This window comes from Grampus griseus, assembly GCF_964374135.1.
Source record: "Grampus griseus genome assembly, chromosome: 4".
Lineage (NCBI taxonomy): Eukaryota > Metazoa > Chordata > Mammalia > Artiodactyla > Delphinidae > Grampus > Grampus griseus.
In genome coordinates, this window is record NC_138997.1 from 47090444 (window position 1) to 47162532 (window position 72089).

Sequence of the window (72089 nt, forward strand, 5' to 3'; positions counted from 1 at the left end):
AATTTGATTCAGTCATCCTCAGTCAGATACAAAGCATAGCTTCACACACATTTTTATTTTGTTGTTATGAATGCATATTTATTAAGAAGGGAGGATAAAGATACTCTATTGGCTTTTAGCTTGGGGTATATTTTACAGTATTTAGCCATGTGCTCTACAGGCCTCCATTTCTACTCTTGCCCTAGACATCACAGTTGTCTCCAGCAGAGCTGGAGCTTATTCCCATCTCTAGAGAACCCCTGGTTTCAACCCTTATGTTTCTCCAAATACGTGTCAGTGCTTCCCTTTCCATCTCCCTGTATTCCTATTAGACCTTCTGCTTATCTGACAGCAGGAAGCCATTTTGACAAGTCTAGCACTGGATCGATTTCTTCTACCTCTGGCAGCTTCCCACACTCCTCTGTTAGGTGAGGCTTGTCCTCTGAGCACTGCTGCCGCTGCAGAGTTGCAAGGCTTCATCTCAAAGGGCTGAGGCCCAAGAGGATTTTGTTGGGGCCACTGTGTGTATGTGTGTGTGTGTGTGTGTGTGTGTGTGTGTGTGTGCGTGTGTGTGCACAAGTCTGTGTTGAGATGGGGATGAGCATGGAAAAAATGGTAGGAATAAAGAAAGAGAGGGCTTCCCTGGTGGCGCAGTGGTTGAGAGTCCACCTGCCGATGCAGGGGACACGGGTTCGTGCCCCGGTCCGGGAAGATCCCACATGTCACGGAGCGGCTGGGCCCGTGAGCCACAACTACTGAGCCTGCGCGTCCGGAGCCTGTGCTCCGCAACGGGAGACGCCACAACAGTGAGAGGCCCACGTACCGCAAAAAAAAAGAAAGGGAAATGAAGAGGAGATATTTTGAAGGAATAAGTGGAAATAAGATGAACATGTGTACAAACTGATAACTGATGGGTCTTGGTCTTAAAATTTCAAAAAGAGACAAATGATGGTGAGCATAGGGTTCTGAGGATCATCAAAAAGAGAACCATCTCTTCATCAGTAGTCATGGGAGGCACACTTTGAGAACTGCAGGTATTCAGAGTCATAGTTTCTTTAGCTTACAGGGCAAATGTGAACCAATTATCTTTAATGGACAAATCAGAATATTTTAGCCAAAGCTTAGTCAGATTCATTAAGACGGTTTTACACTGCTTTATGAAACTCTGACCCCATTTGGCCGTCTCCTCTGTCTACTTCAGGCTAAGCTTCCCGATGAGGTGAAACCCTCTCAATCAATTGGCCAAGTTAGCTATTGCCTCGTGAGTCCAAACGTCCTTTGATAACGAAAACCTAACAGGCAGTTCTGGGCAGTGGCTCAGGGTTCAGAAATGTATCAATAGGAATTAAAGGCAGTTAATAATGAAAGGAAATCCCTACACTCTCTCCTTAATAATTTATAGTTCCAGTTTGCTTCATAAGAAGAAATAGGGAGAAGGGAGATAAAGTAAGGTGAGAAAAAGAGTTCAGGAGAAAAACAGAATCAAGAGACAAGCTACAAAGCAGGAGGTTGGAGAAGCTTCATTACATTGTCCCCCTAGTGGTTGTGACTCCAGTGAGGAGCTAATTAGTTTACCAGGGGACACCATTCCTGGGTCTGGAGGAAATGTAATGGGATGATTATGCCGTAAACCATAATCACATCATAATTTGCGGTTCCTACCTAGGAAAGGAGAAGATGTGAGAGTGAACTGAGAAAATTTTTCTCCTAATATGATCTGAAAATCAAACACTCGTGTTAGAATCACCTGGTTGTTTGTCATGTCCTTGATTCCTGGGCCTCAACTGAGATTTACTGAAGCAGAAGCTCTGAGATGAGGGCCTGGGGATATGCATTAAAATTTTTTTTTCTTTTTTCACAGGAGGTTCCTATACACAATGAAGTTTGAGAATTACTGGCTTAGAAGATAGCAAAGAACATAATTTTCTTTTAGCCATTTTCTTAACTTGTGTTTTGACTGATGGGAAGTGAAGTAACACTGAAGAATACCAGGGCAAACTCAGAAAATCTCTGTAAAACAGAAGCTTGCTCTCTTAGTGTGTCACTGAATGAGCCAGCTGCCAGTGTAGAAGGCTGGTTCAACATCTTAACATAATTTGGAATTTGAACAATTACATAATCATGTGAGCCAATTCCTTATAATAAATACTATTGGTTCTGTTTCTCTGGAGAACCCAGACAATGACAATATTATTCTGATCGGCTTTTTTCCTGTATTTCCTTGGCATATGTATGTCCTTGGTTAGCACATCAAGTATGCAGAGGCTAGCATATGGGAGTGTCTCCACAGGAACAGGCATGACAAGTCAGGAACAGAGATTACAGGTAGATATGGGGTCTTGGGTCATGTGGTCTGATTTAAATGCTTCAGAGTACGTATCTGGAGTCAAATCAGGGCTTGGCCCTTTATCAGCCAGCTGGACAAATCACTTAATCTCTCTGTTTCATTTTTCTCACCTGCAAAATAGAGAATAATAAAATTATCTGTCTTCATAGGGTTGTTTGACTAAACACATGAATGAGTTAAATACATGAGTTAATACATGAAAAGTAATGTGCGGCTGGCACATAGTATAAATTCAATAAATTTCAGTGACTATTATTATTGTTATTATTCTATTTATCATACTTTGCAACAACCTTTGATTTGGTTTTCTGTTCTTTAATTGCACTGCACATTCTGAGAGCAGAGACTAGTCTTATTTAATCTGATGTGCCCGGAGGCTTGCAATGTACCTGACACAGAAGGGGTGCTTTTCACCTGGCTATTGAGTGAATTAGTTGAAGGAATGTGAGTGTGAAAGAGGCACCTTGGGAAGAAAGGGCAGGAGACTCTCTGGCCTCTTTATGCTACAGATGTGTATCTTGCTGGAAAGGTTGAAGTGGGGGAAACAGAGCTGAGGCCCAGGATGTGTCCTGATATTTCCAACAAGACAACCTGAGGGCACAGCTGGTACATTTGGGAGACAATTTTCAGCAGTAGCACTGTGGGCTTTTTTTAAATTCCTTGTCTCTTAGCCTACAATTTGAAGTTTAACTGACCTTCATGCACAAAATCCTAGTAATGAATTCAACTCATTTTTGAACAGAAGGTGATAAAATAATACTGCACATCAGGAAAGTGGAGGAATTAATGAGGTAATTAACCTTAGTCAGCATGTTATGTGACCCTGGCCCAAAGAACAGATAAAAAAACAAGGAAAAATGCCTGGATCAAGAAGAGGGTTTATGATCAACGGGAAAAGGGGAAGATACTTGAAAGCCATGCTTAAAGGGTGGTGATAGAAAAGAGCTATATGGGACTAGTACTCAGGGACTGTCCCCATAGAAAGGATGTGGGTTGAAATTTGGGTTAATGACAAGCAGGACATTGCAAGGGCAATTTTTGTAGAGGAAAAAATAGCAGTTCCTTTCCTTTCCTTTCCTTTCCTTTCCTTCCCTCCTTCCTTTTCTCCTACTTCTTCTCCTTTTTCTCTCTGGCTTCTCTACTTATTCCTGCCTCGACATTTTATCCAGCTTCCACTATTGGAAGCTCTTTAGAGCCATCCTCCCGTAAGTGGTTGTCCTTCCCCTGCCCTCCACACCTCGAGAGAGTCTCCCTTGGAGTTAATGTAATTCAGCAAAGATCCAGAGATCCAGGTGGTCTGGATAGGACTCTCCCTTGACGGCCATGCCTCCAATAGGTGTGAAGACGGAGCCCTAGACCTCTGCGTGCTGCTGGTCAGACTTCTGCCCTTTCTCCACATTCAGTCATCTCTGCTTCACCTCTCTCTCTCTTAGTGCGTGTCTTGAGTTCTTCTGAATGACACAGGCAGAATCTTGGACCTGGGGGAGTTTTACTTTCTGACCTAGCCACGGCTGTTAGACAGAACCGGAACTAGCAGTATGCACTTGACATCTTTCACTCATTCCTATGAATATACAAGAATATATATTGATTGTCTGTGACCTCTATGACCCTGTCTGCACTGTGTAAGATGATGGGTGTCTGAATAAGGTCTCTGCCCTCATGTGGCCTATGATGTTGTCAGGGAAGACAGGTGCAGAAACAAAGGAGGCCATTGTGGTGACTTCCTTGCTGAGTTAGAACTCTCTTCAGGTTACACTAGGGTCACAAAAGAGAGGCGAATATATTCTACCAGGAACTGGAAAGTCAAGAAGAGCTTCACAGTCAAGGTGATACCCTGAAAAGTGAGAAGTATTTTCCAGGTAGACAGGAGAGCACAGGCATTCGGGTCAGCAGAAGATGTTCAGCTTATGGCCAGGAAACGGCATATAGTTCAAAGAGTTCATTGGGACCGCAGCGTGGGGAGGCATCGGTCAGAGGGCAGAGCTGAAGGAACTGGAAGAGGCCAGATGGTCAGAGCTTTTATATGCTGGCCGAGGATTCTGACCTCCAGCCATGGGGAAGTACTGAAGGGTATTCGGCAGGGTGGTAACACATTTATTCATTCAGTGTTTTAGAGAATAAGGTATTTCATGCCAGACACACTTCCAGGCATTAGGGCCACATCAGTGTACTAACAGATAAAAATCTCTGCCCCTGCGGGGTTTTTTTCCTACTGGTGGGAAACAATACATATTATCAATTATATAGTATGTTAATAGGTATATGTGCCATGTGAAAACATAGTGCAGGTTAAGGTGCATTAACGGCACTGGGAAGGGAAGAGTACAGTTTGAAAGAGGGTGACCAGAGATTTGAAGGAGCCAAGGGTGAATGATGCAGCATGTGGGGAGAAGGGAGATGTCACAGGCAGAAGGAAGCTCTGGTCCAAAGGCCCTAAGGTGGGAGCGGGCCTGGCCAGTATGTGGAATCTTGAAGAAGCCTAAGGGCTGGAGTTAAGTCAAGTAGGAGAGGCGGATGAAGTCAGGGAACTAATGGAAAGGGGGCTATGGGCTGTGCAGGGCCCTATAGATCCTTTAAGACTTTGGTTTATATTTGTACTGAGATGAACAGCGATTAGGGAGAGAAAGAGAAAGAGAGAGAGACAGAGAAGCAGAGGAGTAATAGATCCAACACATCATTTTAAAAATCAAGAAGTTTGGAGGAGCTTCAAGATGGCGGAAGAGTAAGATGCAGAGATCACCTTCCTCCCCACAGATACATCAGAAATACATCTACACCTGGAACAACTCCTACAGAACACCTACTGAACGCTGGCAGAAGACCTCAGACCTCCCAAAAGGCAAGAAACTCCCCCACGTACCTGGGTAGGGCAAAAGAAAAAAGAATAAACAGAGACAAAAGGATAGGGACAGGACCTGCACCAGTGGGAGGGAGCCGTGAAAGAGGAAAGTAGAAGACCCTTCGCGGGCGGAGACTGCGGGTGGCGGAGGAGAGCACAGCAACAGGGGTGTGGGGGGCAAAGCGGAGAGATTGCCGCACAGAGGATCGGCACTCACCAGCGGGCGGGGCTGGGAGCACAGGGAGAGGACTGGGGTTGGTGGCGTGAACACAGCCACGGCTAGCTTTGTTTCCGGGTGCGCGAAGAGAGGGGATTCAGAGCGCCACTTAAAGGAGCTCCAGAGACTGGCGCGAGCCGTGGCTATCAGCCTGGACCCCAGAGACGGGCATGTGACGCTAAGGGTGCTGCTGCCGCCACCAAGAAGCCTGTGTGCGAGCACAGGTCACTATCCACACCCCTTCCCGCCACTGCCAGGGTCCCGTGATCCAGGGACAACTTCATCGGGAGAACGCAACGTCACACCGGCCTCTGCCGCCGCAGGCTCACTCCGCATCCGTACCCCTCCATTCCCGCAGCCTGAGTGAGCCAGAGCCCCCGAATCAGCTGCTCCTTTAACCCCATCCTGTCTGCGCGAAGAACAGACGTCCTCAGGCGACCTACACGCAGAGGCGGGTCCAAATCCAAAGCTGAACCCCAGGAGCTGTGGGAACAAAGAAGAGAAAGGGAAATCTCTCCCAGCAGACTCAGGAGCAGCAGATTAAATCTCCACAATCAACTTGATGTACCCGGCAACTGTGGAATACCTGAATAGACAACCAATCATCCCAAATTGAGGAGGTGGACTTTGGGAGCAAAGATATATATATATTTTTTCCTTTTTCTCTTTTTGTGAGTGTGTATGTGTATGCTTCTGTGTGTGATTTTGTCTGTATAGCTTGGCTTTTACCATTTGTCCTACGGTTCTGTCCTTTTTTTTTTTTTTTTAATAAAATTTTTTTTCTTAATAATTATTTTTTTATTTTAATAATTTTTTAAATTTTATCTTACTTTATTTTATCTTATCCTTTTTCTTTCTTTCTATTTTTTCTCCCTTTTATTCTGAGCCGTGTGGAGGACAGGCTCTTGGTGCTCCAGCCAGGCATCAGGGCTGTGCCACTGAGGTGGGAGAGCCAAGTTCAGGACACTGGTCCACAAGAGACCTCTCAGCTCCACGTAATATCAAGCGGCAAAAATCTCCCAGAGATCTCCATCTCAACGCCAACACCCAGCTTCACTCAATGACCAGCAAGCTACAGTGCAGGACACCCCATGCCAAACAACTAGCAAGACAGGAACACAACCCCATCCATTAGCATAGAGGCTGCCTAAAATCATAATAAGGCCACAGACACCCCAAACCACAACACCAGACATGGACCTGCCCACCAGAAAGACAAGATCCAGCCTCACCAACCAGAACACAGGCACTAGTCCCCTCCTCCAGGAAGCCTACACAACCCACTGAACCAACCTTACCCACTGGGGACAGACACCAAAAACAATGGAAACTATGAACATGCAGCCTACAAAAAGGAGACCCCAAACACAGTAAGTTTAGCAAAATGAGAAGACAGAGAAACACACAGCAGATGAAGGAGCAAGATAAAAACCCACCAGACCTAACAAATGAAGAGGAAATAGGCAGTCTACCTGAAAACGAATTCAGAATAATAATAGTAAAGATGATCCCAAATCTTGGAAATAGAATGGAGGAAATACAAGAAACATTTAACGAGGATCTAGAAGAACTAAAGAGCAAACAAACAATGATGAAAAACACAATAAATGAAATTAAAAATTCTCTAGATGGGATCAATAGCAGAATAACTGATGCAGAAGAACAGATAAATGACCTGGAAAATAAAATAGTGGAAATAACTACTGCAGAGCAGAATAAAGAAAAAAGAATGAAAAGAATTGAGGACAGTCTTAGAGACCTCTGGAACAACATTAAACGCACCGACATTCGAATTATAGGAGTCCCAGAAGAAGAAGAGAAAAAGAAAGGGACTGAGAACATATTTGAAGAGATTATAGTTGAAAACTTCCCTAATATGCGAAAGGAAATAGTTAATCAAGTCCAGGAAGCGCACAGAGTCCCATGCAGGATAAATCCAAGGAGAAACGTACCAAGACACATATTAATCAAACTATCAAATATTAAACACAAAGAACAAGTATTAAAAGCATCAAGGGAAAAACAACAAGTAACACATAAGGAAATCCATAAGAAAGGAAATCCACATAAGGAAACACATAAGAAAACACTCCCATTTACCACTGCAACAAAAAGAATAAAATATCTAGGAATAAACCTACCTAAGGAGACAAAAGACCTGTATGCAGAAAATTATAAGACACTGATGAAAGAAATTAAAGATGATACAAATAGATGGAGAGATATACCATGTTCTTGGATTGGAAGAATCAACATTGTGAAAATGACTTTACAACCCAAAGCTATCTATGGATTCAATGCAATCCTTTTCAAACTACCACTGGCATTTTTCACAGAACACAAACAAAAAATTTCACAATTTGTATGGCAACACAAAAGACCCTGAATAGCCAAAGCAATCTTGAGAGAGAAAAACGGAGCTGGAGGAATCAGGCTCCCTGACTTCAGACTATACTACAAAGCTACAGTTATCAAGACAGTATGGTACTGGCATAAAAACAGAAATATAGATCAATGGAACAGGATAGAAAGCCCAGAGATAAACCCAAGCACATATGGTCACCTTATCTTTGATAAAGGAGGCAAGAGTATACAGTGGAGAAAAGACAGCCTCTTCAATAAGTGGTGCTGGGAAAACTGGACAGCTACATGTAAAAGAATGAAATTAGAACACTTCCTAACACCATACACAAAAATAAACTCAAAATGGATTAAAGACCTAAATGTAAGGCCAGAAATTATCAAACTGTTAGAGGAAAACATAGGCAGAACACTCTATGACATAAATCACCCCAAGATCCTTTTTGACCCACCTCCTAGAGAAATGGAAATATAAGCAAAAATAAACAAATGGGACTTAATGAAACTTGAAAGCTTTTGCGCAGCAAAGGAAACCATAAACAAGACCAAAAGACAACCCTCAGAATGGGTGAAAATATTTGCAAATGAATCAACTGACAAAGGATTAATCTCCAAAACATACAAGCAACTGATGCAGCTCAATATCAAAAAAGCAACTGAATCCAAAAATGGGCAGAATACTTAAATAGACATTTCTCCAAAGAAGATATACAGATTGCCAACAAACACATGAAAGAATGCTCAACATCATTAATCATTAGAGAAATGCAAATCTCACACCAGTCAGAATGGCCATCATCAAAAAATCTACAAACAATAAATGCTGGAGAGGGTGTGGAGAAAAGGGAACCCTCTTGCACTGTTGATGGGAATGTAAATTGATAAAGCCACTATGGAGAACAGTATGGAGATTTCTTAAAAAACTCAAAATAGAACTACCATATGACACAGCAATCCCACTACTTGGTATATATCCTGAGAAAACCATAATTCAATAAGAGTCATGTACCAAAATGTTAATTGCAGCTCTATTTAAAATAGCCAGGACATGGAAGCAACCTAATTGTCCATGAAGCGATGCATGGATAAAGAAGATGTGTCACATATATACAATGGAATATTACTCAGCCATAAAAAGGAAGGAAACTGAGTTATTTGTAGTGAGGTGGATGGACCTAGAGACTGTCGTACAGAGTGAAGTAAGTCAGAAAGAGAAAAACAAATACTGTATGCTAACACATATATATGGAATTAAAAAAAAAAAAAGAAAATGGTCAGAGAACCTAAGGGCAAGACGGGAATAAAGATGCAGACCTACTAGAGAATGGACTTGAGGATACGAGGAGGGGGAAGGGTAAGCTGCGACAAAGTGAGAGAGTGGCATGGACATATATACACTACCAAACGTAAAATAGATAGCTAGTGGGAAGCAGCCGCATAGCACAGGGAGATCAGCTCGGTGCTTTGTGACCACCTAGAGGGGTGGGATAGGGAGGGTGGGAAGGAGGAAGATGCAAGAGGGAAGAGATATGGGAACATATGTATATGCACAACTGATTCACTTTGTTATAAAGCAGAAACTGACACACCATTGTAAAGCAATTATACTCTAATAAAGATGTTAAAAAAAAAATCAAAACGATCATTCAGCTACTGAGCTAAGCACAGACAGTCCAGAGCAGAAGCAGAAAGGCCAGTAAGGAGGCTCTTATAATAATCTAGGCAAGAACTGATGGTGGTTTTAACCAAGATGATAGCAGTGGAAGAGATAAGAAAGGGTAGATTCTGGATATAGTCAGATTTTCATTGTGGAATTACCAGTCTTGCAGTGTAAAGGGTAAAATTTTACTTAACGTTTATTCAGTGCTTACTGTGTGCCAGATACTAGTCTGAACATTTTCTATGTATCCAATCATTTATTTTCCACAACCATTGATTGTTTGCAGAGCTATCATTTTGATTCATGGGGAAAAGTATTTCAGATGGTAATAAAGGAGATAGTTGAAAATAACTGCAGTGTAAATATATCCTTAAACGGAGGGGAATGGTGGAAATATAAAAATTGAGAGGATTGAGGGAAGGTTTGTATAATAAATGTTTTAATTTCTTTACCACATCATCTTCTGCTAAGTAAATTTCTAAAGGAGGGGCATAATTTCAATCTTACCTGTGGGATGACAGGCAATGACAATTTGCAAGTCTGGAATGACCTGAAATGGGTTTTATTAATGAAGTTGTCCGTACTAGGGTGGCAGAAGGATATAGTGTGCTAGGTTCTGTATTGGATTCAGTTGTAAAAGTCCTTGATTCTAGTTCTAAAGCTGAGACTTGTGTTATAAAACTTCTTTATGCCTTATTTATAAAACAAAGACAATAAGAGATAGCCATAAGAATGGATACTCCAAGGCTTTTTAAGGATGAAGAAAGTACAAATGAAAAGAACATCATGAAAAACTAAAATCTCAAATTATGAACATTTAAAGGGAGAAGGCTAAGGTTATTTACTCACTCTAAGGCATTTTTCTGTTGAATTTACCATTTTGACAGTTTGCCCAAAGAAAGGGATACAGCAGTTAGAAGTCATTAAGATTTACAAACGTCATTTGTCATCACAGCTGGAAGTCTCAATAACAGCTTTTCAGTCTAGACTACATTGCAAGTCTCAGCCTTCATCTTTCGGGGCATCAACTGTAGTTAAAAAGAATCCTTCCTTTAGATTTCTTTGTTCATGGGAATATTTACTCTGTTTAAATGCAATTTATGTCCATACCCCTAAGTTAAATCTCCATTTTGTGCCCTCAGGAATACATTAAAAAATATAATCTATATAGCTTAAAGATTGTGATTTGAGCTGTGTCAAAATTTAACCTTATGCAACTCACATTTAAATAATTTGATAATTGACATAACCTTGAACTTGTTGATAGACTAAAAATGTAGAAATTGTTAAACTGTATCATTTGTGAGACCAATAGACCATGATTTGTAATAAGTATATTTTATTACTTATTTTTCATTTCTATGGGAGCCGGTGAGAACATAAATATTATGGACCATAAACTAAAAGTACTGGTTTTAAATTAAATTTTAACTTAAGTTGCAATTTGAAGATAGTTTAGAATATGGAGAATTCTTAGCCATTTGTATGTTAATTAGTTTTCAAAATTATTTCTTAAATGTCTAGTTTCATGGCAGATTTGAGCAGAAATGGTTTCTCGGTGATCTTCTGGTTACTTTAAAACAGTTTTGAAGGAAGAAAACTTGCAGTGTTGTATTAGCATTTTATGGTTGAAAAAGGCTGTTTAAAGTCATCTAGCCTTGGAATCTCAGCATCTCCATGTTAGGAATGAGATGAAATTATTGGAATTGCCTTTACAGTACATAGCATGTGCATTTCCAGTGCCAGGGAATGTATTATTTCCCCAGGGAATCTATTTTCTCAATAGAATTTTAGATGAATCTTTATATTGAATCCAAATGCATCTGCCTCTAACCCTTAGGTCCTTGTTGCAACTACTGGGACTGAGCGGTATGAATATAATTAATTTTCCATGGGACAATTCTTCAAATATTTGAAGAAATCTATCATGCAAGCCACCTTCCTTCCCCTGCTCCTTGCCTCTGTCCTCTCTGCTTAAGACTAAACGACCCAGAAAGAACTGTTATTTGTGAAACAGAGGCAAGAACCCTTACCAGTCTGGTTAAGTTTAGCAACTTATCATTTAGGAGCTATACGTTCTTCCCTTTGGGGAACACTAAAAATATATTTCCTTATCTTCAGTCTTTTGGGATTGATTTCACATAGATTACTAGTAGCTCCACCTCCTCCCCAGTGTCTTGGAATATAACTCATATGAATCAAAACACTTGAATTCATCAGAGGATTTGCAAACTCTCGTAAGATGTCTATATTCATCTTGGGTTTTTTATTTTTACATTTTGTTTTATTGTGGTAAGAATAAAACATGTGAGATCTACCCTCCTAACAAAATTGTTAGTGTCCATGACATTATTGTTGACTATGGGTGCAATGGACAGCAGATCTTTAGAGCTCATTCGTCTTGCTTAACTGAAACTTTATGCCAGTTGATTAGTAATTTCTCTTTTCTCTGTCTGCCCAGCCCCTGGAAACCACTGCTTCACTCTTTGAGTCTATGAATCTGACTATTTTAGATACCTCATATAAATGGAATCATGCAATATTTTTCTTTCTGGGACTGGCTTATTTCATGTATTATAATGTCCTCAAGATTCATCCATGTTGTCACATATTGCAGAATTCACTTGCTAGATGGTTATGATAAAACAAAGACAACGGTTGTTAGTGAGGATGAGAAGAAGTTAGAACCCCTGCACACTGGAGATGGGAATGTAAAATGGTGCTGCTACTATGGGAAACAGTACAAAGTTTCTTCAAAGAGTTAAAAATGGACCTACCATAGGATCCAGCAATCCCGCTTCTAGGTATTTATGCCAAAGAATTGAAATCAGGACCTTGAAGAGATATTAGCACTCCTACTGTGTAACTATTCACAATAGCCGAGATATGGGAACAACCTAAATATCCATAGACAAATGAATGGAAAAAGAAGATGTGGGGCTTCCCTGGTGGCGCAGTGGTTGAAGTCTGCCTGCCGATGCAGGGGACGCGGGTTCATGCCCCGGTCTGGGAGGATCCCACATGCCGCGGAGCAGCTGGGCCCGTGAGCCATGGCCGCTGAGCCTGTGCGTCCGGAGCCTGTGCTCCACAACGGGAGAGGCCACGACAGTGAGAGGCCCGTGTACCGCAAAAAAAAAAAAAAAAAGAAGAAGATGTGGTGTGTATATACAATGAAATACTGGTCAGCCTTAAAAAACAAGGAAATTCTGCACTCATCTTGGGTTTCGATACCTCCTCAGATGCTCTTTTTTTTCTCTTTTGTTCTGCTTGGAAGAAAAAATTAAATCACAATAAAAGTGAAAAAAAACGTGTGTACGTGTGTGTGTGATTCATGTTTGTTGCACCATTGGCACAGAGCAATTGGCCATGCCCCATTTTGATATTTTCATTACGAACATAATTAGAGCTCTGTGGTCCCAAGTCATTTTCGGACATCTCAACCTCCTCAGAGACTTTTTTCACAGGTCTGTGATAGTCACTCTTGTCTGCATATGAATATGCGACTTGCTCTCCAGATTTTAGATAATTTTTAACTGAAATTGTTAATAATTACATAATAGGAATCACGTCTTTTTTGAGAGTTTTTTTTTTTTTTTTTTTTTTTTTTTGCGGTACGCGGGCCTTTCACTGCCGCGGCCTCTCCCGTTGCGGAGCACAGGCTCCGGACGCGCAGGCTCAGCGGCCATGGCTCACGGGCCCAGCCGCTCCGCGGCATGTGGGATCCTCCCGGACCGGAGCACGAACCCGTGTCCCCTGCGTCGGCAGGTGGACTCTCAACCACTGCGCCACCAGGGAAGCCCTTTTTTGAGAGTTTTAAACTCTGTTGAAAATTCACCCTTTTTTAGCTTCTCAAGCCCTCTTAGCATGCCCGTTTTTCTCTGTGATGCCTTCTTTCAGCTGACGCTGCGTAGCCGATCCCAGTCTTCCCCTTACATGGCCAGAACTAATTCTAGGGTTGCATAGTCATTTATCTCCTACGTTTCATTTTGTTTTTAACTTTACAGCCAATCTCACCTTGTGAGTTAGAATTACAGTCCAATGCAGCAATCCCCTCATCTCTTCCTCTATATGGTGAAGGGAAGCAATTTTTCAGGAAGTCAAGTGAAGAACTCATTAGATACACTGTTGTTCTCAAATGAGACTTCCAGCAGGTGGCCAGAGGATTGACTACACTCGCTATGACTACTTGAGCTGCACAGAGTCAATGGCAACGATTTCCTACTAGGTCATTGGATTTGAAGAGTGTGCCCAGGATTCAGAACTTGAGCATACACAGCATAGCTCTTCCATATATCAGCTACGTGACTTTGGGCAACTTATTTAACTTCCGTGTTTCAATGTCCTCACTGTGAAGTGAGAATAACAATGATACATAATTCACATTATATTTGGTGAGCATTTAAAAAGTTAGTGTACGTAAGTGCTGACAATGGTGCCTGCTACACAGTAAGCATCAATGTGTTCATTGTTATTATTATTCTGGCAGTGGGTTGAGGAACTCATGTAAACGTAACTGAAAAACTTCCTCCCCTACCTGTGAGGGGGACTTATGGGATAGTGGGGAGGGGACAGGAACACTCACTTTGTCCACAATAAGTGTGTCCACAGTGGGGTGAAAGATGCTACAGGCAAAATGTTCTCATCTCAGATGTGTTCATTTGGGTAATACCAGCACCTCCTAATACAATGCATGGTGCAAAGTAAGTATTCAGTATGTTTGATGAACTAGAATACAGGGACAAGAGCAGAAAAAGATTGCGGGGGTGACAGTTTTGCCATTGTATGGGTTAGGAGAATATTCTCTATCTGGCAAGTTGTTTGCAAGTTTTCCTGTAATAACATTTCTTCTATTTCCCTACGTCCCTTCCTTTTTTTTTTTACCCCTAATGCTTTCTACTATGGTTCCTAAAGTCTGCCCTCAGGACCTGAGATTCCCTCAGAGGTGTTGCCACCTCCTCTTCCAACAACTCTGCTTCTTTCTGATGTTCTGTTAAAATGATTGCTACAGTTGCACCAAATCCTGGGATAAGTTCGAAGCCACCAGATGAAAGAAGGTCAGAGGGGTCTAAGGGATTGCCAGAGGCATAGACAGTGCCCAAATTCATGGAATTTTAGGCTCACTGTTACTTTCTCATCAGAGATTTTAAAAAAAATAAATTTATTATTTTATTTATTGATTTTTGGCTGCGTTAGGTCTTTGTTGCTGCGCGCGGGCTTTCTCTAGTTGCGGCGAGTGGGGGCTACTCTTCGTTGTGGTGCACAGGCTTCTCATTGTGGTGGCTTCTCTTGCTGTGGAGCACAGGCTCTAGGCGCGTGGGCTTCAGTAGCGGTGGCATGAGGGCTCAGTAGTTGTGGCTTGCAGGCTCTAGAGTGCAGGCTCAGTAGTTGTGGCGCATGGGCTTAGTTGCTCTACAGCATGTGGGATCTTCCCGGACCAGGGCTCGAACCCGTGTCGCCTGCATTGGTAGGCGGATTCTTAACCAATGCGCCGCTGGGGAAGCCCTCCCATCAGAGATTTGCTCTGTGCTCTTTCCTTCCCTCCACTAGGAATATTAGTAAGAGAGGGTTAATGAAGGAAGCTAGTCCCTACTCTTTTCCCTTATGTAACCTATAAATAGATTGTAAAATGATATAATAACCATAATACACTGAATAATTTCTAATATGCCAGATTTTTGCCTTAGAGATATATATCATTGTGAATCATAAAAACTGTGCCAATCATTACCATCACATTTTATAGATGAGAAAACTGAGGCTCAGGGAGATGAGTAATTTGTGATCCAGGCATTCAGTGACAAAGCCCAATTTGAACAGATTAAAAAAACTCCAGAACCAATTGTACATAGTATACTACTCTGTGGTCCCACATGGAGGAGTGTTGACACTGATGGGAAACTATGACCATGTAGGAAGGGATGAAGCCACTGTGCCAGGTGTGTCAGGGAGGGATGTCTAGGGCCTGGCTGTACTACAACATTAAAATTATGCCACTTAAGTGCTTGCCTACTTAGTCTACAACTAGGGCCTGCACAAAAGCCCAGATTTTTTTAAAAATCAGAAGTATCTTTATCAGGTATGTATGAATATGGTCACAGGAAAAGGTCATAACAGAGAGCTGAAACTGATAGATATCACATAGATGATTATATTTGAGATTTACTAAACTTGTATCAATATTAAGCTGCCGTTGAAAAAAGATAGCAAGTCAAACAGATTGAGGCTTACGTATAAAAAATGGATACCTGAAGGACTGAAGAAGAAGGTATGATAAAATACGTAAGAAAAAAAAAGTCACTAATAATCCCCTTTCCCCAGAAAAACTAGGGTGTAAAGCAAAATCACCTGAATACAGCTTTTGAGCATTGATTTTTCACTGGTTTTCCATAGAGGCTAATTTAATAGTTTTAAGAACATTTGAAAACCCTCTATATATACTACTAATTTTTAGTAATCTATAATGCATAATGTTTATCATTACTATAAAAACATTATATTCACCATTCATATTTCTTTTTATTTATCTACTCTTATTGAATTAAATAATGTTGCTGACTACCAGGAAATCTTCCTATGCTACTGAATACCTTAAAGTCATAATTTGGAGATTACGTGCTGACCTTGAATGGATACATTCTAGAATTTTCCTTTCTACCACCACATGTGTGTCTGTTTAGGTGTTGTGCCCCACAAATAACCACAGGCTTGTTTTGTCCTGTCCAGTGGAGGGGGAGGAGTGTCCCTGCTGGAGGCTGCTCTGTGTGAGAAGAGAAAACATTGATGCTTAAAGGCCTCCAAAGGCATCCACTTAAGCCTCATACCAGGTTCAGGAGGGCTGGTTATATCGGCTTAAAGCTGGCACAGGAAAGACACGATTCAAGCAATCCTTGGCTTGGGGATTCTGGGAATATAAGTTCTACCTTGTGACTCTGTTACAGATTTGACCCATTCATCTCTTAGTAACAGCTCAGTTTATAATCTAAAGCATTGAGACACACCTCAGTTACACGAATGAGGCCTCATGAAAGTCAATTCTTGCCTCCTACTCTTCCAAAGTTAGTGGTTGGAACCCAGATTGGCTTTCCCCCTTAGTGAATGAATTGAGAGAGAAAAAAGAAGGAGGAGGAAGAGAAGAAGGGAGAGAAAGAAGGAAGGAACGCAGGCAGTAAGGAGGGTAGGAAGAAAGAAAGGAAAGAGAACGTTGCTTGATCTTGAAGAGCAGTTTGCCTGGGCGCGTGCTAGAGAGAGGAAGGGGACGATCCCGGAGAGACGAGAGCTGAGGAAGGCCCGAAAATGAATATTCCACCTCTTTCTTGCTGAAGATTGAACCTTCGGTGCCAGGAAATTTGGAAGACATATTCTCTGGAGTATTTATTTTACTTCTGGCAGTAAATAAAGCCCTTAGGGAAGGTTATTAATTTATCCGGCTTATTTAATATATTCAAGTACCCTATTTCATACTCCAGTGGCCTGAAACAGTTAATTTACCCTTTGAATGGCATAAATGGTGAACATTTACACCAAGTCTTGGCACTTTACAATATTCGACAAACATCTGGTATTTTTTGCTAGGTTTGCTTTATTTTTTATTAATATTTATGGAGAAGGAAAATAAAAATAATAATGTTCTGTTGAGGATACCAGGACAGTTGTTGGCTAGGGTGCCGTCTCAGAGTGAAAGATGCCTTCACCTAGGGCCCTGATCCTGAGGGAAGGAGACAATATCAGAAAAGAAAAGGGAAGGATGGAGATGGAAAGGAGGGAGATGATGTCAAATCCCCTTGGCTTCGTGTGCTCTTGCCCTTTTTATCTGGGGTGCAGTAACCACCTATCTCACAACCTTGAACTCTCTAAACCTCATGTCTGTCTTCTCATAGATGCTTTCTGAGCTGTCATGTGGGTGCTAGAATGGGATTCTGGAAATTACCAACTGATTTTTATTCCTCTGGGTATATTGGTTGCCTGGTGCGCTAAAATAACGTGAATTGGTTTTGAAATGAAATGTCACTTGTTGAAGAAAAGCACATACTAATTTGTTTAATTTAAACAATGGGGAGGAAGGGGAAGACATCTGAACTGCATTTCTTATGTAAATGAATATTTATTGGACTTTCGGATGCTACAGAAATACAACTTCTGTACTGAGGAGGCATGATTACACATATTGATCAAGCAAGAGGAATATAGATCAGTAAGAAAACTGCTGTACCCTTTAGTTATTTTGGAGACAAATCATGTAAGGTAAAACTGGATGCTACTTTCTGTCTTTGAAAGCTGTGCGGATGCTTTTGTGTTCCAGGAAACGCTTGGTGCAGAACCATCAGATTCCACGTCTCCTCAAAGAAGAGATGCGTTGAGGTAGAGATAGTGCTTGGGAAGCCCCAGGCAAAAAGGATTCTCCTTATTCTTATAGATCCAACAGAGTTGATGAATTAAATAAATAAATGAAAATACAATGGATAGACGAGTAAATGGAGAAAGAAAAAAATATAAGTGACATCCTTAAAGTAGCTCTTGGTGAGCCCACACTCCCAGATATTCAACAAATTACGTATGGAAAAGAGGAGCTTGGAAGTTGTCAAATGCCTGAGGTTAACCACAGTGAGTGTTGGCTCTGGTCCCTCCAGGACACCAGCAATTGGCTGAAATAAGGGGAGCTGGAATTCCAGAGCAGTCCGGGTCTGCCGTTCTCGCTTAGTGGGCTCGGGGAGGGAGTTTAGAGCCAGCTTGCTCCACGGCGGCCCGCAGGCCCCGCACCTCGGGCCCCTCCACGTGCTCTCTCTCCGCTCCCTCCCCACCTCCTCGACTCCCCAAGGGGAGGGAAATGAACCTTCAGGTGCGACCCAGCAGGGGGCGTGGGTGAGCTGACCCGAGGGCAGCCCGCAAGTGTCCCGTTGTGTGGGTGTGGGGTAACTTGGGTGGGAACGGCGTGGAGGCCACCACGACGAAGTCCTGCGCCTCGTCGATGGGGTGTGTGCAGAAAGAGCGCGGATAAATAGGAGGCTCCCTCTTCCCGGCGACACTCGCGTAGCCGGTCGGCCGCCCGCCCGGGGTGTCCGCCCGCCCGGTAGCCGGGTGGCAGCCTGGGGAGTAGTTTTGCTTCCTGCTAGCTCCGGGATTCGTTTCCAGGCACCCCGTCGGGCGCCCGTGGCCGGGAAGGGGGCGCAGGAGGAGGCGGGAGACTCGTCTCGGGGCTGCTAGGCCCGGCAGCGGGGTTGATGGCCCGGGCCGTCCCGGGCAGCGGCGCCAGCTCCCTGCCACTGCTCCTGGCCCTCGCCCTGGGTAAGTGGTCGCTGGAGACCCAGGAGGAAAGTCTAGGGTGGAGTCGCAGGGAGGGCGAGCCTTCCGCGCTGGCATTTGGACCCGAGGGGGCCCTGGGGTTGGCAGGGGCGGGTCGAAGAACTTGGACGACTCGGGTAGCACGAGGTTAAGAATCCGGCACTTGGGCACCTGGGGCTGCACCTGTTGCGGCGGCCCTGGGCGCAGGGGGCGGTCCGAGGGCGGAAGGGATCCCGTGGGCGGGCGCAGAGCGGAGGGCCTGGGCGCCCGTGCTCTTGGGCGTTGCGGCGCGGTGCCCGCGAGCGAGGAGGTGTGGCAGGTGGAGGATTTTGGGAAATCCACCAAAGTGGGAGCCTGGGAGACTAGACCGAAAAGACATCCCCTGGGAAGAAGAGGAAAGGGAACTCCCTGGCTTGAGATGCGGGCCTCCGGGAGTGCGGAGCAGGGTGGAGAGCAGTTTGCCTGGGCGCGTGCCAGGGAGAGGAAGGGGACGACCCCGGAGAGTCGAGAGCTGAGGAAGGCCCGAAAATGAATTATTCCACCCCTTTCTTGCTGGCAAAGTTGAGAGGGGCAGGAGGAGGGAGAAAAGATTCAACTTTTGAGACCTGGATCTCCTGTTCCTGATAGGGAAACAAAAGGAAAGGGAGATGACATATTTTTACTGAGGGCAGTATTGATGAAACACATAGCTGCTTTACTTGGAGTATATTATTTCCTGTTTTAAGGAGAAGTTGCAGAGAGAAAACTTTTCTTCACTTCGAAGGTGAAACTGGGGTGGTTAGGTTAAGGACTACTGGGTGTGGTCAGTCATCTGGTGTGAGGGGACAGTGGCTAGTGGGAGAAGTGGTAGGATGCCCGGCCCTCCCGGAGGCTCTCCTCACCTCCTTGGGAGTCAGTGCTGGCAGAGAAAGAGCTGGAACTTCGGATGCTGGGGCAAGTTTATACTGCTGGAAGCAGTGTTCCCCTCACTCTCTAGTATGGGAAGGTAGCAGGTAGATACTTAAGTGGGAAAATCCTACTACCGCAAGACATCCCCTCTGCATCATGATCATTTGTGTGGGGTGCAGGCAGAGGGAAGGGAAACTGGCAATATTTTGTAGTCCTAGCTGGGATGAGGGGTAGGGACATCTGGGCTTGGGGCATCAATGCGAGAGGAGGGGCGTCTCCACAGCTGAAGTGTCTATGTGATGAGGACACTACCTTCCAGCCTGGAAAGGGCCAGGCTTTCTCTTATGGAGGAAAAGAGGTGGGATCTAAATGGAAACCTCCATTTGGCTGTGTCCTTGGAATAAGAGAGGTGCCTTAAACGTGTCATGACCTTGGTCAGAAGTGGATCAGACTTAGATCATGGTTAGAGAGAAAGGACTGATTTACAAACCCCGCAGAGGAAGAGGTCAGAAACAGTTTGGAGTGATGTGGAGCCTGAAGAAGGGCAATGGGCCTGAGAGTTAGGCCTAGAGACAGGGCTATACTTTGCCAGCATCACTTGGATGAAGCTGGCATTCTCTTCCTCCATTTTATCTGGTCTGTCCTACTGTCAAAGTGTTTACTGAAAATCTGCTACAGTCAGCAGGATGCTAGAGTATATGGGAATGGGGGTGGGAGGAGGGCTCAAGAGAGTCCTAAGACATGATTCTTGCCCTAAAAGATGTTATGCTGAAGTTGGGAATGCAGGACTAACAGATATGAAACAATAGGAGAAAAAGTCATGAAACCGGCGAAAGGAGAGCTCAACAGGGAGGGATGGAGCAGTGGGGAGATTGCATGGAGGACCTGAGTGGGTAGGATTGAAACTTGGCAGGATTTGAAATATCCGTAGTAGGGGAGAGAGGGAGACGAAAGGCAGTAAAAGCATTTAGTAAAGGGTTGGTGATGGGAATGAGATTAATTTCCTGGGGAGACAGGCAGTCAGCCTGCCAGAAAGTAGAACTGATGAGAGGCAGACAAATTATGAAGAGCCAAAAAAGCCAGGTTAAAATATTTTGATATAAATCAATAAACAGTTAATCACACACCATCATAGGCCTTGAATACAGAGTGATATAATACAAGCAATGATTTGAGGAGATAAACCTGGCAGTGGGGTGCAGTGTGGGAGGAGGGGAGAGGGCCAGAGGACCTGATTGTCTCAGGTATAATCCAGGCACAAGCTAATACAGGACAAGATTAGGGTGATGTACCAGCAGAAGTGTTATGGTAGAAGTGACTATTTCAGGTTGATGGACATTCTTCCTTATTTACCATCACACGGTACTTTATTTTTTTCTCAAAACTTGTCAAAAGGCAGAAATGAAAAAAAACAAAACAGAATTCTAACCCAGTGCTGTTGTAACTCAGGGTAACCTAAGTGTGCAACTGCCTTGTTGAATGTTTGGTTTAGGGAATTGAATTCAGTCTCTAGACTCCCTAAGAGGCTCCACTCCTTGCAAAATGCCAAAGGATGTAATTTGTTGACCTCAGTGTTTCCATTAAATGGTCCTATTTACTTTTAAGTCTCATTCCTAATTTAAGTCACATGTTATCTTATTTACTTCTTGAAAAGAATGTGAGCAACGGCTGTGTGATGTTCTAGGTGTGTGTGCGCGTGCGTGTGTATGTATGTCACAGTGAAAGTGCCTTGAGAGCTGGTACTGAGCAGACGTTGAGACCTGGTTCCAGCTTCTGCCATTCTGTGACTTGAGATGTCTGTAAGTTACAATTCTCTGGGCATTGTTTTCCTCATTTATAAAATAAACGAGTTGCTTTAGATGAGACTAAGGTGCTTACCAACTTGACATTCTGCTGATCTTTAATGAACATTTCTACTGGGAATTTAAGAGAAAATTTTTTTACAATAATATTTAACTTCCATTTACTTGTAATGGGTCTTTGTTTCCTGTAAACTTTACCTTAACAAAGAGAGCCATGGATGCTTGCTTATTTGATAAATATGGTAAAGGGGCAATAACTTTGTTTAAAGTTTTTTTTTAATCTTGAAGAAATTGGACTCCCTATTTATTGTTTTTAAATTTCTCCCTCTCATCCAATTGCTATAACAAACTAAAGCTAAAATCATAACTAGTGAAAAAGGGAAGAAAACGTTTCTTTTTAAAAAAATGAGCGAGTTTTAAGGTCAAAAATATGTTCCCCTCCTTATTAAAATCTAAACCATTAATATATGTAAGTTGGTTTTTTAAGTTCTTCTTGAGAATATGAATGTATTCATGATGTAATATCTAGGTTTCAAGTTGTAAAGCAAGTAGGCGGCAGCAGGTAAAACTCTCATTGTACAAAGGAAGTAGCTGAAGCCCCACACAGTGAAGATTTTAGAATGTGCCTCTTCAGATATGCTTTGGGGCTTAGAAGAGCATTAGGAGTTTTTTTCCTCTTCAAAAATCCCAGGTTTCGCAGGCCACACTTGCATATTAACAAGTGTTACAAATCAAATTTTGCTATTGCTCCATTCTCAGTTGTTGTGCGGAAATTCCCAAATAATTCTGGAAGAAAGATCCCAATAATGTAGACAAGCTTTGTAGTGCCCACTGAAGGCGGCCCTGCTGAGGCTTGGCCTGCAGATATCTGTGCTGAGGTCCAAGGTGCCCAGGACAGAGAGTTCATGTGTCTGTCCACACCCCTGGCACTGCCCCATCTCTGTTGAGACTGCTCACCCCAGTACCCTGTGCTCCTGAAATCCATGGAGAGCCCAGTGGGAAAGCCTCATCTTGTTTTTTTCTCACCCTCTAATAGTAATCAACTCATGAATGTCACTAGGAGGCATGAATGTCACTAGGAGGCTGAGGGGACAGTCAGAGAAACAGCACCAAACTGTTGTCCGGGTCACTCTTCTAATCCATGAACCATGCGTGTCAACTTCTCCTCTAGAATTAGTGTCTTCCCAGGAGGGTCCAAATAAGCCAGAATCTGGGCTGCATGCAGTTTAGCCTTAAGCCACGATCCTGATACACTTCTAAAACTGCACACGAACCCCTGGATCCACAAAGAATCCATATTCCAGTTGGTCAAGAGTCCGCCAAAGTAAAATTCAAGAGGAAAGTCATCTGATTAAAACGACTATGCTTTGTACTGCTGATGATGCAGTTTGCCCAGCCATATCTGTGTCTTAAAAGAGGAATCTTGGTAGCCCAAATGAATCTATAATTGCTAGATTTTAAAGAAATGAGGAGAGTTTTTAGATGGTTGGAGAGAGATTGGGTATTTAATCTTAATTTACATCAGTTAGGTAGTAACCTACTTCGATTATCAGCAAGATCAAGTCAAATAGCGAAGAAGTACTTTTATTCATTCTTGACATTTTTTGAGGATACGTAGTATATTATTTACCTGACCTGTAGACCAGAAGCACTGATTCCGAAACAGTGACAAAATGTATAACAATGTTTGTGTTCAGCCTTCTTATTTCAAATTGTCTCCGTTGGTTGTATAACAGGATGAGTTACTAATATAGCATTTCTCTCTTTGCAACACCATGGATTTTCTCATTCCATTAGCCTTATGTTTGAGATGTTGAGATGTATAAAGAGTTCCTGGCACATAGTGGGAGCTGAAAACGTATTAGTTAATTGAATGAGTGAATGCAAGTGACTGTTTGTGACAATGCCCAGGCATTAAAGGGACAGTATGTTCAGTAAAGAAAACAGTTCTATTTCTTGTTGGCAAAACATGCCCACTACTCAGAGATGATGTAGAAGGACGTGTTTCTTCATCTCTTCTTACTTGGGACTTGCTTCCCATCTTGATAGAGATCCTTTCACAGACGGACTTTTGTTTGTCAAGTAGTAAGTCTACTTCTGTTTCTCATGTTCGGTAATGCTACCTATCTCTCATATATTTGGTTCATATATTTGGTTCTCCCCCATATTTGAATGGGGGAGACAGTGGGAGATAGGACACTAAAGTATAGTACAATGACATATCACTGTATTTAAGAGGAACCCAGTTCTCCTGACTTATTTTAAAAGCATTTAAGTTCATTCTAGCAGTCTCCTACCGTCTTTGCTTTCTCTGCTGCCTACCCATACATCTGTGGCACCCCAGGCACTGGCTATACCTCATGTTCTTGGATGCTTGGCTCTTCATCCCAGCCAGCAAACCTGCCTACTCATATCCCAGGCCCAGGCCATCCCAGCTGGTAGTGAACAGTTGGCATTGATCAGACCAGGTGTTTTCCTTTGGTCTGTGCCTAGAATCACTTTGGCCATCCTACTCTGACCCTATCCTTAAATGAACCTGAACCTGTGGGTGACTCCTGCACTTTCCTGGACTGCTTGCAACACTATGACACTCAGGGCACACTCCTTAGGGCAAATGGAGAGAGGTGACCTTGCTTTACATTCCCCCTGATTGGACCTGTAGGCCTATTCCTGAGGAGTAAAAAGAGCACATCCTGCATCACCGTGATGTTGTAGTCAAGAGTGTAGACTCTGAGCCAGACCATCTAGGCATGACTCCCCTGTTGCTGCGATTTACCAACTCCTTAATCTTGGACAAATCTCTTAAACCCTCTTGGCCTCAGTTTCTTCATCTGTAAAAGCTGACAGCAATAGAACCAAGACTATTATGTGGACTAAGTGAGTTACTACATAAAGCACTTAAACTGTGTCTGGAGCATAGTTAAGTTCTGGATTAACATGAGCGGTTATAATGGATAATTGGAAAGCACAGAAGAAATCATTAATTTAAAAAATTTGGATTTTTAAATTCTGGGTACTTCTGAAATGTAATCAGGGTCTACCAACTGGTGGAAAAACTTCCCCTTGCCTTTATTTCTCAAATTCCAGCTCCCACTAGTTATGAAATAGGCAATAGATAAAAATTCTCAAGAGTTCTCTTTTGGCTGGCTTTGATAGGAAGGACCAAATGTAAGAAATGCCACTGCAAAAGCAAAGTGCTTATCTGTTTCTAAAAAAAAAAAGGTCTATAGATTCTTCTTCAACTGCCAATTTTGATCCTAGTTTTATGCAGTGAAAAGCTTTCCAGCACTTTCCTGACGTTGATACCCAAACCCAACATCTTAAGGTGAATCAGATAAAAAGTGAGCCTTCACTAGCAGAGAAAAATGAAATATTACAAGATAATTTTAATACTTTTAATCTCATCAAAATGGGGTTGTCTCATTTATTGGGGTTATGCAAATGATTGTCTTAACTAAAAAGAAATAAACTGTCATTTTGGAAGAATGAATGATGATGCAATGTCAAAGTTCATTTCTAAATGTCAGACAAATGGAAAATAAACAAGCTGTTTTAGAAAAGTTGTCTAATGACAAAATAATTTTGTTTAGATTTTAAGGAGCAGACAGCCATGCATAAATATTCAGTTTTTCCATAATAATTGTCTTGTAACATTGAGAAAGTTACTTAATCTCCCTGTGCTGCATTTTCTTATGTATAGAATGATAATAATGATAATAGTACCTATCATCTAGGGACACAGGTGTGTTTTGAGCATAAAATGGGATAATGCAGGAAAAGATTTTAGTAGAATAGTTGGCTAGAAAATGCTCAATATTTATGAATATTCTTAACTTTGTGAATATGTAGATAACTTTGAAAGTATTTCATAGGTATGTCTAAAAAGGAGAAATAGAATCATTGTGTTCATTTAAGCCAGCCGGAGTGTGTTTGTACTTTGATCAAAGGAAATTGCTGTAATATTCACCACTGGAAGCAAGCAAAGGAAAAAAAAAAATAGAAATCTGCCCCCATGCTAACCATGCTTTCAACAGTTCTTTAAACAGTTCCATTAGAATGTAAGTACCACGATGGCAGGGATTTTTGTCTGATTTGTTCACAGCTATATTCCCAGTGCCTAGAGGATTATTGTGCATAGTAGGTGCTCAATATATATTTGTTCAAAGAATAAATCTGGGGCTTCTCTGGTGGCGCAGTGGTTGAGAGTCCGCCTGCCGATGCAGGGGACACAGGTTCGTGCCCCGGTCCGGGAGGATCCCACATGCTGCGGAGCGGCTGGGCCCGTGAGCCATGGCCGCTGAGCCTGCGCGTCCGGAGCCTGTGCTCTGCAACGGGAGAGGCCACGACAGTGAGAGGCCCACGTACCTCAAAAAAAAAAAAAAAAAAAAAAAAAGAATAAATCTGAATGCACACAGCCCAGGAAGTTCTCCTAGACCCGTAGCTTCTCATAGCGCGTCTCAAAGATCTTGATGTAAACCTTGTAATTTCAGCATGTGCCCATGCGCATGCTTTCCTAGCTGCCACAATCAGAAACTAGAACTGTTTTCCAGCATCTGTTTATATTCCTTCTTTAATGTCTTCGAATTTGCTAACAATGACTTATTTTAGACAGTTCCTCACTGAGATGGCGGCTGTACCTCCTATTCCGGAGTAGGCTGACCTGATAGAATGAGATTTGCTTATGACATTGAGATATTGACTACCACCATCGGCAAAATGGGAACTTATCCAAAAGCAAGAATTTATCCCGAACCAGTGTGGCATAGTGTTGGGTCGCTTGTTGGGAAGTACAGTCTTTATTTCTAAAACATGTAATAATGAGGAAGACATAGCTAAGTATTTGTACTATTTTAAAGTGTGTCTAATACTATTATAAAGTGTGTCTAATACTGTGTTTAGCATTCAGGAGAGCTGTCCAAGTCACTGTCTTTCCAAAAAGAGTTTGTATTATATTGGGTATAAATGTTCCTCAGAAATGAAACATCGTATAGTAAGTAGTTCAATACTTAACGGAGTTTAAATTACCTAGTACAGACTAAACATCTCAGAGAAGGAGAATTTATTATGGGCTGAAGTGATTGTGAAAAAGATATCACCAAGGAAACAGGGAACTGAGTTAGGTTTTCCACGATGGTGGTAGAGGAAAAAAAATGGGAGAAAAATTAGAAGGTGGATAAATTAATTACTTTTTTTCTTTTTTTGGTGAAGCAGAGAGTGAGCAGACTCAAAGCATAGAACAAAGAGTTGATTTTGTGTAGTATTGAGGGAAATATTGACTGGATAAGGACTTGTTTTTCAGAAGGAGGACATTAGGCAGGATCCTGAAATTTTAAAATTTTTTATTTTTTTTGCCGATGAGTGTCCTGGTTGTCATGCCTTCGGCTCTTTGGTCCTGAAGGGTTTGCTGGAGAAAACAACTCATCCCTGGCCACCAACACCCCTATCCCACAGGCAGCGTAACCTACACCCTCCCCCAGGATCCTGAATTCTTAATGCAGTGACATCTTTGCTGGATTTCCTAGGAATTGGAGCTAGGAGGTTTTCTAATTTACATAAATGTATGCTTTTAATTATATGTCAAGACCTTATTTTAAAATATTATATGGTCTCCTACCTGAGGAGCCTGTTTTAATTCTGTGGAAATGTCTAGACTCCATTTTTACTGGCAGCCCTATAGCTTGGTGAAGAGCTAAGTACAGATCAGAGGCTGACCTGAGTGGTTTGCTTCAAGGTTCCTAACCATGTACTGCTAGGTTTTCTAAGGCTGAAGGTGGCTCATAACCAGAGGGTAGCCCCACACCCATCTTAGAGTAGCAGTGTCACCTGGAGAAAGAGACTTATCCAAGAGGCCAGATTCAGGGAACTGGCTCATGACCACATAACACTTCGAGAGAGAGGAAACTAAATGGGAATGAACTTTATTTTTCTCAGAGAAGACCTCACTTTATTCTATGACAGCTCCATTCTCTACCATTAAGGGCATCATTTTGTCCCTAACTCATGTTAGAAGGACTCCTTCTCGGGAGTGCAATAATAATGGTTAATGGGTAGCTACTGTGATATTTTCAATAGGGGAATCATACAGGGAGTGCAGTGGTTTTAAGATTGGTTTTACCTAGCCCAGAAAGCCTGGACCAGGCAATGGAGAGAAAGGAATAAATTCAATAAATATTTCTAAGCAACAATTTATATGAATGACTTGTCTAAGTAACAAAAAATGTATTAAAGCTGTTTCCAACACTGTTAACCTGGGAGAGAACAAGAATTTATGGTACCATATGTGAAAGAGAACTTCCTTTTTCTGGTGAGGATGTGAACTGCTTTTGAGACATTCAAAAGTCTTACGAGCATTTGGAAACATGGATGTTGACTTCAAATTAGAGCAGTGGACCCCAGGTCTGATTGTTCTTCCAAGAAAAGCAAAAAATACAGATTATTAGGCCTCTCCCCAGACCTACTAAAGTCTGGTTGACATGTCCCTATGAATCTAAATTTTTAAAGACTTTTCAGGAGAAGAAACAAATTTTCCTTCTGGAATAACTACAAATAATAGAGGTGGATACTCCCCCCTCTAAGAGGTAGAGCTTAATTCCTTGACCTCGTTGAGTGTAGGCTGGATTTGGTGACTTGCTTCCAGAGAATAGAGTATGAAAAGGAAAAAAAATAAATAACCTTACAGTGTAAAAATCCCTTAACCAAGTGGTCAGGGTAAATGTCATCAAAGATGCCAAATTCCTAAGAGTTTTGACACATGAAAAGGACATTAATGGAAAATTGATGAAGTCAGAATGTAGTCTTGAGTTTAGTCAATAGTAATCTACCAATGCTGGTTCTTAATTTTGATAAATGTACCACGGTAGTGAAAGATGATAATATTAGAGGAAATGAAAGTGGGTGAGGGGTGTACAGGAATGCTGTGTACTTTGCAACTTTTCTGTAAATCTAAAATTATTACAAAATAAAAAAAATATTACAAAAAAGACTCTACAGGAAATTTTAATGGCCACCCAGTTTGGACAATCATCTGGTTAGAAAATAGGGCTGAAAATATAAATGAATCATTTAGCTGATTATAATTTCAGGCTCTAGCACAGTGCCTAGCACACAGTAAACCCTCACTACATATTTGTTCCAACACTAAGTCTATGGGTATTTCGTGAGATCAAATGGCATTACAAAAAAGAAGACCAAGGCAACATCATAGATAGAAAGTAGAATGGTGGTTGCCAGGGATTGGGGGAGCGGGAAATGGGGAGTTAGTGGGTATGGAGTTTCAGTTTTGTGAGATAAAAAGCATTCTGGAGATCAGGTGGTTATGGTTGTACAACAATATAAATGTACTTAATATCATTGAACGGTATATTTATAAATGGTTAAGATAGTAAGTTTTATGTTGTATATATTTTACCACAATAAAAATGATCAGAAGAAAAAGAGGACTGAAAGTAGAGTGTTGATGACACCCATATATGGTGTGGGTGTCAGAAAAGTAACTGGCAGAGTTGAGTGAAAAGGGAAGGATAAGTCAAGAAGCCAAGAGGAGGGTGATTTTTAGATGGAAGATTTGGGAAGTTCAACCATATCAAATACTGTGGAGATGGACGAGGCTCAGGAGGAGGTCACTGGTGAGTGAGCTCTGAGGAAATCATTGATGCTCTGGAAAGACAAGAGACAGGAGATTGATGGGGAAGCCAAAGACACACACACACGCACACACACGCACACACACACACACACACACATAACTGAAAGGATAGAAGGATAGAGGTCCGGGTGGTGGGTAGAAAAGAGAAAGTTTTGGTTATGAGAGTCAATTTCAAATCGTTGAAAACGTGACCCAGCAAAGGTTTCCTCTGTGTAGTTCAGAGTATACAACTTGGATTAATGAACTAACATTCCTGGAAGACAGCTCTCACATTAATTTAGGAAATTTTCTCCCAAGTAGAGCTCTGAAAAACTGGAATCAGCTGCCTTGGGATGCGGTGATCTTCCCATGCCTGGGCATGTCTGTGGTCTGGATTGCATTCACGGGAAGCTGTGTAGAGGTGATTCCTAGGTGAGGTAGGAGTTGGACCAAATGACCACCAAAGGTTCTTATGACTCCATGAATTATAGACGCTACTATAATGTTACTTCACTTTGGGGGTACTTTGGAGGTTGGTACTGTCAGCTGACTTCTCTGCAAGGAGAAGACGCAGGACAGATGGAAACCTGGGGAGCTAATGGTAAAGACTTTTGAAAAAGAAAATCACTTGAGTGACTTCACTCCCACCCGGCCCAAACTGTATTCCACCATGTCTTTTCCTGAATAGAAATATCAAGGTTAACATCACCAATAATGCCATGTAGATATCATGTACCCCTCATATGATGTGATGAGAGGACATCTTGGGACATACTATCAATCCCTTGCCCCAGGCTCAGTTTTTGCCTTAAAGATGCTGCACTCTTTATATTTTACCAACTATTAAGATAATAGTTATGACCTGGGATCCTGTTGTGATGCGGAAAAACCCTAGCATAACTATAATTGATTAATTATTTTGCAAGAATTTCAAATGTTATTATTTCAGGAGACAAATTTCTAACATTGCAAATTTCTAACATCCTATGATAGGAAACTTCTGTGAGAAGATTTTCTACTTGTTTTTAGATAAATGATAATTATCCTGTAATAGAGGGTAAGAAGAACAAAATGTGATTTAGATGCCAGGTGAAACGATACACTTTCCATTTGCCTTCGCAGAAGGGTAGCAAAAGAAATGCACCCTGTTCTTTCTTAACGATTTCTACCCAACAGCATTCACCACTATTAAATACTTCTTGATTTCTAGATTAGTCAGCTGCTTTATTCAGGATGTGGTGAACAGACATTGAAGTTTCAACTGGAAACGTGGTGTGACTATTTCTTAATGAGTCATTTTCATAGGTCACACAAGAAAAATCAATTGAATTATTTCACAGTCACACCACACACATCAAGAAGGCCCTTGTTTCTTTTTTTTTTTTTAATCCTTATTGGAGTATAATTGCTTTACAATGGTGTGCTAGTTTCTGCTTTATAACAAAGTGAATCAGTTATACATATACATATGTTCCCATATCTCTTCCCTCTTGCGTCTCCCTCCCTCCCACCCTCCCTATCCCACCCCTCTAGGTGGTCACAAAGCACCGAGCTGATCTCCCAGGCCCTTGTTTCTTGATACTTCTCTGTATAATTCTTCACTCCAGCTGGACATCTTTACTTTGTCCCCCAAAACACACTCAGCTCATTTCTACGTCATTGCCTTCTGTCCAGTTTAGTTTCCAACTTCTTTTGTGAAAGTTTTCGCTATAATTTCTTCAGCTTAACATTGCCTCTTTTTGGAATTCTATTAGAATTTATTTCCTTTATACCTGGCAATTATACTGTCTGATATTGATTGATTGATGTTTCTGGTCTCTGCAAATGGTTTGATCAATAAAGATAATAATGGGTTAAAGTTAAGTTGGCTTGAGTTATCCTAACTCATTTTAAGGGCCTAAATTCTGGGGCTTTTTCAGGTTGGGAGAGCATCTACTCTGACACCCTATGTTCTTTTCTTTACCATTATTAAAGCTTGATGACTGTTTCCTCATGGGTCAGAGGCTGTGTTATCGCTGGATCCAGAAGCCAACTCCACTATTCCTCCTCACTTTGCACTCAGATAATCCTCCTTGATAACAAATTGTTCTTTTTCCATGGTTCCTTTTGCCTCCTCTCTTTGAACCATTATGGAAATTCAGTGATCCCAGAGGTTTTCATTTAAAACGCTACAATGTCTGACTGTCTGGTCCAGCCTTATCATAAAGGGATAGAATTCAAAACGTCAAGTTTTGACAACTGATGGTTTCTAAGAAACTAGCTCTAGGTTGCTATAGGGTTCCCATTCAATTTAGTCATTGTTGTCACAGATTTAATAACGGTCATGGCAAAAATAAAATGGTGGATTTACTGGCAAAGGCATTATCGTGGTGTTGACAACTTTCAGATATGTGAGTTAATTTATGCATGACAGGTTGTCAAATTACTTCCCTCTCTGGGCTTTAAAAATATAAGAGTGTGGAGTTCTTTTATGAGTTAAAAAAATGTTATTCATCATTCTAAGCCCTTCTTAAACACCAAGATATTGTTTATACCATTTGGAATAGATTTTTTTTTTGAGGCGGAGGAAGGAGGTCATATTCTACTCCCCTGATTTTGAATGGACATAAACTATTTGTGAAGACCCTCTTATTTTTTCTCTACCCTTGTCTTGGCCTCCCCTCCTGGCTCTGAAAATCTGGAAGCCTGTCTTTCAGTTTTGTAGAATAGGCAGTCCTCCAGGTGGTGTGATTTGAGAGACCTTAGAAAAATCCCTCCTTGTCCTGGAACAAGGCTCCCCCAAGGTGTCCTGATGCCCCAAATCCTCACTGTACTGGGACACAGAATCGTGCACTTCTTAAGGGCCTTTCAACTACCTCCCCTGTCCCTTGATCAGCTCTCCATTCATACCAGCTTGCCCCTCTTTTGGGACTTCGAGGCCGTGTCCCAGGGCATGTGTTCTGGCCTCTCACTCACCAAGGGGCCAGAGATTGGGGGAGGCAGCACCCAGTGGGGAAAATTTTGTCCAAAAGAAAATGGGTGATGGAAGTGACTGGGGCAGAGAAATTCCTCCTTCATTCTTTCTTCTGTGAGCAACTTCAAGACGCAGTTCCTTTCTGAACCTTTTACATGGCCCTTTGTTGAGTGAATGTGTCATGCATTTCGGTGTCTTTGTGGCTCACTCTGGAGCTGCACCCAGCATGATGGGTACACACATTGCATTGCTTTGCCTCCTTCTCTGCTTGCGTCCCTTTTTTTCATTCTCATGGCCCAGAGCTTGTACCTCCCCAATAAAGTGATAACCCCTTAATCTGTGTCTCAGGCTCTGCTTTCCAGAAGATCCAGGTTGACGCACTTGATTCTAGAGTATTTCTGTTGAGTTAAGCAATTTCTCTCCTTGCAGGTCTGCTTTGAAAGTAAATACATTTAGAAAGGGAAATCTATGAGGAAATTATGTTCTATTAGGGGAAATGTTAAAGCCGTAGGAGGATACTTGTTTATAGGAGGGGAAAAGACAACAACAAAAAAGACAGAAAAGGAGTTAAAAAAAGATGAAGGAGAACATCAATGTCAAACTTAATCTATTTCACACTTTTTTACTCAGCCACCCATAAGCTCAATGTTAAACAGCATTTCCACCACTTAATATATTTTTTCAACTCCCTTTTAGACATGTCCTCTTTTTGGACATAGAAAATACTTTTCGTGTATAGTATGCACACTCAAGATTCTGATTTTCTTTTTGACAATAAAGATACATTGGGAAATTCCCCAGATGCTTATAGTTTTTACTCCTAACGTTGATTTAAATTTTAAAATTTTGTTAACTTTATTTTTCAGAAATTAAAATTAGATCTCTAATCAAATATAATCCATTTGACTGTTAAATAGTATCATCTAAGATCTGACTTTATCTGTTATATTTGTATCACTGAATCACTTAACTAACCAACTGAATCAGTAACTCCCCTCTGACATAAACACCGTGCTGAGTACTGGCAGAACTGTGCTGAAAATACAAAGAACCATACATGCAGAAGATGGCATATTTCTATTAAGCAGTTGAGGTGCATTAATGTCAAATATCTTTTTAAAAACACTGGAGAAAAGCAGCATGTGGAAAGACCAACATACAGATTTTCCTCATTGAACACATATGTATAAGTGTACTATAGAAGTATAGTATGTATGTATTTATCTTTTGTAGTTTGTTTCATAAGCATATTTTATACACAAGTCAAATCACATCATAAATGTAGAAATTTGTCAATATTCATTAATGAGAGTTGAGAATCTATATGAGTAATAAGAATTCTTTTTTACTTCTGTTCTCTTAGAGCTGCTATTCTGTTGAGTGCCTACCTTGTGCCAGGCATTACTGGGGTTAATAATTCATAATTTACTTTTTGCACTTTCTTTAAACAGATAGTTAAATCGTTACCATGTAAGTTATATATCATGGGCCTCAGTTTACAGATGGGGACCCTGAAGTTCAATGCTGAGTAACTTAATCTTATCACAAAGCTGGTGATTAAAAGGTACATTCAGGATTCAAGTACAGCTCCATTTGACTTCAAATATCTTTTTCCTATTAATCTATACTGCTTCCCTCTAATATAAATGAAATATCAGAGATCTGACTGTGAAATATTCTTCTAATTTCAGCTTATATTCATAAATTGACACATTCTCTGTTGATTTACAGTTGAATTGTCTAATGGGACATGGAGTGTGGTTTGATTCCTAAAATAAGATTGATGTGACATCATAGGAAATCACTGGATTTAGTAAACACAAGTAGAAGTTAGGGTATCTAAGAAGATATCCTAAGTTATCAGAATATACTGTATGGTCATTTTGAGATAATGTTATGTTTACTTAAAAAATATAAAATGTACTTGACTCTAAAAATGGAAAGTTCAGCTCAGAGATGAGGCAAATACAGCATATATGACTGTTTAGGTTGGTCACATTTGATCTTTTTAAGTAGTTGATCCAGCTGGTGTATGACTTACCTCAGTGTTAGCAGTAACTTTGAGACAGTGGGTCATGCTCCTTGTCAAGCTGTGTCTCTCTGAATGCTTGTATTGTTCCCAATGACTTCATTCTCCGTGACGGCTGATGGGGATAATACTTTTAATACATTCTGTAATTTTTAATTTGAGAATCTCAAAGTGCATAAAAGTAAATGGAGCTTTGACTCACTAAAGTAGAACTGGGTTTCTTTTCCTTTTTGTCTTTCATTTTATGAGTGGAGTTGGTATTTAAAAACCAACCCCAGAGAATATGGGGACATGTGTATGCATATGGCTGATTCACTTTGTTGTGTAACAGAAACTAACACAGTATTGTGAAGCAATTATGCTCCAATAAAGATCTATTACAAAATAATAAAATAAAATAAAATGTTCCACTAAAAAAAAAAAGAAAAAAAAAAAAAACAACCCCAGAAATAGGAACTCAATATCCAGTCACTTAGCAAATGCAGCTAATCTAACATTATTTTGTTTTATTTTGGTTTTATTCCTTGAATGCATCTGCGAATTCTGCAGGTCATGTGCAGCAGGGAGGCATGGGTAATAGGCGGAATGAAAGAGTAAGAAAACAAAGAGATTGTGAAATATTTGGATGACAGGTAAAATTTAACACAGTAACATTTAAAATAGGCAAGTACAAAATCATTTCTCAGATTAAAATGAAACAAAACAGAGCAAAACCAAAAAGAACAAAAAAGCCACGAATACACTGCTTTCCGACAGTATAAGTGGTTTAAGAGCTTCTATTTATTCTAAGCAGAATAAAACCCCTGTATTTAATGGAATAGTTAAAAAGGGCTGATATGCTATGCAGCTGCAGTATCAGGAATATGGTGCCCGCAATGTGAGAGGTGAGAGCCCCACTCTATTCTGTCTTTGCCAAACCATGTAAAATGGCCCTGTATTTTAACCTTGTTTTTAAGGAGGATGTCAAGGCTTATGAGAGGTCTTGATGATGTCAGGTAAAATACGGTTGGAGGAACCAGGATGTTTAGCCTGAGGAGGAGCAATCCTTTCAGGAAGACTTGATCTCTGGCTTCAAATATACGAGGATCAGTCATGAGAAAGAGAGATTAGACTTATTCTAGGTGATTCCAATGAGCAGAGTAAAACTATGGGAAGGCAAAAACCAGTTCAACATAAAGAAGCATTTATAGAGCTTTAGAAATAGGTGCTTAATTTTTTTTGAATGAATGAATGATTGTGAGCGAAAGAATGGATGAATGGTCTCATTGAAATGTGATGCCTTAGAAGGGAGTGAAGTCTCTGTGCTGAAATTTTAAAGGTGAACTCTCCCAGGGGATGTTTTTAGGGGAGCTGAGGGTTGGTAGGAGATTTGAATACCTCTAAGGTTCTTACTAATTCTGAAATTTAATATAATTTGTGACTCTTTTAAATGAAGATCTTATGTTTTCCATATCTAAGTTTGGAGAGAATTGCAATGGTTCTCAACCAATGTAATTTCTCCCCCAAGGAAGCACTTGGCAAGGTCTGGGGACAGTTTTGATTGTAACATCTCAGTGGTAGGTGGAGGACGGGAGGGGGATGCTACTGGCATTTTGTGGGTAAAAGCCAGGGATACTGCTAGTCATAGTACAATGCACAGCATCCCACAGCAAAGAGTTATCCAGTCCAAATGCCAGTAATGCGGAAGTTGAGAAACACGTTAGATGTTTCCCACTCATTTTAACCAGAACTTGGATTTCCTTGAGCAATGAGGTCAGATGTATTGAATGTAAAATACATTTAAGCTCTTATTTTCCAAAGACTTTCCATTCACTCAAAATAGAGTTATACTTGCCAGAATTACTAACTTTGACTGCAAAGAACTACATCGCACTTGCAGAAGTGGCCCTGCCTTTTGGGCTAAACTGTCCAACCTCTCTGCTCTGTCATTAATTCATCCTTTGCCTCTCTCCTGTACCTTTGGCATCTTCCTGTCAATGATCTTTCATAATAAAACAAAAGCAAAATAACTCTCTTTTTTTCTGTACATATTGACTAATTTTAACCCCCCTCCCTTTCTCAGTTCAACATCTGTGAAGAGTAATCTCCAATTATTTGCACAGCTTTCATACCGTTACTATTTCTTTAGCAAGAAACTGCTAGTGCTTTTTGGTTGTCAAATCTACTGCATGTATTTCAGTTCTTATCTTTAATTCTCCATCAGTTTTTATACAGTTGACCAAATGCTTCTAGAAAACCTCTCTTCTTAGTTCTGTGGCTCTTTTTTTTTTTTTTTTTGGTCGTATGCGGGCCTCTCACTGTTGTGGCCTCTCCCGTTGCGGAGCACAAGGCTCCGGACTCGCAGGCTCAGCGGCCACGGCTCACAGGCCCAGACGCTCCGCGGCATGTGGGATCTTCCCGGACCGGGGCACGAACCCGTGTCCACTGCATCGGCAGGGGGACTCTCAACCACTGCGCCACCAGGGCTCTTCTTGATCCCTTGAGGACTCTTCTCTTTCTGCCCCTCTATTATATTGATTTTTTTCAGTACTCTATCCATAATCAGCTTTCTCTTTTCACATGGCTCTTTCTAACAGATCAATATGTGTGGCGTTAAGTACCAGTTTATTTCTCATAACTCCTAAATGTAGAACTCGTAGCTATGACTTCACTCCACAGCTCCAGATCTAATATCCATTTACCGTCTCTAAATGAGACACAGTCATCTCAAATTCAGAGTGTCTGAAACTGATTTTTTTTTCCATGCCTGTCTTAGTCAGTTTGGGCTGCTTTAATAAAATAACATAGACTTGTAACAACATTGGCTGGTAAACAACAAACATTTATTTTTCACAGTGCTGGAGGCTGATAAGTTCCAGATGAAGGGTCTAGTAGATTCAATGTCTGGTGAGAGCCTGCTTCCTGGTTCATAGACAGCCATCCTTCTGCTGTGTCCTCACATGGCAGAAGGGGCAAGGGAGCTCTGTGAGGTGTCTTTTACAAGGGTTCTGATCCCACCCTCACAACCTAATCACCTCCCAAAGGCCCGTCACATCCCATTAGGGATTAGGTTTCAACAAGAAATTCAGTCTACAGTAATCCTCAACCTGTTTGTCTTCTCGTATACCTTATATTTGTGATTGGTACCACAATCCAGACATTCACTCTAGTTACAAACTCCGGAGTCATCCTAGACTCCCTTTTCCTTATCTCCCACTCTAGCCCATTAGTCACCAAGTCTTTTTTTTGTATTTCACTTTGTGAATTTCTCTCGCATTCATTTCTTCTTCTCCATACAGATTTGTGTGCTAGCACCTCATTTAGGTATGTCTGAAATCACCTGTATTTGTATTAAAGCAAACTTTACAAACTGAAAGAAAAGAAGATGGTCATGTTGCTTCTCACTTAAAACTTTTCAATGACCCCATTTTAGCGACATAACAGAACTCAAAGTAACTAACATGGCTCTTAGGCCATTTGTGACCTACCAGCCCTCCAGTCTCCTCTTCCATCACAAGGCCCAATCACCCTCCAAGCGAACTAGACAAGTTATTCATGCCATGTCTTTTTATAAGTTGTGCCTTTTATTTAGAATGCCCTGGTTCATTACAATTTTATTTATCCTTTTCTTAAAAATTAATTCTGTTTTTAATAAAGTAATAAATATACACAAATTTTAAAAAATCAAATAGTACTAAGAAGTTTATAATGATGAATAGCAGATCTTTGTACCTGCCTTCCTGCCTCTTCACCACCCTAGAATCAACCACTTTTGACTCCTTCAGGTGCCTCTTCTGTGTTTATCTCTGTATTGCTAAACAGTATGCTTATAATGCTATTTCTTGACTTGTCAAGTTTAGACTTTTACCTATTGAGATTCTCTTCTAATTCTAGTATAGTTACTATAGGGGTGATACTCAAAACACTTAAGAACTAGCACCGCACAGATTATGATTAATCACAACCACTTTCCCTACATGGTCTGTGTTGGCTAATTACTGGTCCTGATTTTATGACAAATTTTGTTAAATTATCAGTATTTACATTATTATTACCATATAAATATTGTCCACTGCTGAAACAAATAATGTACTATAATTATGTCATAGTACATTATAACATAATTACTTGCTTACACAATTTTCATTTTCTAGAAGTTATTAATTGATGTTTTAAAAAATCATTTATTACTCATTAAAAACTCACCATAATTCCCGCCTTCTCAGTGAGTCTTTGCTGCCAGGCAGAGTTGATTGTCTGCTCTGTGTTATTCCTGTATTACCTCTTTCGTACTCATCACACTATACCTTATAGATCTGTGTGTCTATCTTCCTTGTCAAAATGTGAGCTCCTTGAGGTTAGTGATAATATGTTATCTTTGAACCTTCAGTGCTGTGCACCAGTGCCAAACACAAAATGTTTAATAAATATCTGTTGAGTTATGGATGGAACAGGAGTGGCCTTTGTCTTTGAAGCAGCCTTCAATATTGGGTGGATGGTTTTGTGAGCATTTCTCTGATTTCTGAGTCGCTCCATACAGATCACTCACTCAAATGCCTGTCAGGGTCTACACAGTTAAAATAAATGAACGCAGCAAGCCCGATGGGGTCTGCGGCATTTAAAGTCGTCACGTGCTACTAGGCTCTAGCCAGCTGTTGCCATGAAGGTGTTTCAGATCTGTGTTGCCAGACCTTCTGCTTTTCAAATAGAAACAGGAAAATCCAGGCTTGATATGAACTGTCATGATTCCATTTTTTAAAACTATGCAGACAAAGTAAATGGTTCTTCAGGCTCAAGCTCGATTTGGTTCATAAGCACCAGCTGATGAAGATTATTAGTGGGAGTAGGAGGGACTGTGGACCCTGTCCCAGAGCCTTGAGCTTGGCGTCCGGTTGGCCTGAGAATGTCTCTACCGCAAGGGGTCCTCCACAGGGGCTCTACCCAGTGGAATTCCTTTGCCAGCTGATGCCAGCATGTGGAGTGAGCCTTAGCAGAAGAGAGCCTGGGCTCAGCCTGCCAGAATGTTTGGAGGGCCAGGCAGGGTTTCGATGGAATCAGGACTTGCTCTGTTATGTGGAAATAAAGAATGATGTGTTAAATCATAAGTGATAGTGGGAAGGAGCAGAAGAAGGGTAAAAATTGTATACTATGTGCCAAGCCCTGTGTGTGCCTTTTCTTATGTTACTCAACTTAGGTTTTACAATAGCCCTGAGGCAGAGATATTGTCATCTTCAGTTTGCAGATGTTGAATCTCTATGAGATTTAGTTTATTTTTCAATTTCCATCATCAGAACAGATCAACTGCAGAATGAATGCCTCTTGAATCTGCCCATGAAGAAAGCCCATGTATGGGATTTTAAAAATGATTTAAATCTGTTTTTATAGTAAAAAAGAAGACGGTTAAAATTTTCCACTAGAAATTGATTGTTTAGTTTGTTTGTTTGTTTATAGGTTGACCTAAGATTGGTCAATCTTTCAACATTTGTTGAATATCCATTGTATTCTGTGTTAGATTCCAGGATTACCAAACTGATTAATATACAATTCCTGTGCTTGAGAAGTCATAAATGATTGTTTCTGGTTTCTTCTAAGTGTGAAAGGAGGGAGCCAGGTATTGGCATAAAAGATAGGAAAAATCTGGAAATTTGGTTGCCAAATTTTTGTTGTTGTTTTTTTAAAATTTTGAGCTATTCCTTTTTTCTTGTTGCAATCAACAGGATATTCAGATAGAAAAATAAGAAAGTGCAAATAAAGAAAATTAAGGAAAAAGTCTTCTTCTAACCATTGTGGGCAACTCTCTACCTACTTACTTACCCAACTTTTTGGACTATTTATCTGTATGGATATTTTTATACTTATCACAAACAGACGCAAACACTCAGATCCCACTACATCACTATTTTGTAGCCTGCTTCTCTTACTGAGGAATATTTTGAAATGTTTGAAAATCATTTTCTATGGCTGAATAGCATTTTATTGCATGGGAGTATTCCCTATATTTAATCAATTCTCTATTGTTAGATATTTAGGTAATTTCTAATTTTTTATAACCCATGTCACGTGGAGAAATTTTGTAGCGAAATCTTTTTATGTATGTTAAATTATTTCCTTAGGAAAACTTACTAGAAATGAAATTACTGGATTTAAGTGCATGTACAATTTTAAGCTTTTCGCTTTTAGCACACATAGTGCTAAATTGTCCTCCAGAAAAGTAATACTAATTTACCCATCCCCAATGGATATGAGTTTCTATTTCTCTTCACTGTTTCCAATGCTAGTTACCACCTCTTTTTTAAAAAAAAAATTTTTTTTCGAATTCAATAGAGATAGAAAAGAATTTCTGTTTTGAAAAACTCTTTTTGAAGACCTTTTGGCCTTTGACCTTTCTGGATACTATTGTTCTCTGGTACAATACTATCACTTTGTGTTTTGGTTACTTGGTTGGCTCTTTACCTGCCTTAGTAGCTTTGGAGCAGTTTGAGGGTACAGCATGTCCTATCCACCTGTGTGTTTCTGGGTGCTCGTGGATATTGGTTGAACTGAATTGTACTGGAGGACATGTGTAGTTTAGAACCTTGGCTAGATGTAAAAATGTCAATACAATCCGTGGGCAGGTTACTCTGTTCCTACCAGTTACATAATAATGAGAATTTAATTGAACATCGATTATGTGCCAGCAGTGTATTAAGTGCTTTGCACACTTACCTGGATGAATCCTCACAATGCTCTGAAGAAGAGATAATAATCATCTCCACTTTGCTGATGAGGAAACTGAGAGGTTATAAAACTTGCCCAATGTGCATTGGCTGTCAAGTGGCAAAAGCAGGTTGTGAACTCAGGAAAAGTTAACTACCAAGCAGTCTTATCTCTCCTCCACTGCCCTCCCCTCTCCAACTTCTTATTATAGATATTTAAAAATATATATAAAAGTAGAGAGAACAGCAGAGTGACCCTTGATATACCTACCACCTGGCTTCAGTAGTTACCAATATGTGGCCAATCTTGTTTCATCTATACCTTTCCCTCACTACCTCACAGCCCTCTTCCCTGGTTGGATTATTTTAAAGCAAATCAGAAATTCATTAATTTCCTTAATAAGTATTTAAATACATATCTCTAAGAGATATGGACTCTGTTTTTTGTATCCAAACCACAATATCATTATCACACTTGAAACTATAACAATTTCTTCATATTCTCTAATGTCCAGACAATGTCAGATTTCCTTAATTATCTCATAAGTGACTTTTACTGTTGCTTTGTTTGAATCAGGACCCTCGCAAGGTCTACACTTTGTATTCTAAGCTGTCCTAACCTCAACACAGTGTTCCTCTCTTCCCCATGCCTTTCTATGAAGCCTGTCCTTGTTAGAGACAGAGGTACTTAGCTGGAGGAATTTGAAAATTTTAAATAATTCCTATGAATTGAATATCTAGTTTGCATCTCCCCAGAAAGAAGCACACTCAACAGTTTATACCTGAAAAACACTGGGTCCGTGTGGCATGGAGAAAATACATTGCTATGCAGGTTCATCATCCCTTCTCCCTGGAAATTCATCAGTGTATTCATCCGCTGGCTGAGAACTCCCTCTGTTCTTCTGCTTGTAGGATAAGGCTCCATCACAACTATGGTCAAGTCTCCTCATTTAAGGGGCCAGGGCTTGTCAGATGTAAGTGATACTGGCCTGAAAATTCTGTCTTGAGCCCTGAGCTTAAAAAATGAGACACGCTGGCCTGTGTAGCCCTCCCTTGCTGCGGGAGAATGACTTGGAAATGGAAAGGCTTGTTATTTTCATAAATCGTCATGACTTTGATAGAAACTTTCACATTGAGCACATTTTCATTGAACGAGTTTTCATGTTTGTTTTGGTTCTGTTTTAAAATTGAAGGTCTAGTGATCCTCCACTGTGTCGTGGCAGATGGGAATTCAACCAAGAGTCCTGAAAATGATGGCCTTCTCTGTGGAGATCGTGGAGAAAATTGCCCAGGTAACGCATAACAAGCGATGCATTTGTTTTTATCAGCTTTATATTCAACCTCAGAAACTTGACCCCCCTAAATTTTAAGTTGTTGATAATATAATAATCATAAAACTAGGTAGTTTTGAGCACATGTTAATGTACCAGGCTCTGGGCTTTACATATAGTAATTCATTCATTCCTTGCAAGAACCCTATGAGCTGGATAATATTTTTTACTTTATTTCAAGGTGAAGCTAGAAAGAATACGTAACGTGCCGAAGGCCACACAGCTGATATATCACAAATCTGGGATTCACGCTCAGGTCTTTCTCATTCTGGTGCTTCCATTCTTCATCATTATACTATTTGGGGCATTGTAGATGTGTGTGTGCTTCAGTCTCCAGCATGTGATGTCTTGGACTAGATTCGTAGAAAGCTGGCATATTCTATTCAAATTAAAAAAATATTTTTTTCTATTTTATAACTTAGAAGAGGGAAGAAGGCAACAATTTTAAAACATATTTTACGTTGAAGATTCCTGAATTAGCATTCTCACATTTAGTAGTCTGAGGCAGGGATCAGCCTTAGTAAAGAGTCAGATAATAAGAATTTAGGTTTTGTGGGTCACGCGGTCTTTGTTGCAACTATTCTGCTCTGCCATTGAACTATGAAAGCAGCCATAGACCTATGCAAATGAATGGCCTTGGATGTCTTCCAATAAACCTTTATTTAGAGAAACAGGCCGTGGGCCAGATTCGGCGTTGGGGCCATAGTTGGCTGACTCCTGGTCTAAGGTCTGTCTGTCCTTTATAAATTGCATGGTCTGGTGTTCTACAGGAGTTGTTTCTTATTTTAAAACAAAACAAAACACAACACAGGCCAATTCCAAAAGTAGGGCAGAGTGGAGAAGAGCCTCTTGTATTCCCTGGAAACTTCTCTGAGCTGGGAGTATGGTGACGTGGTGTAAGTGCTCCTTTCCTAGCACCCTGGGAATGTTGTAACTGAGCCAGGAACACGCTGAGCAAGTCATCCTGATGTGAGTCATCAGTTCCAGCCCAACCTTCATCTTTCTTTCCCTCCCACTAGTGGGTGGTCCGGAGAGTGCCCACAGTCTGTGGAGTCCATCGCTGTGTTAGGTCACGCTTGTGCAGGTCTTGTCACCCATGTAGTGAGAAGGACAAAGCCAACTTTATGTGTTTGTGTGCTTTTCTTCAGTCTGGTTTCAGATGTCTTAAATGACAACATTTTCACATTTCCTTTGGGAGATTATTCCATAATCTGATGATTGACAGTGTTAAAAAAAATCTTCCTCATCATCCTCCTAAATGTATTTTTATATTTTTTTATTGTAGTAAAAACATTTAACATGGGATCCGCCCTTTTAACAAAATTTTAAGTGTACAGCACAATATTATTAATTATGACAACTGATGTTGTATAGTAGATCTCTAGAAATTATTTATCTTACAGAACTGAAACTTTAAGAGGAGAGAGGAAAAGAGATGAGAAAGCATCGAGCCTCAATGCATTGCAGAATTTAGAGGTTAGGGGAGCTGAGGTCAAACCAGCAGGGGAGAATGAGCAAAGGAGGTATCACATGCATTCTTTTTTTTTTTTTTCCACACGCACTCTTGAAAAACAAAAGGAAATACAATTTTTTCCCTGTCGATTCTTCTTTGTCTCCTAGCCATGAATAATTTTAGATACATGAAATACACTCAAATCTCAATACTGGATTCTTTTTTCTTCCTTTAAAGGGCTGGAATGAAAAGGGCAGCTCTAAGTGAAGGTTCACTCCTGTAAGCTCAGAAATGGTTGGCACAGTCCTTCTGGTTAAAAGACATGCTGATCAGACCTGATTGGCCCCCCGTGTAAGCATATCCTAGTAAACCAGGAAGGTAATAAGTACATCTGTGAGATTTATTTTTCTTTTCCTGGAGAAACAGACCAATTCACAGTTTTACAGGAAACTGCATTGAATGGAAGACAAATGGGAATCCTCAATTACAAAACATTTTCCAATTTTGCACTTTTTCAAGAGCATCATGAATTTACATTCCCCTGTCCCACAGAGATAGTTGGCAAGATAAGAAGGAAAATTAACTTAAAAAGTATAAAACTTTCTTCCTCCCCTCCTGGCTTAAGAAGGTTGTAAAATGAAGAAACCCTTATTGGGAAGATGCTTAGAACATTAAAGCCTCAGGCTGTACTTCATAGAATAGGAGGAAATGTTTCTCCAGACTCTGCTGTGACCACTTGAACTCTTCTGTGCACTGGTTGTTCCCCCTATTTTTTAGGTCAGATATCTGTGTGAGAAGATGAATTTATAGGCATTTGTTTTCCTTCCTCTCTCTCCTTGATAACAGTTGTGGGACTTCTGTCTCAAAATTTAGTATCCCTTTTTAAATCTCTTACACAGAGATTGAACTATGTACCTAACTAAAGGTTTAGAGATACAAGAGGTTATAAACATTGTAATGAGATTTACCAAAAAAGCATTGTCATAGTAATTGTATATTATCTTTAGAGTTGATTTCAGAAGAGTTGCTGATATTAATATCATTTGCAAAATCATTAAATAGATTTTTCATGAGCATTATTGGAATAAATAAGGGAAGGTTTTCCGAAAAGTAAACCTAATGTATCAATTGTGAAGAGTTTTAATCACAAAGGCATCACAAGGCCTGTTTTGGCTTGAGGATAAGAACCATGTACAGAAAGACTAAGGAATCACACTGTTTAATCAAAGCATCCATCAAATTGAGGAAAATTCCATATTTAAACTAGGTTATTTGGGTGTCTGCTGTATTCCTCCACTTTAGTTTGGCCCAAGGGAATCCATCACATGTCATCTAATTATTCATATGACCCTAAGAAGGTGACCACTTCCTATCTATCTGCCCATACTATCAGTGAAAGCTATTCTTTTTCCTGATCCCTTTTACTAACTCTTAGAATCAAATTTTGACATCACTGACCTGCAGTAGCCCTGGTAGTTTCTTATTTAATTGGTTGTAGAATCTCTGAAATACAGTGTCTCATGAAGAGTTTACGATATGTTACCTTTGGTGCCCATCTTCTTATAAGATTGTGTTGCGATCTGGTCCTCTGGTACATGTAATTTTCTCCAGCAATTTTGTGGGACAAACTCACTCCCAGAGGAAGGTTCTGGTTTGAGGAATGTGGGTTGGAAAAGAGTAAGGTGGGAGGGAAAAAGATCAGTTAAGTTCCACCACCCCCAGTATCAGGGAAATCTTCACGGCTGTTACATTTTCAAGACCATACCATTTACTTCTCAAAAGAGAAACACAATACATGGGACTAATCATTCTTTTGTCATAAGATTAACTTTTCCTTTTTCTTGGTAAACACCTCTGGAAAGGAAGGGTAGATTTTGCCATCCCCTGCCCTATGTCATCAGGTCTCATGATAGTCAGAAAATGTTAGATTTCACAGCTGTTCAATTTTCAGATAATGTGACCTTGATGAATATTAGATGAAAGCAACTGGAATTTTAGGCGCATTTCAAAAGGGAGAATGCTGATAAGCCTTCTCATTCCATGAGAAAGAGAGAGGATCCCATTTGGCTTTCTTTTTTTGGGGGTGGGGGACGCGGTATGTGTGATTAATTTTTCTTCCAGGTTTTAAAGTTCCAGAGAGAAATCTTAGGACATTTTCTGCTTGGTGGCATGGAAGGGTTTTTAAATCCAAATAATGCTGGGAATATTTAAGGGCACGCTTATTTGCAAAGGAGAGAACTCTGTGAGCAATCAAAACAGGGCCTGGCAAACATTTCCCTGGCATGGATTTGTGTTGCTTGGATGAACCAAGGCTGATCAAATCACCGCATCCAGCAGCTGCTGGTTAAGGCGCTCTCTGGTATCTTGCTCTGTATGGTGTTTATTAAAAGACTGGCTATGTTTAAAGGGGCGTGACAGCCAGAGGAATTAGTAAAGTTCAGGATACAGAGCCATATGGCTTATATTTAAAGTCAGGTGTGCTTTGCAAAGTAGAAAAGACCTTTCTGGAGCAAGGAGATCTATCAGTAAGTCTTACTGCTTCTTTATGGGAGTATAGTCGATTTACAGTGCTGTGTTAGTTTCAGTTGTACAGCAAAGTGATTCAGTTATACATATATCTATTCTTTTTCAGATTCTTTTCCCATACAGGTTATTACAGCGTACTGAGTAGAGTTCCCTGTGCTATACAGTAGGTCCTTATTGATTATCTATTCTTAAATCCATCTCCTTGCCCTCCATTTCCCTGCCCCAGGCCTATATCATGTATGTCTGCATGGCTCGGATATGCCTTGGATTCCTCTTTTCCCCTTTGGCATCTTCCTACTTTAATCCGTTGTGCACTTTCCTGTCTAATACATTGATAAAACACTTCACAGTTTAGGTTTTACATATTTCATGTAATTTAATCCATAAGAACCTTCTTCAGCTCTCTCCCACCTTGTATTTCAAGGGTAAACACTTCAGCCCACTGACATTTGTGGTCTCTGACTTCCATTCACAGCCATCCTTGGCTACTCTCCTTCAGGCCTCTTCCATATCCATTAAATCTACCACCCACCTCCTGCATAAGGCTGGCATATTCCCAACCCCGAGCTTTTGCTCTTGACATTATCCACAACTCAACTGCTTGCTCACCTCCTCCTAAAAAAGTCTACATTTCCTAGAAATTTTCTTTAATTAGATAAGCCCTCTTTGTACTGGCACAAGATTTCTCTTAGAATTGTCAAGATTTTCAAGATTCTAGAATCAACTCATTTACCGAGGACTTTATTGTCCCGGGTACTTTGCTAGGAATTTCCACATGTATTTTTTATTTGAGCCTCTCAACAGCCCTTTAAGGTAGATGTTATCATCTTCAATTTCCAGATGATGAAACTGAGGCTCAGACAGCTTAATTAGCTTGCCTGGACCCATAGGGCTCATGAAAGGCAGAGCTGAAACACTAATTTCCTTCCTCCTAAGCCAGTATTTTTTCCACTGTTTCCATGTTTCCATGGTTACTATGGTTGTTTTTACTGGTTTGTTGCTTTTTATTGACTTAAATTTGTTCTATTGTACCAATGTAGATAGTTAGATAGGATATCCCTTATTTCTTTGATGTTTTCCAATGCCTACTACAGGGCTATGGAAAGAGGAAGTACTTGATGGATGGAAGCTGACCTTCATTTGATCAATTTATTTGCCAAAGTACACAGATCTTTGCCTTTGAGACACTTTGCAGTTCTTTCTGGGAGAAATTTCACTAAGAGTCCCATTGATTGGCATGCGTGGGAGCAAATGTCTGGCACGTACAGGCAGTCCGCATGGCTGGTAATCAAGTCACCAACCAAAACCAGGTCAGCCAGTGCCTCAACAACATTCTGTCACCCTCCGAAACTCTGTGACCTGGCATCACAGAAATCTGCTGTGTATAGATCATCCAGAGTCCTTTGCAATTCTCCTCTCTGGTGACCCTGGGCAATTTTTTTATATAGGTATATGTATGTATATATACTCGTTTCATAATATTAATTAAGAAGTTTAGTAGTCACTGCTATTTATAAAGGGATCGTGTAACGTCATTGGGGTGCCAGGCGCCATGCCAAGCCTAGTGTGAAATGCCCTCTGAAGTGACCACTGTAGGCTTTCTGGGTCCACAGGTGTCTGAGTCCTGCAAGCTGTCGGTCACACCATGACTATGGAAAGGCCGGCCCTGGGCTGGAGCTGGCTAGTTAGCAGTTTTCTCTGGGTGTGGGCAGGTGTCTGTTGTGAATCGACACATGGAACAGCTAGTTAGTATTTCTTTACTGTTTCTCTTGACAATCCTTGTTTCTTGAAACTTTCTACACATAAACGATGGAGAAATCCCTCCATATTACACCCCCTGGTGCAAAATTAACTTTGAAAAATTAGGCAATTAAGATTCTGAAAGGTAAGACAAGGAAGTCAGTGTAGGAGTGAAATCCTGGATATGAAGCTTACAGTGTTTTCCTCCTTCAGGGCAAGAGAAACCCTCCAGGGGTCAGATGAGAGGGATAATCTCCCATTCAGAGAAGCAGGACTTCTGGGTGCCGCAGGCTGAGAGCAGATGACAGCTACCTGCCTGACAGAGCACCAGAGTGGAGCAGGCAGAAGCGTGGACTCTGGGACAGGACTGCCTGGGTTTGAGTCCCAGGTCTGCCACATATTAGCTGCATGATCTGGGAAAGTGATTTAGCCTCTTTGAGTTGTGCTTTGCTCATCCATAAACAGCAGTTAGAACAGCGCTTCCCTCACAAGCCTCTTCTGAGTATGAAATGAGTAAATACAGCCCTCCCTCCGAATCTGCGGGTTCTGCATCCGCAGAGTCAACCAACCGCGGATCCCAACTGGGGGATACCGAGGACCGACTGTAAATGCCATTTAATACAAGGGACTTGAGCATCTGCGGATCTTGATGTCACCTGGGGTCCTGGAACCAATCCCCCTCAGATACCGAGGGATGACTCTCTCTGTAAAGCTACAGACCAGCATCTGGCACTAAGTGCTGCGTTTAAGTTAAAAAAAGACAAAGAAAGGCAAAAACCCTCCTCTCTTTTCAATGCCATCAGCCCCACGTCTCTGACAATCTTCATGGAAAGAAGAGGCTTCTCTCTTACCACAATTATGCTTTACGCTTTAAACAACACTAACGTTTCTGAGAGGTAGTTTGGACAGAAATCTTAGTTAAAATATGAGACGTTCCTGTCACAATCCCCATTAGCCAATCTCTAGGGCTAGTTTTGGGTCACAAAAGTCCGACACATGCCAGTGTGGGGAGAAGGAGAAATGAGACATTGGAGTATATTCCACAGAAAAACTGGCAGCACAGTTAGGAATATGATTCTACTTACAAATGTATACTTAAAGTGAGTTGATGTATTGAATCATTTCTCATTCTTCAGCTACGACCACACAACCAAAGCGAAGAGGCCACTTCTCTCGGTGCCCCAAACAGTACAAGCATTACTGCATTAAAGGGAGATGTCGCTTCGTGGTGGCCGAGCAGACGCCCTCCTGCGTGTAAGTGAGGCGCTGAGCCGACAAGCAAAGGGGTACAGACTGGTGCCGGTTTGGGGGGTGACAGGACTGGAAAGTCTGAGCTAATCCAGCCATCTGTTGGGATGCAGTTCCCCCTGGTCCTACCCCCTCCCCTCCCTGCGCCACTTGTTTAGGGGCCCCCGTTGGACAGCTACTTATGGAGAAACTGACGCACACTTTCCTGCTGAAATATGAGCATGCGAGAGTCCAGATCGCCTTCCAGGCAGGGCTGTGTCTTCTGCTGCCTTGCGCAAGCAAAACTGTTTCTGTCCAGTGTTAAGGATGCTTTTCAGCTCAAATAAACTCCCAGGGGTTTGTTGCACTCGAATGAAAACACAGTCTTCTGGCGTGTGTTAGGTGGTTCATGGCGAATGTAAATATGAAAGAATTTCTGCCAAATTACAAGCTACTTTTGCAGGTGTCAATTAAGTGCATGGAAATCAGTCCTATTTTTAGAGATTCACAAAGCCTGTTTAGTACCGCAGGGAACTGGGAGGAACGTTCTCTTTCCAACTCTTGGTAGATTGAGTCCAAGTTTAATTTTACTCAGGCACAAACAAATTTTTTGCATATCTTAAATATTTATTTTCTTCTAAAGATGTCTCTGTAAAGTGCTGTCTGAGACCCTACCTCGTAGAGGAGCAAGATGATTTCTTAAGTATATTTTTGACCTAAAGTCATAGAGCGCTGATGTTCTTCTGTGTAGTTGCCCCAGGATTCTCTCTTTCTTTTTTCACAAGTATCTCAGAACAGTGATTCCAAGCCCTGATATAGTGGAACATTGAAGAGTCATGGACTTCTTCAAAGTTTGATTATAATTAAATTTAATTAAAAAATCAATATACACAGATAATACTTAGAGGGGAATAAGAAAAAAGACTAATGTAAGGAAATAAGGAAAATGTGCTTGTGTGTGTGTTGGGAAAGATAGAGCTGATTTTTGTTTTTTTATAAATGTATTTGTTTATCTTTGGCTGCGTTGGGTCTCTGTTGCTGCGTGCGGGCTTTGTCTAGCTGTGGCGAGCAGGGGCTACTCTTCATTGTGGTGTGCGGGCTTCTCACTGCCGTGGCCTCTCTTGTTGCAGAGCACGGGCTCTAGGCGCACAGGCTCAGTAGTTGTGGCTCAAAGGCTGTAGAGCACAGGCCCAGTAGTTGTGGTGCAGGGCTTAGTTGCTCCGCGGCATGTGGGATCTTCCCAGACCAGGGCTCGAACCCGTGTCCCCCGCATTGGCAGGCAGATTCTTAACCACTGCACTACCAGGGAGGTCCAGGAGTTGATTTTTTTAAAAAAATTCATTTAATTGCTCACTGACTTGGGAGAATATCATGAATTTTTAAACCAGTACATTTCTTTAACTGGTCCCTATGTCTGTAGATGTACTGTTCTTTAATATTGCTGCCTTCTAGAATGAAAACCACAGGGTGTAATCTACCTGCCTGAGATCAATACACAGCCTGTCCCCCTCTGTCAGAGGTTAAAACCCATTTTCTCCCTAGATTCTCTGATGCTGGCTTGACTTTCTAGCTATGTCTTTCACCACATTCCCCAATGTTCTTCCATAATCCTACATTCCTTTGCATGGCTTATTAGACAAGCTCTTCTCATAGTCTGAGAGTTTATTCTTACTGACACTTTAAGATACAACTCAAACATCAGCTCCTCCTGGACCCCTGCGTTGATTTGAGTTCGATGTCCTTCCTCTGTGATTCAGTCACACTTCTGTGAAAGCTTTTTTCCCCTGGAGCATCACTGTTGATTTCTCTGGACATCCCTTCTGTGGCTGTGGGCTCCTAGAGGCCAGGGAGGATGGCTTATTCATTTTCATATTCCAGTGCCAAGCACAGTGCCTAGAATTTACTAGGTGCGCAAGAAATGTCTGATGAATAAACGAACAAGTCCCTCTGTCATGGTTCATCTAGTGCTATGCTAGATGTCAAATCCAAGATCTTCATCTGAACCAGGAGCACCTTCTTAGTGGTGGAATGATACAAAAATCAAGGGTAGGAGGAAGAACACACGGATCAGGACTCAAGTTTTGGAGTAAGACAGACCTAAGTCAAGATTTTGTTTCCGCCAGTTATAAGCAGCATTAACAATGGGTCAGTCACCTTTCCTGAATGTTTTTTTTTTAAATAAATTTATTTATTTAATTTACATTTATTTTTGGCCACATTGGGTCTTGGATCCTGCGTACGGGCTTTCTCTAGTTGCTGCGAGCAGGGGCTACTCTTCGTTGCGGTGTGCGGGCTTCTCATTGTGGTGGCTTCTCTTGTTGCCGAGCACGGGCTCTAGGCGCATGGGCTTCAGTGGTTGTGGCAGGAGGGGTCAGTAGTTGTGGCATGCAGGCTCTAGAGTGCAGATTCTGTAGTTGTTGCGCACGGGCTTGGTTGGTCCACGGTATGTAGGATCTTCCCAGACCAGGGCTCGAACACATGTCCCCTGCATTGGCAGGCGGATTCTTAACCACTGCGCCACCAGGGAAGCCCCTGAGTGTTTTATCGTCTATAAAAGAAGATACCATCTTCCTTTCAAGTGTTGAAAATTAAGCAAAATAATACATCAGGCAAAAGTACTTACTGTGATACCCAGCACAGAGTAAATGTCCCATAAATTGTACCATTCAAGTGAATGGGAAGTATACATCCTAGGCCTGACCTTTTAGGTGACTTGGTGTGGCACAGATCAAGCAAAGCTGTCTTGTAATTGGTGATTACGCTATCTTGGGAAACCATAAATATCTCCTTTTGCTTGGGATCATAGGAGTTTGTGGACTCCTGTCTTTACATAAAAAACCAAAGTGTGTTTCAAATAACTCAAGTCCCTTCTTAGTCTTCTCAGTATTTTTGTGGAATGGAGATGGTTTGTTTCCAGGTACATAACTTTGATTTCTTTACATGGCACAATTCATTTAGGTAGTGTTACATGTGGGTGGGTGCATGAACTGGGGAGCTAGACTTCCTGTATTTGAATCCAACCCCACTCACTTATTTTCTCTTTACTTCAGTTTCTCCACCTGTCAAATGGGGTTCATAATAGCACCTACTTCAAAGGTTGTTATAAGGATCAATTGAGTTAATACTTATACATCTATTAGAACAGTGTCTGGTGATTATTTCTGAATAGCAATCCCAAATCCTGATTTTTCAGAGTCCTCAAGGGTCATAGCATCTTTAAATGTCATTTTTAATTTATAAGATGTTTATTAAATAAAAACTCATTTATTCATTTGCTCAGCATTTATTAAAGATCTACTAGCATCTTTCACCCTTTGCCTCTTCCTCTCCCATTGAAATGACCATCAGCTGATATGTTATTAATTTGATGAACAGTGAAACAATGTGAGAGCCACTGTAACTGGCTGTGTAAGAGTCTGACCAGCTACATGGCTTCATTGGGTTATAACTTACAGGAAGGACTGCTTACTGAGAAATTCATTTAAAGCATGGGTGAGCAACGGAACCCAGAACTTATAATTAGAAAAACATTCTAAAAGCAGCAAGTAATTGCTATGTACTTTATGGGCACAGTTATTTGTTTAAAAATGCTGTATTTAGTAAATTTGTTAGAGAAACATTTCTGCTAATTGGAAGAGACTCTATTTGTAGATTTTAATTATAACCTTAAAAAAAAAACAGAACTCTAAAGACCTCCCTCCCACACATGCAATTAAAAGTGATTTCCCCCCCCCCCAGTTCCAGTCCTATGTGCAAAAGATTTTTGATATTTCAAGATATTTCTAAGCTCTCTTCCTGTTATTTTGACCTTGCAATGAACAGCCTAGCTATCTTGCAGGAAGCAATTTTCCCTCATACATCCTGGGGTCATTTTGCAATAGATGGCATTAGGTGTTTTTTCTCCTTTGCTTGCCTTGAGCCTCACCTTTCAATTGATGGTTGTGACTGAGCGAGGCTTTTTTTTTTTTTTTTTAAGCATTGTATCAGCTACAATATTGCCAGCCAGTAAGGGATCTCCTTACTTGAGAAATAAAGCTTTGTGGGAATTAACTGCCTTAGCTCTTATCGAACATAAACTGTCGAGTGGCCTGGCAATAGATCCTTTCATAAAAGAAACAAACAAACACACACAACCAAAAATGAGGTTGCACAGGAATCTTTGTAAGAAGTAGAGCTTCATCTTTCTGAGATTTCAATAATTATATATATGACCAGTGTCTCTTCGTGTTTTGAATGAGTCTGAGGAGAAGAAAAAGGGAGAATATTTGTTAGTGCAAAGGTGTTGATGTTACAACACATAATTTTGGTTTTAAAGTAGCCTCAGACAAACTTCTTAGTCGTCTTTTATGCATCTTACACAATTCAGAGAATACTATGGGTGGTCCCTAAATCACTGAGCTGTAGGGGGTTGAGTGTTGCTTGGACAAATCTCGGCTTGGTCAAATGGCTCTGTATCTGCACCTTCAGAAGTGGGGCATATGCTAAGTTGAGGTGAATTCAGGACTGTTGACGGAGTTGGAAGAATGAGAGGGGGAATAGTGCCATTTGGAGAGTCTGTTGATTTCTGGTCACGGCACTTTACTTGGGCCATAGGAAAAAGGGGCATTTAGAGGAGAGTGGAGGGCATGGTGTACAGTTCTGAATATGTGGCCTCAGAGGGTCAGATAAAGCAACTGGAGAGGACGAGACCTATTGTATTTTGAGGGGATGCAGTTGGGAAGGTGGTGAAGGGAAGAGTGTTACCTAGCTGTTACTCCTGAACACAGTAGAACCAGAACGGATGCATGGAAGTTAAAAAGAGAGGCCAGGGGGCTAGGGATTGGGGGGAGAGAAATCCTGTAGAATAACATTTATGGAGCTTTCTATGTGTTCCATGTTTGATCATATAAGACCATATACTTTAAAAATAATTTATAATAGGAGAATTTGGGCACACTGAAACGCTTTGTATTGTCCTATGATGAAATGGGAAATCCTGGGGCTTTTTGAATTCCCTGTTCTGGGGGTATTTAAACACTTGGGAGTGCTGTGTAGGGAATTTTATCACCCCCTTCCTTTCAAGACAGATTTTAGTAAATTGTTATCATCCCTGTTTATTGATATTAGGCAGATTATTAATGATGTTCAAGGGATGACAGGTTTTCAGCAAAGAATGAAATTTCTCATGAACACAGTGGTTTTACAACTTAACATTTTTTAAGGAACTACACCCTGTATTAATTCCAAGTAATGAATACAGTGTTAGTTTCTTCAAAAAAGAAACAGTAAAGATTCTTAAAAGTCTTTCACTTTTGACCTTGTTGCCCTCTTCTTGTTTCACTTTTATAGCTGTGATGAAGGCTACGCTGGGGCGAGATGCGAGAGAGTTGACTTGTTTTACCTAAGAGGAGATAGAGGGCAGATTTTGGTGATTTGTTTGATAGCAGTTATGGTAATTTTTATCATTTTGGTGGTCAGCATCTGCACATGCTGTCAGTAAGTACTTTTAAATTTAATTTTAAGGGAATCTGAAAACTTTTATCTTTCCTATCTTCTTTCCTTCCTTCCCTCCTTCCTACCTTTTCTCTTTCCTTTTTGCTTTGATTTAAATCACTTTTCACAGTTTGCCATCATTTATTTAGAAGCATTTATAATAAACACAGGACATATACTTTTTGTCATTTTCTGAGCATAATTATTGTAATTTAAAATAAAATTTATATAAATCTCCTAATTAAAAAAAAAAGGAGGTGGGCAAAATGAATGAAGGTGACCTAAATATACAGACTCCTAGTTGTAAGATAAATAGGTCATGGGGATGTAATGTACTAATGGTGACTATAGTTAATAATACAGTGTTGTATATTTGAGAGTTGCTTAGAGAGGAGATCTTAAAATTCTCATCACAAGAAAGGAAACTTTTGTAACTATGTGTGGTGATGGATGTTAACTAAACTTACTGTGGTGATCGTTTTGTAATATAAACAAATATCAAGTCATACCTGAAATGAATACAATGCTATATATCAGTTATATCTCAATGTAAGTCAATTATTTAGTCCTAAAGTCCATCATATTTTATGTGGGTTTATTAATAGGCTAAACAATACTTTTATTTTCTTAAACTGTACCATGACACAACAACTTTGAAAGATGGAAACAAACAAAAATATTTTTTTCTTGGTCACATTAAAATAATGAATTTTATTTATGAAAGATGACTGCACTGTTCCTCCTGTCTTTACTTTTCATTATTTACCTCATCTTTGGTAATTAAGAAAAACCTTGTTTTTTCTCTGAGACAGAATGGCTTGGTATAATTCTTAAGTTAGTTTTGGAAACTCATCAAATTTTTTATCAGGCCAGGACTCCCCCATAGCATGCTAAAAAGGCATTTTCTAAAATGCTACCTTCTTGTCTAGAGAAGCCTCCTAAATTGTTACATTTACCCTCGGGCTGTGGTATTTATTAGAGGAGGGTGTTGCCTGATTCCTTTCTTTACAACATTCTGGGTAGAAAGGCATTAGCATAGCTATGGGCAGTCTAGAGTGATTTTTGTCCCAGCTCTGTCATTAGACATCTTTGAGACCTTGGACAAGTTTCTTAACCTCTTTAAACTCTGATTTTATTTTCTGTAAGACAGAGGATTAAACCAAATAATCTGTAGGATTCCTCCTAGGTATAAAATTGGAAGGTATTTTTCAAGATTTTACCTACTTGATGGCAAAAAGGAGTTTTTATAAGGCCAAGTTTGGGGCAGAGCTGGGAAATGTCCTATTTTATTACATTAATTTTACTTTAAGAAAACTGGACTGCAGCCCAGAATATCTAACACACTTCTTAATTAGTATATCTAGAAACTTAATTAACATATCCAGAGGCTACCCTCACTCTCTTGGTTTTCTTATGTCTGTTTCCATTTTGTACTATTTCTTATTTACACATTAAATAATACTTATCAGTCTATTTTGTAAAATGGCTTGGCCAGAAAAAGTTTCTTGTGCTCACCAAGATCTATCAATTAGGTACCATATTCTTCCTATGTATCTATAACTACACCCTATCCACACTGATGCTATTGTAGCTATCATGTGAGCCTAGAGAAAGGGATGGATAAAGAGAGAACCTAAATTTAATTTTTTTAAAAAAGGAACCTATACATTTTTAACAGTCTAGAAACAAGATCATAGGCTCTCTTGATTAATTTTGTGATTGCATTAACTAATAGGACCACACTAATTTCTAACACTTTGTTTTCCAAGTCCTCTTCGGAAACATCGAGAAAGAATAAAGAAGGAAGAAGAAATGGAAACTCTAGGTAAAGATATAACTCCTATAAATGATGACATTCAAGAGACTAGTATTGCTTAATGGTAAGTGTGATAAACTTGGTAGATGGGGAACACGTGACATTTACCTGGTGAAGTAGGGCTTAACTGCATCAAGTAAATCATTGTTTGGGATTTGATTATGTTTAAAAACATCTAAAAATAAATTGACTTTTTTTTTTTCATAGAATCTGAAGCCAAATAAAAGACTTTCTCATATCTTCCTTTTGGATGTCACTCTACCACAGAGATAGAATGTGGACTTTTATATACTTTTTCTAATGTACTGAGATCAGTCTGCTTTCTAGTTCTGCATGGCTGTGGTCATTATTTTATATTCTTATAAAATATTATAAGATACTTGATATATTTTTCCAATATATCACAAGAGAGAAGAATTTTAGTTTAGACATCTCACACTGAAAGGAAATAACAAAAGCAATATTTTAATAACTGCATTTATTGAGCATTTACCACATGCCAAGCACTGTTCTAAGCTCTTTTAAATATTCTATCATTTGGGATTTCAGCAGGAATCACAAATCCTCTCGGATGATCCAAAAAAAGACATTTCGATGAAGGGGCTGGGAGTGCAGGGGTGAGGGTACCCATAGGAACGTTGAGGCTCCCAGAGTCTAGCAATTGCAGGAGGCTGTAATGCTGGGGAAGAGGTACCTTGGCCTTGAGAATCTGGCTGTGCTGGAAGACCCCACCAGGCAGGAGCTGTAGCTGTGGATGGAAATAGCCACAGCCGGCAGCTAAACAATGAAGGAGGCAGGAAGTGGAGAAAAATGCCCCCAAACCTTCTCTCCTCTTGCCTTCAGATCTTTGGCAGGTGCCTCCCACTAGCCAAACTCAATGAGAATCCAGAGGAAAAGGGAGCCCTTGTGACGCAATCTGTAGGTCAGCCCCACCCCGGAGCGCGGAGCAGCAGCACAGAGGAAGACTCAAGGGGGCAGACGGAGCATAACTAGCTCAGTCAGACGGGGTAGTTTTGTCTGTAGGGCATCAAGCACAACCAAACTGGTTTAAAATAAAGGAAGTGTATTGGCTCACACGCACTGGCAGTCCAGAGGGAAGGTAGCATTCACACTTGCTTGTACCAGAGTTCCCATGCAGAGAACAATTATTTCTGTCCTTCTGTTCACCAGTTGAAGAGTTGGCTTCATCTTTGGCTAACTCCTCTTAGGTCATAGAAGAGGCCGGTAGCAATCAAGGCCACATACTTTCTTGTTCCTATCCAGCAAGCGAGAAAGATGACTTTCTATAGCTCGCCCCACAGTGCAAAGAATCTCCTTTCCCAGGAACGCCCAGCAGAGTAATAGGGTATAGTAAATGCTTACCAAGAAATTATAATATTCTCCTAACTTATTACCAGAATGACACGAATGAATTGAAAACAAAAATGCTGGCTCTAGATATTTTTTGTAATTACATAGTACATTTCTTTTCAATGGCTTGCTCTTTTTTTCCTTTTTCCTGCAGTCTATGAAGGTACCTCCAGGCTGGTGGCAAACTACAAAATACCTTACTCATTTGAAAATGGACAGACTGTGTCTCAGGAAAACAGCTAGCAAAATGAATTTTAAATAATGTATTTACTTTTTGTTTGTAATGTTAATTTGTGTTGTTTACTGTTGTTTTTATAATAATAATAATAAGTAATTTTATTATTATATAGTATTTGGGAAAAGCACCCAGTTAAGAAGGGAAATTTTAATAAACTTCCACTTAAGTTTTGTCACCGGGATTACTAGTCAAACAAAAAAGAAGAGTAGGAAGGAGTTTAGATCCGAGGAATTGAATTAATAATAAAGCTACTATTTATCCCAAACTTACTATGTGCTAAGAGTTTGAAATACATTATTTCCTTAATTCTTTTAAGGATCTATGATCCTCATTTCTCATGTATAGAAACAAGCCCTAAGAAGTTAAATAATCTAACCCAGTTTTACAGAGTTAGGAATAGGTAGAGCTGAAACTGGAACCAAGATTTACCCAAGTTCAAAGTTTGTGCTCTTAACCATCATTGTTTTTTCATTGGAGTTGTTGCAACCTAACTCACAATATAACCCAAGACTTCACCCTAAACTGTGTTTTGCCATGACTCTGAGACACTGGTGCATTTTCCTGCAGAAACTCAGAATGCAGAGTCCTGGATATACGTTATTGTTACCATCATGCTTTCCGTAGTCTTGACTTTCATTATGCTTCTTTGCTCCTTTATAAATTCTCAGTGATATGCACACATTCTTACATTTCTAAAGCAAACAGATTTGCCCCATAGCTAGGGTAATGAGCAGAGATGGGAAGTAAATGCCTGAAGTCTTTAAGCCCCAGGTAAGTGTCTATGCTTGCTAAAGGATAGATAATAGCACTGGAAGAGGCTACGTATCCCGGGGTAAATGGTCAGTGACAGTACAGCAGAGCCCAAGCAGACACTGGCTGTGACCATACCCTCATTTGTTCTTCTAAGCAAACAGTACCCGTGATTGCTCTCAGGTGAATTTTGGTGCAATCAAATTATGACCATAGTCATCTATTACTTGGGATCATCTTGCCAAATGCTCCTTCAACTCCAGATTACGGTTAATAAAGATTCTTTTTAAACCTGAAACAGCAGAATGCACATTGAGCCAATATTCCATAGAATATGGAATTTCCTACATTTTTATAAAAAATGATGAGATGTCCTCAAATGGCTACACTTTGGCTGTTGTGCCTGTCAGAAAAGCAGCTTTTCCAGAATCTTTGTAAATTTTACTTTGCAGTGTAGGCTCCACACCCAAAGTGAATCAGAGAATTCAGAGAAAAGGTGAAGTTGTCTATTACCTTTTATCACGTGTCATGTTTCAAGTGAGACTGAGGCTGTGCTTACGTAGAACACAGAAATAGCTCAAATATCCATGAGAGCTAACTGAGACAACTGATCATTTTCTAAATCCATTTTTTCTCCTGAGAGTGACCACTCTTGAAATAGGATCAGTTTCAACCAATCCATGTCGTATACACTTTATTTTCAAAAGCCTCCTCTGAGCTCCGTCACGCTCTTTCTCTTTCTCAGTCTTCACTGATAGTAAGAGTGCTTGAAACAAACAGAGGTTGGTTGACCAGTGGATTCTCTCAAGACAATTCAAGCTTGGGAATTTTCTTTTGATGCTAAAATATTAATGGTGTCTCTTGAAATTTGGTAGATCGAACTACCAAGAAAGTACTTCAGAGATTTTCGTATCTTTTCAAAATGTATTTTGTAATTGTTTTGCCTATGTTAAATGACCTTGTTTATGTAAACTGTCAGTATTATCATGTAATAAAATAAATTTATTTTTAAAACAAAGCAAATGTGTTCACTTAGGAATTTTCTATTGTTACCATGAATTATTAATAGAAATAAATTTGAACATTATTGCCTTAAAAAACCTTATATATTATAGCAACTATCATTAATACGTTTGAAATAGTCTACTCTGACCACGTGTTTTCCTTCGAAACTAAAGAATTTGGAGGTGTGGTAGACACCTATGAGATTGTCTGCCCAACAGCCTGGCCATATTTTTTAACCTCAGCTCCCACCTCCAGCTGCGTTTGGTTGGTCTAAGGCGGGCACTTGATGAAATTGGGCCAATTGGAGTCATTCCCAGGGAAACTGGGAGCTCGAAATAAAGTTACTCTTCTTTGGGTTCGTGGGGTATACAGACGTGCATTTTGACACTTTTGGCAGTCATATTTTGCTCCGTGTGGACCAGAAAAGCAAAAGAAGCTGGTGAGAGAAGAACAGAGGTGAGAGGTGAGTTTCCCGATAGTCTGAGTTCGTATCCCGTGCATTCTCAAAGTTTAGATTCATTCCATTCCCGTGTGCAGCCTCCACGAGACCTGCTGGTATCTTTATGATAAATTCCTCATTTGACTTAAGCTAATTCTATTTGGATTTCTGTAACCTGGAACCAAGATCCTGACCAACTCTGGTGCATCAGGAGGTTGTGGACAACAGTTGCTTAAAGCAGAAATGACATCCTTTATGAAACATTATGTTAAAATCCCAGAGAGGAGGGTGACTTAGCCAGCTTAGAAGGAATCAGGAAAGGCTCCTGAAGGAAATTACATCCGATGACTGGCTCTGAGAAATAAAGGTCTCTGCCCAAATCCTGGGTAAAGCCAGGTATTTCTCGGATCCTTGTCAAATTCTACAGAATTTCTTGGAAAGCTCTAGCAGTGGAGGGGCTAGTGGGTGTTGCTACAAGGGAATGTGAGAAGGGATGGAACCAAGGCTTCGTACCTTGTTCCAGAATGTCCTGTGCATGACAGGGTAAAATATTTGGGCATGTGAGGTGAGATGTTCCCGTTTCCAATACTGTTATATTATTAAGCGATGGGCTGAGATGGAGGAGAGCTTTTATTTTCTTTCCTGAAGTGATTATTTGGGCTTCTACATTTTCCACTCTGCATTATTGCCCATGGACTTGGCAGGTTACATAGAGAGTAGAGTAAATTGTTCTGGGTCATATAACTTGCTATTTGGATAAGGCCCTGGTTTGTGCAAAATTCTGTGAAGGAAGTCCAGGACATATTTCAGCGCTCATGGTTTTAAGACCAAACTATGGCCTTAATGAGACCTTCGTTTTAGTATATTTTGCAATACTATATTATGAGAGCCTAAATATATTGGGGCATTGCTGTCATTCATTCACTCAAAAATATTTATTAAGTACCTACTAAGTGCCAAGTACCTCAGTTCTGGGACCTCATCAGTGGACAAATAGTGACCTCATGGTCACCAGCTTACGTTGTAGTGGATATACTCTTTCATAGCACTGAATTTAAAGCAAGGCTTATCCAAGAATTCATGTTATCCAGAGGACATTGTCATTAGACTTTCAACCTATACCACTGTCTTGCAGCATGAAACTCAAGATGAGCATTCACAGAACTCAGTATATGGTAGGAAGAGCAGATTTCTTTTGACCACCAAATAATTTACATATTTTAATAATGACTGTCAGCAAAAAAGAGTATAACTATGTTTCTTTGGTGTAGGAATCTTGGTTTATACATTTTTTTGTTGTGGTTGATGAATATGAGTGCTATATTTGGGCATCTGTTCTTCTTCAAATAATTTTCTATGCTTCAAGGCATTTTTCTCTGCAAAGAAAACCTGTTCCCATGTGATCAACTTTGGCAGCTGAGTGTTGATGCCGGAACATAACATGCGAATAGTCTATTCTTGTCTGTCTGTTAGTGTTACTGGACCCTGAGAATGTGTATCTTATAATAACATCTAATTGATACTTCTGTAAGCTCACTCGTCCTCAGGACCTGTCAGCTATTGGTGTCTGAAATTCTACATTAGGAAACTAAATAAACGATACAACTCCAAAAACTGTATCAGCAATGAATTCCAAGAGATAAATTATGTTTATGCTATTGGAAATTTCAGAATGCGGATACCTAGGAAACTTTAAGCAACAATTACAGTCAGTACTTGTATTATAGAAGAAATGTTAGCCAAACATATTTTTAAAGACTTTTTCCTCCATTTTTTTCTTATACTTACTCAGGTTTAAGTTACCAGAAAAAAAGCACAACAGAGGTACTTCAGTAGGTGTTTTCCTTTATCTCTTTCTTCAGCTTATTTAAAAGAAGTCAAGGAAACAGAATTCTTCACAAACACGGAACTCATTGTTGCTTGCTACAGAAAGTGTAATTATTCTTGTGAGGTGTGTGCAGAATAATAAAATATTTTGAAGCTCTGTGATCCAAGCTGGATGACGATTTGTCATATGCTGGATTTTAGTAAGAACTCTTCTACGTGGAAGCCCAGGGAGGTTCCGTTTCCCTGATGGAACTCAGAATGAGGCGTCAGGGCAGTGGCAACCCTCAAAAACGTCAACTTTCTTTGGCTTTAATTATTAATATTATAATTATTACTATTAATTGAATTGAATTATTCATATTATTTCACAGAGAGCTAATGTCAGGACAGGGATACCCGAGTGTTTTATTTTCCCTTCACCTGAAAGCAGACTTTGAGATGAGCACATGGGAACAGCTATTTATTTGGGAAACAGTTCCAGGATATACAAGTAACAGCAAGAGGGGAAAATGAGGCAGAGAAGCATGAGAAGCTCCAGAAGGGCATGTTAGTGAGAGAATTACTGCTGTGGACAGTGGGATTAATCCCACTTGGATCCACTGAGGAACCATGTGGAATGCCCCTCAGAAGTGTCCCACCAAGCCTTGTGTCAAGATGGACTTTCTATTTACAGACATCTGTCCCTCATTGGTTGAGGGTTAAATGCCCTATACATTTGGGTTGTCCTACTCACAGGTAGAGAAATCCTCTGCCATGTTGGAGAAAGCCTCTGGACAGAGAAACAGAATTGGAGGCAAGTGATGTGGGAAAGTAGTGTTTCTAGATCTGTGGAGCTGACGTCCAGGTGGTGGTGGTGGCTTTGGCACCTGGCTTCCTGCAAGCCTGCCAGTCTCTCTCTTCCGCTTCACTGTAGTGACAGGGGTAGAAGGCAGGGTGCAGAAGGATGAGAGAGATGGAGAGAGGAGACAAGACACCCTCGGAGTATGAAGGCAAGCAGTGGAAATGGCTAGAATTTAGCCAGGGTCCTCTGAGACTATCCCCACACCACACTTGTGTTTATTCCCTTCCTCCTTCCCTCACATCCTCCTCTCATCTACTCTCTCTTTTTCTCTCTCTCCCCTTCTTCCTCCTTCTCCGCTTCTTCTTATAATCGATTTTAATTTCACTCATCTTTCAGATAATGCCTACCACAAAGTTTAAGAAATTAACTGTTATTTTTAAAGACTAAGAGTTCCCACAAAATAAAAATATTCTTCTAAATGACCTCCCTCTAGACTGTTTCCCCCCCTAAATTGAGCAAAAGCAATCACCTGTCTTCAGCAAATACACACAGAATTGCCCAATAAATATAGGTTGCCATGGAAACCAAACCAAAAGAGAATAGAGAGATAAGGTTGAATATTAAGGATTTGTTTGGCCTCAGTGCCATTGTTTTTCAAAAAACAAAATTCTTTGGTCTATGAAAGTGTGAACCATTGTTGCCTTTCAGAGATATACCAGGTGAATCCTAAAGCCATCCCTAAACCTTTAGTTTCTGTGCAGTTTAGTGCTTTTTCACCAGCCCTTCCTCTACCTCCTTTTTCCCCTTCCCAGGAGCTCATAAAAGAGCGATTGCAAATGACCTCTGGTGGCAGCATGCGTTGGTGGTAGTGGTGTGGTGGACAGGAAAAGGGATTTGGAGTCAGATAGACCTGGGTGTGCATCTCAGCTTTGTGGTGATATTTTCCCATCAGCCTTTTGACACTGGAGGCTCTAATTACCTAGGGTATCTTGACACTTTATTCTGTAAGTTGAAATGCTCTCATTTTGTTTTTAAAAGATGAAGAGTGCTTCAAGGACCAGTGCATTTTTCTCTGTACATCTTATCGTTCATATTCAAATCTGAGACTCCTTTCCTGTTAATGAGCATAATTTGCTTAGTGCTATGGTTAAAATATTCTGACGCAAGTCATTCAGAGTGACGAGAATTCCTACCTATTTCTCCACAGCTCAGAAACTTCTCAGGAAATTCATCTTCACTGAAAAGACCAAGGGATAATATTATCAATGGTAATATTACTATGTCAAGTAGCCAAGGGCTGTTTCTTGAGGTTCCATGAAGGCAATTTTCATTGGAGCTTAGGGAAGCATCATGTGGTGAGGCTGGAACCAGGAATTGCATATTTGAGTTTCAGACCATGGAATTTGTTAGCTAAATGAACTCGGGCAGGTACTTATGCTTTTCTAGTCTCAGTTTTCTTATAAGTCATAGAATAATTTCTAAATGCCTAATTGGACTCCTGCAGGTTTTCTTTATTCCTAAGATAAGCCAGCATTCATATAGTATATATTATGTGTCAGGAATTGTTCTAATGCTTCACATAAGAACTCATGGAATGCTCCCAACACCCTTACGCACAAGTACTTACTGTTTTCCTGCAGAGGAAGCTGGAGGACACAAGGTGAATGTCTTGCCCAAGATCACACACCTTGTTAAGTGGCAAATCCAGGATCTAATGCAGGAAGTCTGGCTCCAGACTTTTATCATCACTAGAAAATATTTATGAAGTACTTACTAGTACTTACTAATTTCCTAGATACAGTATTAAGCACTTTACAAATAAAATCTAATTTGTTCCTGTTTGTTCTCATACCTATAAGAACTCTATGGTATTGGTACTATTAACTGGGTGCAGAGAAGGAATTAGGTTCAGAATGTGAGCTCAAGGAACTTGCCTGTGGTCCTATGATTCACAGGCAGAAATTATTTCTTTTGCTTATAATATTCTCCTTTTACTGCTCACCCTCTCCTTTGCTGGTTAAAATTCTCATCATTCTTCAAGTCTCAATGTAAACATTGTTTCTTCTAGTAGTCTTTGCTGAAACCCTATACTAGACAAATTTGGACTAAAATGGACAGAGATAGTTCAAAATAAAAAAAATTATCTCAGTCCCCAAATTTTTATAAGTAGGAAGGAAGCAGTCTGAGAAATCTGCTTAGTTGCAAATGTGTAATTTCATATGGAGAATGAAGGACATCTCAAGTGATGGAGGAAAGGGTGTAGGGAATGGAAACAAGAGACATAAACAATGGACAAAGTAACCACTCCCTGGGAGCAGAGTTGCCTTCTAACCAGGGATCATTCCTTTTCCTCACAGGAGGGATATCTGACGATGTATACTCAGCTGGATTTCAGAATTGCTATGGAAAAGTGACTGCTGTGTTGTCCTGTTTCTTCCATTTGTGAATGAGAGTCCTGTTATGGTTATTTCGTACCTGATTTTTCATTGCATGTTAGGTGTGTCAAAAGCAGTTATCTTCTTGTAAGTTTAAAGGTCTCTGAATGAAGGAAACGTGCACCCAAGATGCCACACTCCAGAATTTCATCTACATTTGAACAGGATACAAATTGCAAGGTATTAGATCCTGAGACTGATACTGTGTTGGATCAGACTTTGGGAACAGTTATGGGGAGTTCAGTGTATTTTGCATTGGGAATGGACTGTGATAGATGAAAACAAAATGGCCACACTATTCAGCAGTTCCTTCTATCAAGAGGTGGAATCTGTTCTCCACCCTTACATGTAGATTTACCTATGGGACTTGCTTTGGCCAATGGGGCTCTAGAAAACAGAGGCTTGAAAAATTCTTGTTCATTAAATTTGTTCTTTCTTGTTTGGGAATCCTCCATGTGAAAAAGCCTGGATTAACTTCCTGTAGGATAAAATTTGATGTGAAGAAAGTCCTCACTGAGCTCCGATAACCCACAGAATCATGAGTTAAATGAAATGGTTGTTGTATTAAATCATTAAGCTTTGAGTTGGTTTGCTATGCAGGAAAAGCTCACTGATGTTGGTTGGATTTGCACATATAGACAGTAGAGAGGAGGGAGTTCCATTTCTATCTTTAATTATATAGCATTAAGTGAGTAGCAGTTGTAAGACAACGCAGGGAAATTTACACGCTGTAGCAGCTTTTCTCTCCAACTTCTGGATTTAACGAACAGACACACACACACAAAACTATGCTAATCCAGAATGTACAGAGATCTCTATCTATAATAATCAGGTATTCCAGTGAGGATCATGCTGTGAGATGATGCATTTAGAAGAAATCTAAGCTAACAAACCAACTGATGATCACACCCATGAGATAGTCAAGAGACAAACTTAGTGTACTGAATGAAACAATCAGAAGTAATTTCTTTCTTTCAATCAATATTTTACTAGATGTCTATTGTGTGCCGTAACCGGGCAAAGGAAGACGATATGTAATTCCATTAGTGTATTGTAATTGTAATTAAAAAATTTACTTTCTCAGGCATTTGCTATATTTGGAAGCTCTAACTAAGGGCTCAATAATAAGGAAACAACTCAATAAGATCAAAATAAAGTCTTATCTGGGCAGTAATTTCACAGTAAATTTGGTTTGATAAAAATTTCACATGAATCATTTTTTAATAGACACTCAAGCACTGTGAACTCTTTGGAAGACAAATGTCAAGGAAATAAATGTTATGCCTTGCTAATTTTAAATGCACTTGCAATATGGCATCTACTATAAAGGAAATACTTTTATCTGATTTTTGCAGTTTATTATCCTTTTCTGCTTTTGAGGTTGAAGAGGCATTGCAGTTACTCAAGCTTTTTAATTTTCCCTTTTGATATAGAATTCTTACTTTATTCTTATTGAAAGAGTTCTTTAAGAATTAGGTAAAAATTAATAAATTAAAATATTCCTAAAATTTCTTCACATTTAGAGTCTGATTCATTTAAGTCACTTTTAAAACTAAACTTTATTTTTTAGAATGAAATAAAGATTCACAGAGAAATTGTGAAGATGGAACAGAGAATTCTCATTTACTCCACACTCAGTTTCTCCGATTATTAACATCTTATATTAGTATGGTATGACTGTTATAATTAATGAACCAATATTAATATATTACTATAAACTAAAATCTATGTTTGATTCAGATTGCCTTAGCTTTTGCTGAGTGTTCTTTTTGTTTCTTTGTCCTAAGTTCCCATCCAGGATATCACATTATATTGTATCATCAAGTTTCCTTAGGCTTCTCTGGGTTGTGACCGTTTTTCAGCCTATCCTTGTTTTTGAACTGGGAAGTCTTGAGGAATAAGGTATTTTGTAGAATGTCCCTCAGCTGGGATATGTCTGATATTTTTTCTCATGACTAGACTGGGATCATGTGTTGTCAGGCGAAAAACACAGAAGTAAAGTACCATTTTCATCACATTGTATCCATGGTACATACCATCAACGTAACTTATCACTGCTGGTGTTGACCTTGATCATCTGGCTGAGGTAATGTTTTCCCAGGTTTCCTCATGTTAAGTTACTCCTCTTTTCACATTTTCCGTAATATAGTCTTTGGAAGGAAGTCATTATGTGTATTCTACACGTAAGGGGTGAGAAGTTATGCTCCACTAACTTGAGGTGGAGTATCTACATAAATTATTTAATCATTTATATTAGGATGGATTCATGGATATTTATTTCATACTTTGGGTTATAATCTAACACTATTGCTTATTTTGTTGCTTAAATTGTTCTAGGTTTGGCCGTGGGAGCTCTTTCATTTGACACCCGTGACCGTTTGACCTATCCTCATCATTGTGGGGTCTTTAGTTTGTTCATAAGTTTTTGAATGACAAGCTCTAGCTAAAGCTCATTTTACCTTGGTGTGTTCTCTTTCTATTTCTGTCCTGCCTTTGCCTCTGTCTCTCTTCGCCTCTGGTTCTCTTCTTTCTCGTTTCGCTTCTTTTATTCATCATGATCTGAAAATAAAAAAGGATAGGTGATCTGAAATTTTGCTGTTTGAAGGTAAGATAATTCTTCTTGGAGCCTAGCCAGTGGTTCTCAAATATTAGTGTGCAAAAGAATAATCTGGACAATTTGTTAAAACTGCGGACTCTTCCTCGCTGTGAACTGAACTTAATTATGTCCTCCACAAATTCGTATGTTGAAGCCTTAACTTTGACCGAGACTGTATTTGGAGATAGGGCTTTCAGGAGGTAACTAATTAAGGATAAATGCAGTCATAAGATGCCTTCCTAGTCTGATAGGATTGGTAGTTTTATAAGAAGATGAAAAGAGAGAGAGATCTCTGTCTACATGCACAAATGAAGGAAAGGTCATGAGAGGACACAGTGAGAAGGCAACCATCTGCAAGCTGGGAAGAGAGCTCTCTCTCACCAGAAACCAAATTGGCTGGCGCTTTGATCCTGGACTTCCCAGCCTTCAGAACGGTGAGAAAATAGATTTCTGTTGTTTAAGCCACCTGGTATGTGGTATTTTATTATGGCAACTTGAGCTAACACAACCTCCCCTGTTCCCCACTACAGCCACCATTTTGATTTTTAGGTGAAGGACGGGGGATGTAAGGATTCTGCATGTTAACGAGAACTTCAGGAGATGCTGATGGAGCCTCTGAGGGCTTTTCCTTGAGAATCAGTGAGCCTAGCAGTGGAGGAAGAGCGTTTGCCATGCTCTTTCCTGAGGGCAGGTAACTGTTCTGCTACACACGTTGTTTCTTCTTTTCTGGTGGCTTATACTATTTGAACACATGTAATTTACCTACTGTTTGTGATAAGAGGGGTATAGGAATTTACAGGAATTTACAGCACATTTATCATAGGACAAACACTCATATCCTCAGGATGTATGCTCAGAGTTAAGTTTTACATTTAAGCGTTTGAGTACATACGAAGTCTCACTTTTTTCCCCTGCAGAGTATAGAGGGTTAAGGACCTCAAGACATAGCATTTTAGGGCTAGAAGGGAACTGAGAGATCATCAACTCTAGTCTTCTTTTCCCTTCATGTACAGAAAAGAAAGTGGAACCATAGAGGATTGGATTGTCCCAATTCACATGATTATGGGTGGTGGAGCTAGGTCTAAAAATTGTTTTCCTATGTTCCATTGAGACAGACACAATTGAAAGTAATTGGTTTAAGTAGATTTTAGTGAAATAGACAATTTTGGACTAACCTTTATGTTTTCAATTTTTTACATCAAGGTACAATTGCATTCGAACTTCAGGATTATAGCTTTTGTGAGTTACAAAAGTAGACGCTATACAATAACATGTTTCCCATTTGAAGGTCTGTTGTTTAAGCTACATGTATTTATTTAAAAAAAATTTTTTAATTAAAAACAATTTTTGTTGTTGGAGTGTAATTGCTCTACAATATTGTGTTAGTTTCTGCTGTACAACGAAGTGAATCAGCTGTATGTATATATATCCCCTCCCTCTTGCATCTCCCTCCCAATATTAAAACTGACATTTAGCTCTTGACTTAGCCAAGCTGAATCTGAGTACAATCAGTAAAGTTGGCTTCTACTATGATACAGGCACCTAGATATAGAAGGATCCAGACGTGGAAAGTGAAGGGGGTGGGCAAGGTCTCACGATAGGCATGTTACTGGGGAAAACCTTTGTTTCATTAATTTAGGCCATATTGCCTATTATGCATAATGAGACACTATTCATATCCTTTTTAGGATGCTTCATAAAATGCAACCAACTAGCCAAAGAAAGACCACCTTGTCACTAAAGGTGACACTAATTCTAGATGAGCCTGGAGCTGCGAGGTAGCATTTTATGGTTGTTTAAATATCACTGGACTAGATTTGAGTCTTGGCTTTCCCCTTACTAGTAGTGTGACCTTGAGGAAGACACTTTACTTCTCTTGTCTTCCATTTCCTTATCTGTAAGTTGAGGGGACTGGTTTCAATATTGTTAATAACCCTTCCAGGTTTAAAGGTGCCACAACTATGGATCTGTCATATCTGGACCACCTCTGACAAATAGGGCCCAGAGTGAATTAATTTATCTTAAACAAAAATTTCTTTCCATCCTGGAACTTTGACGTGGCTTTCAGAGTTCTTTGTTGTTAGAACTGGGGAAGAATTTTCAGGCCATTCACATTTTAACTGTTATTTTATGATCTACTGGAGGCCATTTCATAAATGAAGTGCTCAGCACTGCAGATGATGCCTTTAAGCTGGAAAAGAGATGGCATCTCTAGAGGTTGTATCTCATGTCATGGTTGTTTACCAGAGCTGTGTGTCTGTGTGTGTGTGTAAGGAGTGATCTTTGAATAACATTTGGAAGCAGATTCTTCATATATCTATGTTTATAGATACATATTTCTCTCTCTTTCTATATATATATCTATTTCTACATATTTTATAAATTTTTATATATCTATATTTTTATATATATATATAGAGAGAGAGATCTAGATATAGAGATACAGAGCAATATAGACCTAGATGTAGATATATAGAAAAACATTTTGGGTATTTAAATATAACTATAGATAATTATATTATTATTATTATATTTGATAAAATATATTAAATATAAACATATTTCTCCTCCTGGAATATATAAATAGATAGATAAATATCTCTATATATATTATATCCATACATGTCTTATAGATATAGATATAGATATCTATATATCTATCTGTCTGTCTATTAACCAGGAGGAAAAAAATATAGATGAGACTGATGGAAATGCTTCTCTCCAGAATGTGTCCCACTAGGGCAGATGGGCAGGAATCTTCTGTACAATCATGGTGTGGTGACGTGATTAATTCATGGATGTGCCTGACCTTTCTCTCTCTCTTGCCTGCCTCTCCTGTCTCCGGGGAGTTTCTTGCCTTGCTAAGCTGGTAGTTTGGGCTTTTGTGATAAAGAATCCAGCGGACATAGGACAGGAGAAGTGGGATGAGTTGGGAAGGAGTTTTGAACTGAGGAAGGAGTTTTCCAGGGAGCATTGGTAAGAGAAGTGCGGCAGACAGGAAGTGAGAGAAGCAGCTGGAGATGGAAATGTTGTCACTGTCACGGTTCATATGTCCCCTTCCCAAGATTTGGCAAATCCAATGACTTCAAACTCCGTTTTGCTTCTGAGCTCTATTTTGGAGGGCAAGGCTGTTTGGTGACTGAACCACACAAACAATGGCTCAATAAGTGTCACAATAGTTGCAACCCTTTGCAAGGAGAACAAAAGGGCCTGCTGAGGAGAGCATGGTGGAGACCTTTGGAAGTGACCATTTTTGCTCTTGGAAGTCAGCATTAAGGCTCTTGATGTGACGTTGAAAAGACTGGGGCTAGTACTCCAGGGGCACAGATCAGAAACCCCGTGAGAACAGGGCTTGCCTCAGTTTTGACTGCCGCTGCATCTCCAGTTCCTGCTCGGCAGAAGGCTTTTTGGAAGGAACGAATGTTGAGTAAATAGGAGAGTCTGTGTATGCAGGGTTTGTCTTAGGTCACTGATTTACCTTTAGTGAGGGGAGTTAATCTAGGGACTGTTTCTCTGTATCCTAAGTTTCCTGAGAGAGAGAAGCAGCAAATACGTAAGAAGTTCGGATTGAGAAAAATATTGAAACTATGTGGGAAAGTAGACGTGCTGGCCATGGAAGTGGCTTCCTTGTAATTCACTTACCAATGGCTTGTGACATTTTGACTAAAAGATGAGAAGGGAGAGGGACTGTGTGTGTGGTCATTGATCTCCTCTATAGGAAGGAAATAATATTGTCTCCCCGGCAAAGCTGTTGGAGGACTAGAAGTGATGAATGTTGATATAAAGTATTGATGGGGCAACACATCAATACAATACACCTTATTATTAGAGCCACCATTAACCAGTCCCGTTTTTCAATTCTTCTTAAACAATAACGCCCTGCCCCAAATCCTACTTCTTTCTAGCAAAATCTTATGTGGGTTAATGCATATAACAAATAAAACCTGGGGGGTGGAGACCCCAGGTTGCCCCTAAGGCGTGTGCTCGGAGTCCTCCAAACTCTTCCAGGTGCATCATGGAAACCACCAAGGTGGTCCAAGGCCCCCTTTGCAGCTGCAGGACTGGGTACCAATCATGATTTGCTGAGAAACCCAGTTCTCTTCTTAAGCATCTCTCTTAAGTCAGTGAAATTAGTTTTTCTCAGAGAAGAGGAAAAAAACAGGGATTGAAATTTCTCTGATCCCAAGAAAAATGCTTAACCTGTCTTTTTTTTTTTCCTTTTTTTCTCACTTGGCTTGACTCTCTCTTCTCACCCTGTCTTGCTTCCTTTAGTAATTAGCTCTGCAAGGAAATAACTCACGTAGTGAAAAGATCTAGAAGCTCAGATGTGAAAAAAAAATTCTAGCCAACATGGATATGTGTGATTCACAGTTGCTTTAAACCCACAGAAACTTGTTTGCACAAATTATTAACAACTTTTAATAAACAGACTTTGCTCTCCACGGCTA

General features: G+C 40.2%; 1 protein-coding gene across 2 annotated transcripts; it reads left to right on the forward strand.

The window, feature by feature from the left end:
* Window positions 1–18340: 18340 nt before the first annotated feature.
* BTC (betacellulin) lies at window positions 18341–59530 on the forward strand. 2 transcript variants are annotated; one of them, XM_082653882.1, is made up of 6 exons: window positions 18341–18688; window positions 41849–41947; window positions 48842–48959; window positions 54261–54407; window positions 56174–56284; window positions 57725–59530. In XM_082653882.1, exons 1-5 carry the CDS (start codon window positions 18625–18627, stop codon window positions 56280–56282), a joined length of 537 nt encoding a protein of 178 aa, XP_082510008.1. In that variant the 5' UTR covers window positions 18341–18624; the 3' UTR covers window positions 56283–56284; window positions 57725–59530. The 2 variants fall into 2 exon arrangements, with proteins under 2 accessions (XP_082510008.1, XP_082510007.1); XM_082653881.1 differs by having other exon boundaries at window positions 56174–56229.
* The last annotated feature ends 12559 nt before the right edge of the window (window positions 59531–72089 follow it).

Coding starts and splice junctions, on each gene's coding strand:
- BTC (XM_082653881.1), top strand. CDS start 18,625: ATGGCCCGGGCCGTCCCGGGCAGCGGCGCCAGCTCCCTGCCACTGCTC. Junction 18,689..41,848: donor GCTCCTGGCCCTCGCCCTGG/GTAAGTGGTCGC, acceptor TTAAAATTGAAG/GTCTAGTGATCCTCCACTGT. Junction 48,960..54,260: donor GAGCAGACGCCCTCCTGCGT/GTAAGTGAGGCG, acceptor TCACTTTTATAG/CTGTGATGAAGGCTACGCTG.